This window comes from Rhinolophus ferrumequinum, chromosome 18, assembly GCF_004115265.2.
Source record: "Rhinolophus ferrumequinum isolate MPI-CBG mRhiFer1 chromosome 18, mRhiFer1_v1.p, whole genome shotgun sequence".
In the NCBI taxonomy this organism is placed as follows: Eukaryota; Metazoa; Chordata; class Mammalia; order Chiroptera; family Rhinolophidae; genus Rhinolophus; species Rhinolophus ferrumequinum.
In genome coordinates, this window is record NC_046301.1 from 25,368,626 (window position 1) to 25,440,714 (window position 72,089).

The 72,089-nt window shown below is 35.8% G+C and overlaps 4 protein-coding genes across 6 annotated transcripts; 1 reads left to right on the forward strand and 3 right to left on the reverse strand.

The window, feature by feature from the left end:
- Positions 1-438: 438 nt before the first annotated feature.
- Positions 439-21,665, reverse strand: PLRG1 (pleiotropic regulator 1). 2 transcript variants are annotated; one of them, XM_033135017.1, is made up of 16 exons: positions 21,536-21,643; positions 19,963-20,069; positions 19,601-19,676; positions 18,787-18,929; positions 18,036-18,089; positions 17,093-17,186; positions 16,800-16,887; positions 15,384-15,485; positions 9,747-9,839; positions 7,737-7,886; positions 7,384-7,485; positions 6,765-6,867; positions 5,947-6,055; positions 4,795-4,934; positions 4,102-4,295; positions 439-3,537 (listed from the first exon to the last, which is right to left on the reverse strand). In XM_033135017.1, exons 4-16 carry the CDS (start codon positions 18,914-18,916, stop codon positions 3,478-3,480), a joined length of 1,419 nt encoding a protein of 472 aa, XP_032990908.1. In that variant the 5' UTR covers positions 18,917-18,929; positions 19,601-19,676; positions 19,963-20,069; positions 21,536-21,643; the 3' UTR covers positions 439-3,477. The 2 variants fall into 2 exon arrangements, with proteins under 2 accessions (XP_032990908.1, XP_032990907.1); XM_033135016.1 differs by lacking the exon at positions 19,601-19,676 and having other exon boundaries at positions 3,307-3,537; positions 21,536-21,665.
- Positions 21,666-28,039: 6,374 nt separating this feature from the next.
- FGB (fibrinogen beta chain) lies at positions 28,040-36,088 on the forward strand. The gene is made up of 9 exons (XM_033135218.1): positions 28,040-28,179; positions 28,403-28,423; positions 30,843-31,034; positions 31,527-31,710; positions 32,670-32,897; positions 33,444-33,557; positions 33,919-34,044; positions 34,251-34,536; positions 35,418-36,088. Exons 1-9 carry the CDS (start codon positions 28,105-28,107, stop codon positions 35,647-35,649), a joined length of 1,458 nt encoding a protein of 485 aa, XP_032991109.1. The 5' UTR covers positions 28,040-28,104; the 3' UTR covers positions 35,650-36,088.
- A 9,490-nt stretch (positions 36,089-45,578) lies between these two features.
- Positions 45,579-54,408, reverse strand: FGA (fibrinogen alpha chain). The gene is made up of 6 exons (XM_033135221.1): positions 54,282-54,408; positions 52,249-52,374; positions 51,582-51,765; positions 50,096-50,241; positions 48,391-49,528; positions 45,579-47,590 (listed from the first exon to the last, which is right to left on the reverse strand). Exons 1-6 carry the CDS (start codon positions 54,333-54,335, stop codon positions 46,881-46,883), a joined length of 2,358 nt encoding a protein of 785 aa, XP_032991112.1. The 5' UTR covers positions 54,336-54,408; the 3' UTR covers positions 45,579-46,880.
- Positions 54,409-63,768: 9,360 nt separating this feature from the next.
- FGG (fibrinogen gamma chain) lies at positions 63,769-72,002 on the reverse strand. Of its 2 annotated transcripts, XM_033135188.1 has the most exons (10): positions 71,727-72,002; positions 71,581-71,625; positions 71,203-71,386; positions 70,998-71,091; positions 69,323-69,453; positions 68,889-69,022; positions 67,821-68,005; positions 66,039-66,316; positions 64,505-64,677; positions 63,769-63,992 (listed from the first exon to the last, which is right to left on the reverse strand). In XM_033135188.1, the coding sequence occupies exons 1-10, from the start codon at positions 71,802-71,804 to the stop codon at positions 63,978-63,980; spliced, it is 1,317 nt and encodes a 438-aa protein (XP_032991079.1). In that variant the 5' UTR covers positions 71,805-72,002; the 3' UTR covers positions 63,769-63,977. The 2 variants fall into 2 exon arrangements, with proteins under 2 accessions (XP_032991079.1, XP_032991078.1); XM_033135187.1 differs by lacking the exon at positions 63,769-63,992 and having other exon boundaries at positions 64,212-64,677; positions 71,727-71,873.
- Between the last annotated feature and the right edge of the window lie 87 nt (positions 72,003-72,089).

A 72,089-nucleotide genomic window follows, 5' to 3' on the forward strand; every position in this document is an offset into this window, starting at 1 on the left:
TGCACTCCTATGGCATTTCCAAGTGGACCTCTAGTGTGGTACTTGTTTTACGTCACTTCACATTCCAGTTATCATTAATAATTTCTGCCCAGCCCAAAAGCACAACTCCAAATGTCTGAGCTCTGAAACAAGCAACCAAATTCTACATCATTCTTATGTAAAAGACTGTTGGTTACTTACTTACTGCCAGTCAGCCCCAGGCCGGTCTTCTATCCTCCACTTAGTAATGCTGTGGGGCTGGGAGTCAAAAAAGACACCATTTCCCAGCCTCCTTTGTCAATTGGCTTCCAGTTATTCTGCTCATGATTTTTCTCCTTATATAAACCAATATAGTGAATTATATTATTTCCTAATAACAAACCATCTTTACATTCCTAGAATAAACTCCCCTTGGATCTGGTAAACTTTACTAATAATTTTTGCATCGACATTCATAAGCAAGATGAAATCACAATTTCCTTTATTTGTGCTGTATTGGACTTGGGTATCTTTGTTATACTCACATGAAAGCTTTCCTTATTTATCTAGGTCCCAGAAAAATTTAAAGTGCATTAGAATTAGTTAGTATTCCATTCTGAAGCTCTATGAGCTTGGTGACGTATACCGGTGGTGAACTTAAGAGGTTACTCCTTGACAACTGTTTCTATGGTAATGAATCTGGTTAAATTTTCTGTATCTTCTGGAATCACAGAATTTTTTTCTTTCATCCTTTTACTTGGCTCTTTAAAATAGCATAGAATTGAATTGTCTTTTCTCCCACTCCCTTTATCATTTTTTAAATATTTTTAATTGATTTATCTAGTTTATTTTTATACCAAAAAGGCAACATTTAGGTTTATTTTCAAAATCTGTATTTCACTGTTTTCTTATTTTTTATCAACTCCCTTATAAAGTCTCTTCTATTTTCCTAAGAACAATATTTAACACATTTATTTTCATTATTTTTGCATTGGAGTCAGTTGAGAGAATGGAAAGCAAGGAAATTATAGAGATGAGATTATGAAAACTAGTTTTGCTACAAAAGGAGTTAAAAATGGGTGCATACTTAGAAGGGAACATTAGGTCTTTAAGGCAGGCCTATTTATTTAAATACATACATTAAATACGTATTCAAAATAAAACATTTGTTGATGAGAATCATTTGGTTAAAAGGGAAGGAAATTATGGTGCAGAGAAAGGGGTTAATCATAGGAGCAAAGTCCTTGAGTAGACGAGAGTGTAAATCAACAATTGTATATTTGGAGAAGTTCTTCCTAAGTGGGTAGCTCATCCTTTTTCACAGGGTCCTGGCAGAAGACATTAACTGTGGAAACATGTATGTGTTCATTGATGGCCCACTTGAGCCATGTGTTCATAAATCAACAGAGTCCAGCGAGCACAGCTGTTTCCCTCCGGTACTTTTTACAGCTTGAGTGTACTTAAGGCATAGGCACAGTAAGAGATTTCGGCTCAATCCAGGGTTGGGGTTCTGCTCAGTAAGAGAAGGGCACATGCATAAAATTCTGCTTACAATTACATGCGATTCAAGACCATATGTGAACTGTTCGCAAGAGGATTCAAGAACACCGAAATACAGGAGAGCATCCAGGAAGCAGGGAAATGAACTTTTTAAATGCTATTCAGAATTTGTATTTGTACCTAACAAACAAATAGTTGAAACTTGCTAGGCAAGACGATGGGGGCTATCTTTCTCATCTTGTACTAGTAATTTCTTCTTGCCCTTTGGAGATGGGATACTATTCACATCTTTGATTTTTCTTCTGTTAGAAGGCATATTTGAATCTCTCAGGGATGCAAGTGTAGTGGGGTTCTTCTTTATTTAAGTTTACAAAATACATGCTTATAGAAAATTAAAACATTATAGAAATATATAAAGCAGATCATGAAAGTTCTCCCATAATTGCACTCCCTCACAAAGCCACTGATAACAACATGGTGGTACTTCTCCATTATGTTTTAGAGAATTAACAAGTCATTTTACAAAAAAATGCTTGCACAACTTTTCTTACATAAGAGCAAAGTTTGAACATCTTATTAGTCCAGACATTCCTCACTCTTAATTGATAGAAATAAACTGCATGAAGGTACCACAATCTATTAAACCAGTCCCTTATTGATAGGACCTCTGGGCTAGTTTTAACTATTAAACCACAAAGGTGCAATGAACTTGCCTGTGTACACTTACTGGATTATTCCTATTAGGCAGTTTCCAAGAAATTTCATTTCTAATGAAGTTAGCAAAAGAGTTCAAGCACTTTCAATATACTCTGGAAAACTATCCACCTAAAGGTTGTAACAATTATACTCCCACCTATAGCATGCAAGATGGGATGTATATAATTTGGAAATGCTTATTGAAAATTATGATGCAACTTTTTATTTTGAAAAAAAGAATTTAAATCAGTTGTTCTTGTAATCATATTCTCCAACTACAGAAAGTTTGACAAATCTTGACTGATGGGGAATGAGGATCTGATGGGCAGGATTTACAAAATTCATTTACCAGAAGGAGGCATAGGTATTAGAATCACTTTTTTATAGTCTTCATGAAAGACTAGAGCCCTTGCTACAGCTTCAAATACTTCTACTGGTATCTCCAGTTATTTTGCTAGGTTTTGATACCTACACTGGCATCCTATTTCTTGTGGAATAAAATCCAAACTCAAAACATGACATTTCCCAACCACCAACCAGTTGTAGTCACTCAACTGCAGCACACAATATTTTGCTCCTAGAACTCACCACACTTTCACATGTCTGGGTTCATTCACTTTATGCCTCCTCTTAGAATAGCCTTTTCCTTCTCTGCCCTCTCAAGGCTCAGCTCAAATACCATTTACTGTATTAGGTCTTCCACAATCCTCCCAGGAAACATTAATGGTATTTTCCTCTGTGCTACCCAGATTCTATAATAAGCTACTAAACTGGAAGTCTTGGAGGACAGACACATTTTATTTGTCTATTTCCTGAACAGTATCTAGTGCAGAATTTTGCAGGACAGGCACTCAAATACTGTTTGTGGAATAAACATACGTAAGTTGAGACTTCAAATCCTTTAATCCCAAATTACCAGTCACAGATAACTAGTTTTCAAAGATTAAAAAAAAAACTGACTGCTCCCCTCATAACACGTACTATTATAGTAAGCAGTTCTGTAAGTTAAAAAAAAAAAAAGGTACTTTTTAATAAAAATTGACAAAATATTCTATCTTTAGAATAGTTATATTCAACAAACTTGCATATGCTTCACATCTGCATCTTACTTCCTGGGATCTCAAATTGTTTATTTTAGAAATAAAAAACATTGGAAAGGGAGACAGTTTATTGTAAATTACAAAGCAGCAATGATTCAAGCATGTGAGTTTCTGCTTTATATCCCTAGCCAGAGCACAAAATGACTGGATATCCTTATCAATGCCAAACTAAAAAGAAAAAAAGAAAAAAAAAGAAAGGAACCACCAAGAAGACAATGACACATTAAAATCTCTTTCTCTTGATAATTTCTGGCTTCCAGCTGACTGGATGAGTTTCTTCTGTCTAAAAATAGAAAAGTAAATAAGAAAACAAAGTATTATTAGTTTGCTTCATAACTCCTTTCTAACAAAAATCAGGTATCTATTCTAAATTACATTACTTGGTCTTATATATCTAGCAGTTATTTAACAATTTTAGGAACAATAGATAAAACTTTTAGCATTATTTGAATCTAATAAAGGATGAATGGGTTCACAAATTCAGTTTATGGTTTTTCATCTCAAATAAAATTGCTATTTAAATATTCTAGTGATACCAAAGCTGTTGCTTCTAGAATTACTGTTCATTGCAATCTATTTATTTGCTGTTTTTCTTAGTGCAAGATTTTCCCAGTAACTATAATAAGGAAAGCTGGAATAAAATTAAAACAGTCTATGGATTCGCTGGTATCAATGAAACCAATACAGAAATCTATGAGCAGATATTACTCAAGATGATAAACACTTTAATACTATAAAGATTATTTTCCTTTCTGAGAATTTCAGTACTTTAAAATGAGAAAACACTTGCAAAATTGGTATGGCTGATTTGTTTTACTTTAAAATGTATGTGACATGGAGAACTTACTGCTGTATCATCCTCTCTGTACACTTTGATGGTTTTATCAGCTTCAGCTGTTAGTAATCGACTTTCAGACTGATCAAAAGCACAAGCAAATATTCCTGATTCACTGTCCAAAGACCCAGGCTGCACAGCTGCATGAACTCTCTGGAAATTGTAGCCGGTTCTCCAGTCCCAAAGATGCATAGTGCCATTGTCAGCTTAAAGGGAAAGATCTAGTTAAACTTGGTATCCCTTCAACAACTCAACTTGAAAAACACTTATTAAGCACCATCCATTATATAAGCACCATAGCAATTACTACAGTTATAAAGATATACAAAACACAGGCACTCAAGCTTCTCTGAACATTGGTTTGTCCACCTTCATTTGTGCTTAATTCAGAATTATAGATCTCAATAAGCACCGCAAAATGACATCCAATTCCAGAATACACAACCAAACTTTAGGCAATCCCCAGCATAAATCCCTAACTTAGATTTATCATGTGGGAACTCAAAGAAGGTTGAATTGTGAGATATGCTACCTGTATTATGAATAAGTATGAATACACATATAAACATTCAAATACACATTAATTAGGCAAGTTCTGCTATAACACTTAGGTGTGATGGCTTAGATATTTTACAAATGTTTATTCATTCACTAAAAGAAAAAGTGACAGACTAAAATACATTTATCATAAGAATCTTTTTTTACCTCCAGATACAAGCACTCCATCAGAATTTACTGTCAATGTATTAATAATAGCATTATGACCAGAAAGATTTTGAATGAAACTTCCATCAGGGAATTTCCACTGTTTTATGTTATCTGGAGAACCAGATGCAAATGTGTAACTGAAATAAGATTAAAAATAATTAATGACAAGGTAAACATGTTAAATAAAATGGTAGAATTAAAAAAGCTTATTATAGTTGTATTTTGTATGTGTACTCACTGATCTATGTAGTTTTAGCAAAATATTGTCACACCAAGAGGTAAAAATATCAAGACATTGGTTCCAAGTTAAATAAGATTTTCAAATTATTTTAAATGTATTTTAAGACCCAGATTAATGTTTTATTCTCCTCTCATTTCCCCAGTGCGCTATACTGAGCTGGGGCAATAAATGTGCAAACTTCACATAAAGGGCAAAGGGTTGTACAACTATTTTGGAGAGAGTGAAGAAGAAGAAAGGGAAGGAAAGAAGATAACAGAAGGAGGAGAGAAAAGGAAAGAAACAGGGCAAGAGAAAGATAGAGAAAGAGAAGGAGGGAGAGGAAGAGAGTGAGGAAGACTGGTAAAGGGAGACAGCAGGAGAGAGGGAATAAGGGTAAGAGAGAGAGGAAGGGAGAGAGAGAAGGAGAAGGAGGAGAGAAAAGACATGAAAGCAACCAGAAAAAAGTCAGGGTGATGTGATATGACAAAACAGTAGCTTGGGATACGATGCTCCCCTCTGTGGGTACCCTGACTATAATGCTCACGGTTTCTATTTTCCCCCCATGTATATCAACTCCCCCCTTAAGAATTAAACTATTCTATGTATATCTCAGTGTACAATGACACTTATGTCCAAAACATTAAATCTAGCTACTATTAGCTTCTATTTACATGTAGTTTTTAACCATGGTTTATTCATATTGTCTCACTTGACATTATCATTTTTTATCATGTAGAAAACTTTCCTCATCTCATAAAGGGCACGAAGAAAAATACTACAGAGGGAAAATAAAAAGAAATGCATGTTCATGAGTGGTATAGGCCTGCAAATGATGGTGTCTAAATGTCTACCAAAGTAGTACTAATGCTGGTATTTCTGTACTATACTAAGAATTAAAGAAAAAAGAGAAATTAGAAAAATACACTTACTGTCTTGGATGTAACACCACAGCCCTGACTGATTTCTTGTGATTTGTTAATGTGACTCTTGTTTTTCCAGCCACCAAATCCCATAATCGTATTGTAGTGTCGTGGCTTCCTATAATGAAAATACAAACACATCCCCAAAACACAGATCAAGAATACAAAAGTTAGGTACAATAAAACATGAAGTGTTCTTCCATAAACACGTATATACTAAATGAAAGTCATATCAACTCTTGGCTAATTGCTTTGTCCTTCCAAAATTTTAGGTTGGTTTTAAATTTAATTCTTAAAAAAATGTAATAAATGCTTGATGCACTGTTAACAGCTACAACAAATGCAAATAACAAATAAAACAAATGGAGAGGAAAAAGAAAACAACTCGAATCATTTTTCAGTTAATAAAATATGTCAAGGTAAAAAAAAATATACATCAAGGAATTATTTTCTAGTCTTAAAGATCCATTGTTACTAACATTATTTTAAGCAAAACAAGATTCAAAATAGTTCTAACGGTTATTGTTCTCAGGGTATCTTGTCTTCCAACTCTAATTTCCTAGACAAGTAATTTTGATCCTATGAAACAATATTTACTTTATCTAACATCTCCACTTCCTAGTAAGCTACTACATGATACTATAACATATTCTATGATATGTAAGAAGTATGAGATAAAATTAATCGAATGAAACGTTACAATAAATTTCAAATCCACACAGAAACACTGTATACACAATATGAGTCATAGTAAACACGAAAAACATGTGTAATCATAATGCATTCTGACACGAATATATTGTAAACTTGAAAACTATGGATCGTACCAGTAATAATTTGTGGTTCTGCAGCTTGACACCTCACTGTGGCAACTGCATTTGTATGTCCAGATAATGTGTGTACACTGGCTTTAGTTCTCACATCCCAAATCTATAAAAACACAATAGACAAACTGTCAAAGAGAACAGGTATTTGTATCTCAGGCAGGTAACTGAATAAACTCCGGCGGGGAATTTACTGCACAACTGTGCCTGATTGTAATGAATAAAGCGCCTTAAGTGAAAGGTAATCTCTAGCTGGCTGGGGAATGTAGATAGGAGACAGCTGCCAAAACAAAGCTGAAAGATCAGGGGACTGAAAGTCTAAGAATGGGTATAATGGAACTACTGAATGGAACAGCTAATGGACAATAGTTGTGGTGACAGAATGGAATGTGAGAGTATCACATTTCAGGGGCAGGGCATTCCCAATAATAAACATGGTGAGGCCACAGAACTGAAGAGGAAGGTGGAACAACATACAAGTCAAGAAACTGAGGGACCAGGTTACTGGTGGGTCAAGGTAACCATCTTTCTCTATCAAACAACATATGACTCCTATACCAAATATGCATACTATAAGGTATAACAATATTTACAGAAAAACAAAAAGCTCTATTCCATTTACCCGTGCAGTTGAATCTCGACTACAGGTTACCAGCACATCAATTGTTGGGTGCAAATCCAAACCATACACTGCACTTAGATGTCCATGATAGTGCCTTATAACCTACAAGTAAAGCAGGAAAGTTAAAATCTCTCTTAGAAAAACAGTGGCTAAACAGGCTCAAATATGTGGTGATGGGAGGAGAACTGACTCTGGATGGTGAACACACAATGGGGTTTATAGATGATGTATTACAGAATTGGAAACTTGAAACCTATGTAATTTTACTAACCAGTGTCACCCCAATAAATTTTAATTAAAAAAAAAGGAAAGAAAAACAGGAGCACGTTTGAAATCCTTAAATCCAAGCTTACCTTATTATATTCCAGATCCCAGCATTTGACTTGTTTGTCTTCCCCACAGGAGAACAGGTATGGGCTCCTCGAGCTTACTATCACGCCACGCACTGTACTGATGTGCCCAGTTAATGACAGTTTTAGCTTGCCACTAGCCAAGTCCCAGATCTGCAACCAAAGAATATTTAATTTCCATTCTTGTTAATTATCCCAAAGTTTTAGAATCTTGATGTTAAAATTAAGTCTCCAAAGAGAGATATAAACGTTTAAAAAATTTTTCATTTGCAAAACCACCCCCCAACCACCAAAAAATAAAAGCAGGGTAAAAAGAGAATTAAAAGGCATGCTCAAACTCGGGAAATATTTGTAAGAGATGATAAAAGGTTAACTTTCTAAAGGATATTATTGGCAACAAAAGTATGAATACCATGGTATTAAATTAGCCAAGAATGGCAACAACTTAAAAAACCCCTGTGGAAAGAGCCTCAGTGTCCATTAATGGATGAATGGATAAAAACATGTGGTATATATACATATAATGGAATATTATCCAGACATAAAGAACAAAATCTTGCCATTTGCAACAACATGGATGGACCATGAGGGCAGTATGTTAAGTAAAATAAGTCAGAAACGGAAAGACAAATAACACATGATCTCACTGCATGATCTCACTTATATGTGGAATGTAAAAAAAAAACAAAACAAAAAAACCCCTGAAAATCCAAGCTCATAGATACAGAGAATACACTGGTGGTTGCCAGAAGCCAGGGGTAAAATGGGTAGAGAGTCAAAGGGTACAAACTTTCAGTTATAAATTAATAAGTTATGGGGATGTAATGCATGCCTGGCAACTATGATTAATAATACTATATTGCATATTTGAAAGTTACTAAGAGATCTTAAAAATTTTTATGACAAGAAAAAAAATTGTGTAACTGCGCAGTGATAGATGTTAACTAGACTTACTGTGATCATTTCACAATATATATAAATATCAAATCATTGTGTTGTACACCTGAAACTAATCTAAATATATGTCAATTATAACCAAATAAAAAATTTAAAAACCTTAAAAGTAGCTTTATAAGATTATCAAAAACTTCAATCTCACTAGAAATTTCGTGTATATATACTTTTTAAAAGATTAGATACCCATTCTTGCTTATCATATAAGTAGATATTTTTAAAGATACACAATCAATAGGCTAAAAAGAATCCTTTCATATGCTGCAAGTATCGATGCACCATTTTAGAAAATAATTTATACTTTGGCTGCCAAATTCAAAAATGTTTGACCCATTATTCCATTTCTGGGAATCAATCATAAAATAATTTAAAAGACAGAAAAAGCTTCAGGTACAAAGATTAATTACAGCATTATTTGTGATGGTGAAAGTCAGGAAACTAAAAACTTCAGTCTCCAATAATAGAAAAATAGGTTATAAAATATCTAATGATATAATACCATGGAATCATTTAAAAAGATGTTTGATTTTTTCACAGGGATATATAATAAATACCTTTGATACAATGTTAAGTGAAAAAAAGCAGGGTTCAAAATTACATACCAGGCATGATTTTTAAAAGATACACAGTTATACACACGGGGGAAAAAAGGTCAGAAGAAAATGCCCTCATACACATCCACAGAAATAAATACTAGAAAGAAATTCAAATATCTGACAGTGGTAGGATTACATATGGGTCTATGTTCTTTTCTATTTCTCTATATTTTCCACATTTTTTTTTACAGATAAACATGCTTCAACTTTATAATCAGAGAGGAAAAAACTTAAATATCAATTGGTAGGTAGTCAGCATGCAGTGTTTGAAAAAAAAAACTGTTTAAATATCACTTTCAAACAGATATTTATTAACTGGTGCAGATAATTAATTTTACTACATAATCAGGTCTCAGAAATCAGAGGAGCTACAAGAGCAATTCCCACTAGAAGAAATAACTTAAAACAGATGAAATATACATAGCAAACTAAAGTCAGGTTTATTTTTTTCTTCCCTCATTACCTTTATAGTTCTGTCAGCAGATCCAGTAACAAACCACTGATTTCCAGGTTCCACAGCAATACATCGAACCCAACCAAGATGCCCACTGATCACCTGTATTAAAAAAAACGGTAGAATGGCACTACTTGATATCAAACTATACAAAGCTATAGTAATCAAAACAGCATGATACTGGCATAAAGATAAACACACAGATCAGTGGAACAGAACACAGATCCCAGAAATAAATCCATGCCTGTATGGTCATTTAATCTATGACAAAGGAGGCAACAATACGCACTAGGGTAAAAACAGTCTATTTAATAAATGGTGTTGGGAAAACTGGACAGATACATGCAAAAAAAAATCAAAGTGGACCATCTTCTCAATCCACATATAAGAATAAACTCAAAATGCATTAAAGACTTAGATGTAAGACCAAAACCATAAAACTCTTAGAAAAAAACATAGGCAGTAAACTGACATTGCTCTTAGTAATATTTTTTTCTGATATATCTCCTTGGGTAAGGGAAACAAAAGAAAAAATTAAAAAATGGGACTACATCAAACTAAAAAATTTTTGTACAGCCAAGGAAACCATCAACAAAACTGAAAGACAACCTACTGAATTGGAGAAGGTATTTGCCAATGATGCATCTGATACAGAGTTAATATCCAAAATTTATTAAAAAACTCATATAACTCAACACCAACAAAACAAACAACCTAATTAAAAAATGGGCGGAGGACCTGAATAGACGTTTCTCTAAATAAGACATACAGATGGCCAATAAACATGAAAAAATGCTCGACATCACTAATCATCAGAGAAATGCAAATAAAAACCACAATGAGAGAGAGAGCAATGAGACTGAAGACTCTAAGAATCTTAGTGACTTACTCAGGGACACAGTAGTAAACCTGTCATTCAAATTTACTTCTTGAACTTCCATTCCAAGGCTCTTCCCATTATTATGACTTGTTTTAAAAAAAACTAAAGACAAAACTAAGATAAATAAATGTTCCATTGATTTCAACTAAATATGATAGAAAAATAATCTCTCAGAAATTAAAGAAGATACAAATAGATGGAAACATATATCATGCTCATGGATAGGAAGAATTAATATAGTTAAAATGTCCGTATACTGCCTAAGGCAATATACAGATTCAACGCAATTCCTATCAAACTACCAAGGACATTTTTCATAGAAACATAACAAATAATCCTAAAATTTATATGGAATCATAAAAGACCCTGGATAGCCTTGGCAATCTTGAGAAATAAGAACAAAGTGGGAGGTATCACGATACCTGACGTCAAATTATACTACAAAGCTTCAGTAATCAAAACAGCATGATACTGTAATAAAAACAGACACATAGATCTATGGAACAGAATAGAAAGCCCAGAAATAAATCCATGCCTATATGGTTATTTAATCTATGACTTTGGACGCAAGAATTTACACTGGGGTAAAGACTGTCTATTCAATAAATGGTGCTGGGAAACCTGGACAGACACAGGCAAAAATAATGAAGCTGGACCACCTCCTTACACCATATACAAGAATAAATTCAAAATGAATTAAAGCCTTAAATGTAAGATCTGAAACCATAAAACTCCTAGAAGAAAATATAGGAAGAAAGTTTACAGACATTATCTGGAGTAATTATTTTTACTGATATATCCCCTCGGGCAAGGGAAGTAAGAGAAGAAATAAACATATGGGATTACGTCAAACTAAAAAGTTTTTTCACAGCAATGGAAACCATCAATAAAACAAAAAGAGATCCTACTGAATGGGAGAAAATATTTGTCAATGATATATTGGATAAGGGGTTAATATCCAAAATTTACAAAAAACTCATTCAACTCAACACCAAAAAAGAAACAAATAACCCAATGAAAAAATGGGCAGAGGACATGAAGAGACATTTTTCTAAAGAGGACGTACAGATGGCAAACAAACATAAGAAAAAATGTTCAACCTCACTAATCATTAGAGAAATGCAAATAAAAACCACAATGAGATACCACCTCACCCCAGTCAAAATGGCTATCATCAATATATCAACAAACAAGCGCTGGAGAAGATGTGGAGAAAAAGGATCCCTCGTGCACTGCTGGTGGGATTGCAGATTGGTGCAGCTACTATGGAAATCAGTATGGAGGTTTCTCAAAAAACTGGAAATGGAACTACCTTATGACCCAGCAATTGCACTCTATCCAGAGAAGTCCAAAACACTAATTCGAAAAATTTTATGCACACCTATGTTTATTGCAGCACTATTCACAATAGCCAAGACATGGTAATAACCGAAATGTCCAGCGGTAGATGATTGGATTAAGAAACTGTGGTCATTTATACAATGGAGTATTACTCGGCCATAAAGAAGAATGAAATCTTACCATTTGCAACGATATGGATAGACCTAGAGAACGGTATGCTAAGTGAAATAAGTCAGACAGAGAAAGACAAATATCTTATGATCTCACTTATATGCAGAGTCTAAAGAATAGAATAAATGAACAAACTAATCAGAAACAGTCTCAGAGATACAGAGGAAAAACTGAGGGTTGTCAGATGCAGGGGGTAGGGATGAGGGGGAAGGTGAGGGGATTAGAAAGCACAATCGGTAACCACAAGATGGCCACAGGGATACGAAAGTCAGTTTGGGGAATGTAATCAATAATGTTGTAAAGACTTTGTAGGGTATCCAATGGACACCTACCTTACTAGAGAGACCACTTTAGGGACGGTGTAGATGTCTGATAACTGCGCTGTACACCTGAAGCTGAATAATAATGTCAACTATAATCACCTATCTCTCTCTCTCTCTCTCTCTCTCTCTAATCTATCTATCTATCTATCTATCTATCTATCTATCTATCTATCTATCTATCTATCTATCCATCTTCACAAGAAGTGGAGTACAGCATAAGGAACAGAGACAGTGGAAATGTAATGGCTGTATGCGGTATCAGAGGGGTAGTAGACTGGGGGGGTTATCACTGTGTGAGGGGTATAAATGATAAATGTCTAACTAGTACATTGCTTTGTACACTTGAAACTAATTAAAAAACAAAAACAGAAAAAAGTTGGAAGTGTACTTTAAACAGAATTTTATATCATGCTTTTTATCTTTATGTTATAATCAGGAAGACAATATATATGCCTTTTAATTAAAAATAAAATTTGTGAACAAGCAAAAAAAAAGAAAAATAATCTCTCATGACTTCCTATGAAAGCCTAATTGAAATAACCAAATTATCTGTTGATTTATTTACTCTTTTTCATTGAATAAATACAACTGAGAAGAATCTTCCAAAATGGGTCAATTATTCTTAAGAATTGTTTTAGGTGTAAATATCAGATAGAATTTTGAATCCATTCTATTCCTTTCAGCTACCATAACTTAGTTACCCAGATTTACATGCAAAATAAACAGCATAATGTCATCAATTTGAATAAGTTTCTATATTCTCACAAACAATGTAGGAGTGATATCATAAATATCAATAACCAATAAGAAACTGGTTATTGGTTTAGAAAAGAAACTGGGTATTAATATCCCAGTTTTTGGTCTGTCTCTGTTTTTGAGAAAAACCACACTTAAAAGACTCCAAGTTTGGGGAAGGTCATGACTTTATGCTTGTTTTTGTTAACTATCCCATAGCTTATAATTTTAGTAATGACTTACAAATTATTTTCTAAGTATGAATTACCATGTTGGTTAAGGATATCCCACCTTTGGGCAGAGGACCTGAATAAATATTTCTCCAAAGAGGACACACAGATGGCCAATAGACATGTGTAAAGATGCTCAACATCATTAATCATTAGAGAAACACAAATTAAAACCACAATATTACTTCACACCTCTCAGAATGAGTATCATCAAAACCAAGAAACATCAAGTGTTGGCAAGGATGTGGAGAAAAGGGAACCCCTGTGCACTGTTAGTGGGATTGTAAATTGGTGCAGCCACTATGGAAAATGGTTTGAAGGTTCTTCAAAAAATTAAAAATAGAACTACTATATGACCCAGCAATTCCACTTCTGGGTATTTATCTGAAGAAATCCAAAACACTAATTTGGAAAGATATGTACACCCTTATGTTCACTGCAGCATTATTTACAATAGCCAAGATATGGAAGCAAACTAAGTGCCTATCAATAGACGGATGGATAAAGAAAATGTGATACATATATACAATGGACAATTAGCCATTAAGAAAATGAAATCTTACCACTGGTGACAACATAGATGGACCTAAAGCATATTATGCTAAGTGAAGTAAGTCAGAGAAAGACAAATATCATATGATCTCACTTATATGTGGAATCTAAAGAACAAAATAAACAATAAAAAACCCAAAACAGAAACAGACTTATAGATACAGAGAACAAACTGATGGTTACCAGATTGGAAGAGGGTTATGGGGCTGGGTGAAAAAGGTGAAGGGATTAAGAAGTACAAATTGGTGGTAGTTACAAAATAGTCATGGGAATGTAAAGTAAAGCATAATAACTATGTATAGTGCCAGGTGGGTACCAGACTAATCGGACAGATCACTTCATAAATGTCTAACTACTAAGCTATACACTTGAAACTAACATAATAGTGAATATCAACTGTAATTGAAAAATAAAACAATAAATTTAAAAAGGTGGGATGGGCAGACATGTAACTTTAGGTCATTCAATTTCAACTCTTTACACATAAGTTAAAGTTTATGCAAGTTTGAATTGCCCTTCCCCCCATCTTCAAATAATAAGATTACAAGATTATTTGACAATTAGATTTTAAAGTATTAAACTACCTTTAATCCGTGAATGAATACACAAATTGTGGTGTATCTATACAATGGAATACTGCTATTCAGCAATAAAAAAGGAATGTATTAATACTGGCAACAACTTGGATGAATCTCAAAGGCATTAAGCTGAGTGAAGGAAGTCAGTCTCAAGAGTTACATGGTGAATGAGTCCATTTATACGACAAAATTGAAAAGACACAACTATAGTGATGGGAAACAAATCAATGGTTGCCAGGTTTGCAGAAGGGAACAGCTATAAAAAAAATAGCACGGGAATGTTTTTTAAGTCAACGCAACTTCTATTTCCTGTAATAGTGATTACCCAAACCTACGTATGTATCTATTAAATTGATTAGATCTGTACCAAAAGAAAATCTCTTCTACTAAAAAGTAAAATTGAACATATATATTATGTGTAGCTGTGCTTTTCCTACTACATACATTTTATTTTAGATCTGGAACATTTGAATCATTTCAATTTACTATAATTGACAAGATGATCAGTAGGGCCAAAGAAATGTCCTAATATATTGGTTTTCCCTCTCGGCCTCCACATTAAATAGCTCACTTTCTTAAATTTATTTTGTCTGTTCTTCACATTCAGTAGCCTTCTATCAATATTTTATACAAAATACAAGCACAGCTTTTATTTAAAGAAGTCTCCTTTCCAAGATCTTTTCAGATAGTGCCTAAGCCCCTTCTCCCATTCCACCTCAGATCATTTTATCAGTTCTCATATTCACTCCTTTTCCTCCTTATTCTATTACTCAGATCATCAACTGGAAAGCAGTGATCGTGTTTCATGTAGTGCAATAATATACAGATTCACTCACCCTGTAGAGTTTCCATGGTGGGTGCCACTGGGGTTTTGGCATTGTAGGGGCTTTTTTAGCCATCAGTGCAGAGTTCTTGGCATTACCACCCTCCATAACAGCCTGGAGATGGAACAGATCACATTATTATTAACTTTTTGGGTTACCAATTCAAAAATGGAAATTCAAAGGGATTTATGAAAGTGTTTTGCCTTATATAAAGAGCAAAGGACAGCTAAAAATGTTTGCCTAATTAGAAAATGAATCTAAAACTTCTGAACAGAACAATATTTTCTGTATGTTAATTTTAACAAGCAATTAAAAATCTCAGAGAGGCAGAACACTAAAGAGCATATCACTGTGCATGAGTTGGAAACCCAGCTCTGCCAATTACTACTAGCTGATTGACCTTCCGTAAAAGTTATGTAAACTCTGTGCCTCGTTTTTAAAATAAGAGTGCCTACCTCCTACAGTTATTATGAAGATGAATAACAGTAAAACGCTCTATGTAAGCTCCTATTATTATTCAAGTGACTAAGCAGATTAATGCCACTGCCTTTCATTGTCGTACTTTAACATCATTGATTTAATATTACAAAAGAATGACTGATAATTCCTTTATCTTCCCCCAAAATATCTCGATGCCAGTTTAAAAGGTATTCTAGCTGATATGTGATCTACTGTCAGGATCCATCTAAAAATTACTTAAATCCATAAAGTTTCTACCCTTAAGAAGCTAACATTACTTCCTCCTAAGGAGGCAGAAAGCCTGGGCAGAGAGACTTGCGAATGGAGGTTAAAAAAGAAATGTGAGAGGACTACAAATTCATTTACTCCATAAAGCCAAATCAACTGCGAAATTGAAAAAATAAAGCCTACACTTATTTCAAGTGACAGCATATTTTCAATTATTCTTTCTCTAACTATTTCACCTATAACAATAGCTGCTGCCATTTACTTATAAAAACTTAACATATTTCTAAATGTTCATTTATATAACACTAATTGTATAGCCCATGAAATTAAAATACTAACAGCACTCAACTCCAACTGTATAAATCAACTTAAGAGTTTAATTTTAAAAAGGTTTTATACCTGAAACATACTAATACAAATTTCAGAATATCATTCCTTATATTTTTAATAGTGGATAATAAAGAGCAACATCACATTATCTTCATCATAGTAAATATTAAGTACAATATGTAAGTAGACACAGAATTAACAGAATTTTAATCTAAAAATCATGTCAATTCACTAGCAACTTAAAATTTAGGGCTACGAAATAGTAACAATTAGCTCAGGCTGCTGTTCAACAATTCCAAAACATGTTCATTTATTTAATATTTAAGGGAAGACTCTTGCGATGAAGGGAAATAAGGCCACCTGTTCCAAAAGGTAGAAACCTGCAGCGTGATTTGACACAGGGAAACCTACCGAAGTCATTCCTGCAGGCTGCGAACGGTCAGAGGCCCCAGGAAGTCGGTATTCACCTCCAGCAGGTGCACTGCGGTTTGCGTCAACCCTGAAGCAAAAAACATCACATCTCAGTATCATGTATTCTGCAGAACAAACTTTATATGTTAAATTTTTGTAAGCACTGATAAAGAAAAATGTCATGTAATAAATAATTATAAAAAGACAAATTTAAAAATGAGAAAAAAATGTGAAGTGAATTATGCTTTCAAAATCGTCATAATTAGACAATATTTGATAAGCATATTTCATACCTGGCCTGAGAAGAAGGTAATGCCACAGCTAAGGACTGTGCAGCTGATTCACTTGGCATTCTTTGGATCTTAGTATCTGCTGTTAAAGCAACCCCTGTTAAAAAAAAAAATCAAAAACAAACAAAAAATAATTCCTTTTAGTGGCTCTCTTTGTTTTCATTTGCATGCATTTAAAATAAACTACTGGAGGAAAATATAGCAAAAAGGTGATTATCTCCTGGTGGTGACATTACAAAAACTGATTGTTTTGCATGTCTTTTGTCACTAACATTTTTACAACAAATATTGCTTAACACGTAACTCAAATTTGATTTAATCACAAGCATCCTGATATTAACAAAGCACAAGATAGTGAAGTTAAATTGCTATACTTTTGGGATATTACCGTTACACATAAAAATTAAGCAGTTCCGCAAATATTACCAGAATGTTTCGAAGAATAAATGTAAATTACTACGAGAAGCACTGATTCGCCTACACTTTCAATATGCTGAATTCTGTCCTCTAAAATAGCTGTACTAAGCTTTTTATCCTCTACTCTTGCTATACTGACCACTCCACCTGTGTGCCGATTCCTCTACACACACCCAGGTAACATTTCTATCACCCCTGCTTCTATACTAACACTTCTAGCATCACTTTTATAAGCTTAGTGACATTTACATGTCTGTCTAAACCTCCAAATAATAAGCTTGTCTTACCTTGGGGCAGTCTTATTGACTATAAATTCCTAGCACGGTGCCTGAAAAAATACAGGTGCTCATGAATGTTTGCCCAATGAATGCATGTGACACTAAGTATTCGCTAATTATCATCTAAAAAGCTGGATGCCGGGCTATTAAGCTTATCTTGTATTTTACAGGCAATGGGAATCATATTATTAGTTTATTCATGGAAATATATGTGACAATAAGACATTTTCAATGTGTAACAGCTCACTTACCAGGTCCAGGTGGATAGGGATGTGTACCCGTCACCAAATATTCAACATCTTGTCCTTAAAAAAATACAAGAGAAATTCATCAATGACAAAATTTATCTTATGTACCATACTAGTATCATTTCTTTTAATGAACTAAGTAATTTTAAATTATCAACTGGATTTCTAAAATTTTCATAACTAAACCCAAGCTTCAAAAATAAAGCTGATCATTTTTGTTTTGACTTCTGAAGACCATGTACATAGTGATTTCCTTGACCATTTGCTGACATGATGTCAAGAACTTGTGCATTTGCTATATAACAATCGTGTGTAGAGGTCACCCTATAAAGTAATAATCCACTCTGATTTTTCTTTTAAGCAAATGGTTTCCCTGTGGAATATTGAATTATCTTTATTCACTACAATTTCAGTATTTAATATCATCTTTCTGAATTATAGCCTAAAGAGATAGATGGTCTCCCCACAAATTAGGAATTTTTCCACTATAACCAACTCCATATCCTAATGGTTTCTGCCACCATTATACTACCACTTTTATTTTTATTTCCTGTAGAACTAAAACCCACCAACCAATACATATCTCACTCACTATTCCAATGAGGAAATCTAGACTTCCATCATAATACTAGTGGTGTTAAAATACGGTATGGCTCTAATTAGTCTTCCACCAAGAGGGGCACTAATAAAATATTTCATTTATTTTTAAAAATTCACACGTAAGTCCTGGCATTTCTGACAATGCCACACTCACCTTGGTTGGCAGGATACTGTTTATGACCATATGAATCTGATGCATTCTGAGGGCCCTTCTCTTTAAAATTTTCTTTCGAAGTAGGCATATGCAACACAGGACCATACTCATTCCTCAGCTTGATTGCCATTTTTCGTTTGTGACTATTTTAAAAAGTTATAAACAAAGGAATGTATTTTTAAGTACTTCAAATATAGTCACCAAAATAAATATAGTCACAGATAGACAGGAAACAAGTACTTAAATAGCTTAAGTTTGCCTAATTATGTAGAAAAAGTTTCTATGAAGATTTTAAACATTTTAAAAAGCTCAAAATTTCCAAGTACATTTCCACACTTTTATTCACAACCCACCACACAGCATCCATTAAGTCTAAGAAATATTTTAGCTTGTTAACCGATAAATATAAAACCTTTCATGATGAGTTATCAAGGGTCTAACTGATTTTAAAATATATAGAAACAAATATATCTTTTTTTTAAAAAACCTCAGAATCAATACTCTCCTTCAAATGTCTAAATACAAAAATATAGTAAAAGCTTCTACAATAACGTTTACTAGATATTTTGAAGGTTAGAAATGATCGAAGTACTTAATTAGCTCAATATTTTATAAAGAAATGCACTTATTATATTGCTTTCAAGAATAGCCTACTTTACAAATTAAATATAAATGCTTGTTTGAGGAATTAAGTAGACTTTAAAAGAAGGGTGAAGAACAAAGAAGGAACACTGCACATAATGCAATCCTAGACTGGAGCTGGAGATGTAGAACCAAAAATATGCCACCACTCAAAAATCTTCATCATACTAACGAGAAAAGATGGGAGTAGAAGTACTGGCCAGGTACAATTTCAGCTCAGCAAGGCTCTGAGAGCAGCGGGAGGGAAGCTGAAAGCACATACAAAGTGATTGATTATAAAATAAAATACCTAAATGGGACTCTCCTAATTACTGGGTATTTGTAAAATGCAATTAATTAATTAAGTAATTAACTAATTAATGTAAAAGGCCAAAAAAAAGTTAAATCAGCTTAAGTTACTCCACTCATTACTGAATAGATATTCTGTGAGTGTTAGTGTTATTCACTAAACTCTAAAGGTACCCCTCTCCCTGCTCTCTTCCCCCAATTTTAGGAGTTTAAATATTCTAGCAATTGAAAAGGAACTATACCTACCTCTCTTCATCCAAAGGCACAGGTTTTCCATTATCAGCTACAAACATGTCATGGGTCCTCTTCAACGACCGGAACACAAGTGTATGCACAGAATGTTTCTGTACTTCCTAGAAAGAAAGAGTATAATTACATATCTAGCCACAGACTACACATATCAAACCTAAATTAAAGTCAAATTGTCATTCCGTTGCATGTTTAAATATGTCAAAAACTTTGCACCGCTCACCAGAGCTACTTGTAGCAAGCTACAGCAGTCAAGTTCAAAGGACGAAGCTCCCCTTTTTTGCTAGAACCCCAAGTATAACAACTGAATTATGCCTGAGATTAGTCATTTATTCAATAAAAGTTTACTGAGCTACTATTTGTCTGGTAGGTACTGTGTCTGGTAGGTATTGGGCTGAAAGCTAACAACAGAACGACAAAAAGATGGTCATGGTCGCTGTGCTCAAGATGAAACAAGACACATTTAAATAAAAATAAGCAAAAATAACTCCACATTTTGATAAGTACTGTGAAGAAAAGAAGCAAGGGACTGAGAGAGTGGAGCAAAAACTTAGGATAGTTATGAAAGATCTCTCTGAGGTGCTATTTAAGCAGAAAGGGTGTTAGCCTTGCACAGAAAAGAGGTTAAGAACAATCCAGGCAGAAGGAAAACACCATGCGCAAAGGAATTCAGTAACAGAAAAAATGCCAGGAGGGGCAGAACAATTGTATGTGTTTGGTGAGAGGGTGAGTTATGATGCAAGATGAGGTTGCGAGGGTAGACATGGTCCAGATCTAGTTAGGGTTTTTTGTGTTTTTTTTTTTTTTAGACCATTATAGCAGTCTGTATTTTTGTTCTAGCAGCATAGGGCCAGTAAAGGGTTTTAAGTAAGAAAAGCAGGACCAACTTACATTTTTAAATAGATTAACTTGTGTGTGTGTGTGTGTGAGAGAGAGAGAGAGAGCGAGAGAGCGAGAGCGAGAGAGAGAGAGAGATGGAAGGAAGGAGACCAGTTTGGAACCAACGCAACTGTCGAGATGAAAGGTGAGGTTGGTCTGAATTACGGTGATGGCAATGGGAATGGACAAAAGTCAAGAAACAGTTCTGAGAAAAGACAGACAAGGCTTGCTAATAGAATGGTTGTTCAAGCTAGGGAAAGATGCAAAAATTCAAGAACGGCAGATTTTCCTGGGGAAGAGCTAAAAGAAGAGACAGAGTCACCACGGGAGCAAACCGCCAGTCGCCTAGAACACAGATGCACTGACACCACCCCGCAGGCGGCGAACACGGCGGTCGAACATCGACAGAAGCCGCACCTCCGAGGGCAGCGCCCCGCTCCAGTGCCCAAGGGTTAAATAAGGAGGGGAGGCGTTAGCTTAGGCTTCCCGCCCGGAGGGAACCTCCAATTCGTGCTCTCATCCCCTGAAAAGCCTCCCTCTCTCCCTGAAAACCTAGAGACAACCTGGCCTCGGCCAAACAGCCTCCCTGAGCAGCTTCTACTCTCCCTGGATCCCCTCGATCCCCCGTGCCTGTCGCCAAAGGAAAACAGTCCAGTAGCAAACTACCCCTCAGTACCAAATGTCACTTTACCTCAACCATGATGCTGCCGTGTATTTCCCCGCTCTGGCAGGAAAGATACTAATCACCAACAGAGAAACCGCCGCCACAACTGCAGCCTCTTCCGGAATCTGGCGCCCTGACGCCGGATGTGACGCAGCCCCGCACGTTGCGCGCTGGTCTCCCGCAGGCTTCCCGGGGTTGAGGCGCCGCCCTTTTTACCCTCCGGGCCGCCGCTGGGGCAGAGTCTCGGGGCTGCGGAGCGGACGCTCCGGGAACACGTGTTTTGCTAGGTGTAAAGAAAAATTGATGGAATTGGACATTTTCAAACTTGAATAAACAAACATTTCCCTGGCTCTGCTTATTCCTTAACCATAATCAGTTCCACTGATCTTGTCCCCGGAGCATACTGCATGTACTTGGAGGAGGGGGTGTGCAATCTATCAAAAGTATAGCAATGTGGATTGATCTTCCCATTTAGAAATGTATTGATTTAAATTAGTTAAACACATTAAAGTCATACTTGAAAAGGCAGTCATCCCCGAATTTGAGTGTAAGTTTTGCCTAAGAACTGATTTTCTCTAACAGTGGTCACTGATGTTAGGGCTTGCAAGGAAATATCATAATTACAAAATACATACTGTACTAGTGACACTAAATCTTGTAACTATAAAGACGGTAATAACTATACAAAAGAACATGATTTTAAATGGCAATAAAGTTATAGAAATGTAAGCAAGATTCTAATATGTCTATAGCAATATAGTAACTGTCTATTTGGGTCTATTAGCTTGTTAGTTACTATTCCTGAAAAAAAATGTAAGCCCAGACTCATAAAAACATTGTAATGACTGAGGTAGATTGGACGAGATTATGCTCCTTTTGAAAAGCTCTCTTAAATTTACAGAATTATATTATCCACTTGAAACTTTTAGAGAGCTCCGTGACCGTATTACTAGCTCAGGGATCCAAGAATTACCTATATATAGTATGTAAATTTTGTATTTATGTAAGAACCTGAATTTTGTTCTGGTGAAGGGATCTATAGGTTTCTTCGGATTCACAAAATGATCCACGACCCAGAAAAGGTTAAGAATCCCTGTCCCGGTTGACACCCGGAGCTGCCTTATTTGAGCAGTAGGGGTCACTGTTGCTCTTCATAAGGATAAGAGGATTTTCGTTACACTAAGACACGGGAGATAATACAAGTTATCATGTCTTTTGGAATTCCTGAGATCAGAAACAGAAAAAGAATACTTGGACATTTCTATCAGGAGTTTGGTCTTTAGTTGTTTATTACAATGATAAGAATGGACCCAACTGCTGAGGTAGTGTTTTCAGGTGCTTTCTGATAACACAGTTGAGAGGAAAGCTTTTGGGACTACAGGAGACAATGAGGGAGCTATTCTTCCACTTAATGCCTGGGAAGGCCTGGTACATAATTAAGCTACACTGTCAATTATATACATCTTAGTAAGCTGTGTGTGTGTGTGTGTGTGTGTGTGTGTGTGTGACGGGAAGAATGTGTTTTTTGTCACAGTTTCACTTTCCTCTATGAAGTCACATCCCATATCACAAAAACAAGAGTCAAAAGTGAACATGATCATGACTCATAATTTATCTTTATTTGTGTTTCCATTTTTGCAAAAATATGTCAGTGTTTATGCTGACAAAGTAAAAATTGCAATGTGACATTTCCAGTTTTCTTAGCTGAGTCCATATACCACCGTGTTCGATGGTAATATTTGTTTATCTGTATTTCCCAACAGACATATGGAGTGAGTATGCTGTGATATTCACTATTACACACCCAGTGTCTAGTTGACTTGCAACTTATATGCTTTCAAAATTTGTTGAACGATTGAGTAAGGAAGATGTTAAGTTTTAGACACTTAGATATGGGGTTGGAAGGCAATGAGACATAAATTTTGATGTGGGGTTGCAGATAGTAAATCTATAGGAAGGATATTGTGTGTGTGTGTGTGTGTGTGTGTGTGTGTGTGTGTGTGTAATGTGCTCACCCTTGAAAAGATGCTACTATTTCAACAACCATTAATTTAATCTTAACTCTTTTCTATGTGTAAGGCAGAGAATTGCTTGTATGAGGAGGACAGTCTGTCTTTCTAATCATAGTAAATTTTAAGAAAAGGAATTATTTTTCACTATATTTAGGTAAGTTAGTGCCAAATTTTGTTTCGTGTATTTCAAATTTAATTCTGATACTAACTTAAATGATACTAATTTATTTGTAAAAACATATGATTTGCAAAAATGGATTTATTTGGCAGAAAAACTTCCTGACATCAATAATTAAGAGGATTAAAGCATACTGATTGTATGAATATTTTACTATTATAATTTAGACATTTTTAGGCTTTCTTTTAAAATACTACCAAAAGTCAGCGTCATGTTTATAGGTTAACATTAAAAACATTCTAATTAGCCAGCCACAAAACTAGAATTCCTATTATCACCATTAGTATGCACACATTTTTGTCCTGAAAGTAGTAGTCATGCAATTGGATGAGAGAAAAAAAATAAGTGGTGTGAAATAAGAAATAATGAAACAAAGCTATCTTTATTTGTGTATGGTATGATTTTATGCCAAAAAGAAAAAAAAAAAGAAATCAACTGGAGAAACTATTGGAAACAATAAGAGAATTCACTAAAATATAATATCTGAGTACAAAAATAGTATTAAAAAATCAATAGCTTTCATATATGCAGTTAAAAATATAATGAAAAAATGATTTTATTTGTAACTTATAAATGATAAAAGCGCAAGACTTAAATAAAAAAAATTTAGAGGACATAAAAAAGATTTGAACTAATGAAAATGCATACCTTATTCTTGGATAGGAAGACTCAAAACTATAAATATATCTAATGCCCCATTAATCTAATTCTGGGCACATTTTACAGAAAATATTGTTAATTTAATTCAAGAAATAGTTACTAAATAGTGAATTTTTTTAAATGAATGTTACTAAAACTCTCCAAAATAAAATAAAAGTTGTAATATTTTACAGAGTTTTACTGCTGGTACTATATACTTCAGTACACAAACTTTTCATCATTTATTGTAATATAGCTTCTCTTTTGAAGATGCAATTTATGCTTTAAAAAAATAGTCTGATTTCTATTGATCTTAATTTTCTCTTTGGATTAGTTTAGCAAATCTGAGAGGCCATCTCAGCCTAATTTACCGAAAGATAATAGGGAGGGGGTGGATACTATTAAGGACATCAGGTGTCTCAGAGACTTGACAGAGGAATCAAATGAACAAGTTTAGAAGTTTTGATTATTTCTGCTGCTGGAGTTTGGAGCCTTTCCCTGTAGAATGCTGGTATGACCCATCTACCGGGCTAATTGACCTGATTCTCTGCTTATGTCCTTTGCAAACATTAAATTAAATTAAATTGGGTGAGAGAAGCTGATAGCGCTGACTTAGGTAAGGGTTCTACTCCTAGCTCAGTCATCTGTGGCTAGAGAGTCAGGATATCACAAGACTAACAGGACTATGCCTGCATTTTAGGGGTCATTCTATGAGAAGGGAGTAGCACTCCAACAGGTGTTCATTACATCCCTTGTCGTTTTGAGTCCCAATATGACAGAAGCAGAAGAGCATCTCTGTCTCTTCTCCAGCTCTTGTTATCAGCATTGGGTTGAACAAGAAAATATCCTATTTTTCCCATATTGCCATGCTCTGTCTCAGCTCCCTTAAGAAAAGCAAACTGTCATCTTCCAAATCAATAGAGGGAGACTCACCTCAAAAGACAGAGCCAACCCCTACTCTTCTCTGCAGCATGTTTTCCCGTCACAGACAGCTAACCAGTTACAGCTGTCACCATTACACTAATTTCAGGTCCATCAAAGCTCTGGTTCAAGAGGGCCTCCAACTCTTCAGTATTAATTTCCCCTTAAGTAGTGGTTTTCAAACTGTAGCTCAGGATGAAACAGGAAAAAAACACACAGAGACTAATAATGACTTAGTATAGTTTCTCAAAAGCTATGCCTATTTTGAAAAGAGAATCGGTATTTTATTTGTTCAGTCATTCACTCATTCATACATTCAAACCTTGTTCAACATATATTTATCAAATACCTTCCATGTTCCAGGTGTATAAAATATACCATACAGTCACTTAAACGACAAGTCAAGTCCAAAACCCTTTTGTTTTCCCTTTCCCTCTGAAATAAGTTAGGTTCCCTAAGTCACGTCCTTAAAGCTTCACCTTTTCCTGTCTTAGGCAGTACATATTGTCTTAAGTAGTTTTCATTTTCTGTCTTCCCCTTGTGGGGGCTAAAAAAAAATCATACTTTTCCTCCCATCTTTAAATTCTTTTAGCTGTGCGAATAATCAAATTAACAGAGACAGATTAATGGGAAAAATCAGTGTTAATACATGCACACAGGGAATTCACAAAAGCATGAAAATTCCCAAAGACAGTGAGGCAACATTGGGTATATACGTCATTTTGGATAAAGGAGAAAGGAGGGAACAGGATAGATTTCAAAAGTAAGAATGGGTGATTCACAGGAAGAACGGAACACACAAAGCAGGCAAATTTTTGTTTCAATGGGACATGGGGTGATCTAGGCCCCTGGTTGGTGCCATCCTATCTACTTACTTAATTCAAATTAGGCTAAGGTGAATGAGCTAAGATTTCCTTCCTGGAGCAAGTCTGAATCTCTTGGACAGGAAAGGAGGAGGGTCGAGCGTTATTAACCCTGACGTGAATTGTAAAAGTATCAACAACAAGCGCGTTGACGGTTGGTGCCCACAAATCTGCCCTTCACGCCAGAGAGCTGCTGGGCAGGCCAAGTGATGTTTTCTCTGTCACTGATTTACTGCCCTTGACTTATGTAATGATATCCCTGAATATGAAGCACACTGTACATTGACCTGAAAACATAACTGAACAAATAGTACTCCCTTCCTCCTCCACCAATGGCATCGAGGTTTTAAATAAATTATGTATTTTAGTAAGGAAAATCTCGGCAAATATAGTCATTCTCTTTCAAAATACGGTAGTTTACTTCGTAATATTAGGCACTTTAGTGTGTTAGTGTAGCAGTTTATAATTCTATAGGAAAAAATACCTAACAAGAACTAGAATTAAAAAAAAAACCTCATAGTGATTATCATGGCGTCGGCCATGCTTCTCACACAGAAATGCATATCACACCCACAGTTATAGTAGAATGAAAATGTAAGTGAAAATAAAGGCTAAGAGTGAATGTGCCAGTCTGGGACACTGTAAGCCTAAGACAATGGGCTGTCCACAACAACAACAAACTGAAAAGATACCAGTAAATTCTTTATAATGTTTGTATTTTGTTGGGCAATACGGTGTCATAGGCACAGTGCATGAACTATAGGGTCAGACAGAGCCGGGTCAATTCCTGGTACTAGCACTTACTACCTGTTTGCCTTGGGTAGTTTACTTAACCTCATTTAGCCTTGGTTTCATCATCTGTATGAAACGATGTTTTCAGGAATTAAATCAGATAAATGATTATCAGAGCTTGGCCTCTCAGGCATGTTTCAAGGCAGGCTAGTGAACTCATTCATTATATAATTTTTATCAAATGCTTACTACATCTATCTTACTCACCAGTCAATCCCTGTCCCCTGGCACACGACCTGTCACATAGGAAACACTCGAGAACTATTTGTAGAATGAATGTTAAGTCTCTGCTCATATGGAACGTACATTCCAGTAGTTTCCTTCCACCTTCCTAATGATGATGGCAAGAATGCCAGTCAGAGTAGAAAAAAAGTGGGAGTGTAAAGCAGTTTTCATTTTAACGTTGTACACGAATCTATAATATGCTAGAAGAAACTTTAAAAAAATAACAAACATCTGGAAATTAAATAATGGTTCTATTGCTAGTTGATAAAATGTCAGTGCTCGAAAATGAAGTAATAATATGATAATGTGACCTCAAAAGAAAAACATTGTTTTAGTTTTCTTAACATAGTCTTTTTATTTTATTTTTATTGAGGTATTTTCATTTTTATTGAGGTAAAATTGATATATAATAGTGGTTTAAAATCAGCCAGAATCTGTCATCATTAAAATAAAACCATGCTTAGATTATTAAAATAAAGTTGATTGCCTCAAGAACAGAAGCATTTATGGTATACGTTCAGTGAGCTCAAAATTTAGTGGATGGCTTGAGTGTAGCTTCAATTTTTTGTGCTTGAATTAAAAATAGTTTTTCCCTCACACATTCTTTGTGGGCCTGGGCAGCATCCACATTAATTTACAGGAAATGTACTACACACCTCTTTTAGGAATTTCCTAATTTCCCATCGCATTGCCTAATTAAATGAATTAAAGAACTTTGGTGTTTCTAAATTCGGCCAACAGAGAATAACTGTATGACAAGTAAATAAGTCCTGCTGGGAAGATGTTGCTTAAGGGATAAAATGATCCAGCCAGCAAGTGAGCCAAAAAATTAAATATTAACCAAGGAAGGTAACCATTTCTAAAGTCATACCTAACAGAGGATTCAGATATATATAGGATTGAAGATCTCTCAGTTAAGTCCATGAGCAAAGGACATTTTTTTGGAACTTCCAAAAAATTTAAATCATGAAACATCTATTACTGCTACTACTGTGTGTTTTTATAGTTCAGTCCCAAGATCTCACTGACTACGAAAATGAGGTGACTTTTAAAAAATTCTTATATGATCACTAATACTATTAATATAAAATAGAATCAAAGTCATATGTGAATATTTTAATGAAATGAATATTGAATTTAGTTGTGAAATGGAATTGTTAATCTCAGGGACCCATTTGTTTTTAAAAAAATGTTACATAGAATTGCTTATATAAAAACAAATAATAATTTCTTGTTTTCTGGTTTATCACTTTTATTTTCCCAGGATGAAGATGTTGTACCTAAGGTAAGATGCATTTTTCTCACTTCTTATCCCAAGTACTATGATTTTCAATTAGTTCTAGCAATATATTTACAGTTATAAGGACAAAAGTCTGAAAATTTTATAGACTATAAATAATGAAAGAACAGTATTTTAAAAGAAGAAAAACTGTGACAGCGAGGTGTCTCTTTGGTGAAGGAGGTTCATAGATAGGTCCTGAAATTACTGGTTATTTATGAATGAAAATTATAAACTAAATAAATCTAAAAGCGGAATAGATCAAGTGCAGTGATAGAAAATGAAATATTTTTTTCAAATGAGACAATTTAAATCATAGGTAGTATTTATTATTATTAATAATTATGAAACACATAGCCCAGTTTAATTTATTCATTTGCAGAACAGTTTTTCCTCAAGTACTATCTTTGCTGATTTATTACTATTGGTTTGAAGATATCAAAAATACAGAAATTCATTTAGGAAAATGAATACGTAAAGAATTTTAATTTTAGTATCAAATGAATCATGATCAAATTTCTTGTATATGATATAGTATCATCAGACTAGAAATAAAAATATACAATACGTTTAAATGAAGTGATTCATTTTGAATCAGTTGTTGAATTTGAAGGGAACCTAAGTGATTTTATTATCAAACTATGCATATAAAAAATTGTTGTCTGGTTAATTGAATTAGGTATATAAACATGTCAAGAATGTGTAAAGGTAAATGTTTGCAAAGTACTTGACTGAGCACTTTTACATTCCTGCTCACAAATTTTAACCCCTACAAAGACAGTTTACTAGTTAAGGCTTCAAAATACATTTTCCAGTTTTAGTTATTTCGATAAGTGGTCTTCAGAAACCTAAATACCCATACAATTTCAAAATATCTTTTTCATTTCTTCTTTCATAAAGCTAGACTATCAATGCTACCTCTCTAATAGCACTCTGAAATAAAAAGAAAATATTTTTCTTCTTAATAATTTGATTTGCACTAATCAGATGAATTACATTTTATAAAATTCCTTTTAGAACAGACCAGCTATGGTTGGGACCATGTCTTCGAAATGAAATATGTGTATTTCTCCCAAATCTTCACACATTATTATTTTTATGGTAAGCACACATAACAGATACTATCGTTTAAGTTCAGAAGTTAAGCCGGGGAATCAGGTACCAACTTTTCTGGGTTTAAAGCCCAGCACCCTCCCACTAAATGTTAAATATTATAACTTAATAAATGACAGTAAAATTCCAAATAGAGTCATTGGATGACTTGCAGGCTCACAAAATATTATAGCTGAAAAGCTTAGTCTCTGCTTCAAATCGAGTCAGTGGTTAATTTGTCATTAATCCCCAAAGGGTGTAATTACTGACAAAGACCATATGATAACGTAGTTAATTCAAGCCAACCCTTTTATAATGCACTGTGTATTTTCCACTTCATTATCTTTTAGTGTAATATCTTTTGTTAGCAAACAATTTTAATCACAATGCACATACCTTGAGAATTATTTTAAATATGAGAAACTCATGGCATTTGATAAAGAAATCACGTAGGAAGTTTCATAAGAATTGTTTGAACATACTTTTGTTGACAGAAGGTAAGAATAAGATTGGGATTAGTAGTGGAAAAACTGCATAAACTATATATATATCTGTTATGTGTGATTGAAATAAAAATAATAATGAAAACTTACTATGTGCCAGGTACTCTTCTGAGGGTGTCATATGCAATAAATCATTTAATCCTTGCAAACATCTTATAGGGCAGATACTGTTATTATCTGTACTTTGTAGGTAAGAAAACAGACACAGATAAAGTAACTTGCCCAAGATCTTGTAGCCAGTGAGTGTCAGGGTCAAGCCAAGCAGTCTGGGTCCAGAGTGCCTTGTTCATCTTCAAACATGTTAGAGTCAAGGGGTGTCTTATTACAAATAGATCCTAAGTAAATTTCACTTGCAATAAATCGGTATTGCCTTAGGATGCTATTATACAGGAGTTAGGCAAATTAATTGATTTATAACAACTGAAAATGGGGAAATAGTTAACAATAATTATAGGAATTTAGTAATTCACGTAGATTGAGAATATTTATTTGTCCTGACAGTACAGATTTCTTACTATTTTGTATATCCCTATGTATAGGTTTCAGGAATCTGAGGTCGTTAATGTTCCTCATCCGATGCAGTTTTATTTTACAGCCTCTTTTTAAAAACTACGTGAGGTACAATAGCTTTTTGTGCAGTTTTTCTTTCTACTGTTACTGAAGAGACCTAAGTAACCTGTTGATTTACCATCAACAGCTAGCCAGTTGATGGAGCTTAAGCAAATCATCAGTCATGTGATAACTTAAATTATAAAATGAGGGTGTTGGAATAGTTACATCTCAAATCTTCTATAACATTCTACATTTTATTTCTCTCTGGTTCTCTAAAGACCACTTTGGATGCCCGTGGTCATCGACCCTTTGACAAGAAGAGGGAAGAGGCTCCCAACCTGAGACCTGTCCCACCTCCCCTCAGTGGAGGTGGCTATCGGGCTCGTCCAGCCAAAACTGCTGCCAACCAGAAGATAGTGGAAAGAAAAGCCCCGGATGCTGGGGGCTGTCTTCATGCTGACCCAGATCTGGTGAGTGCCTCCATGTTTCATTCAGGGTGGGTCTCCCATGCAGAGAAAGCCTCTATTCATCATGGCTTCCTAAAGTTGCCTTGATCCATGTTGCCATTGTGGTTATTTGGTTTGTTTATTTGGTAAATAAATAAAAAACATATACTTATTGGGCCTTTGGTTAGGGATTCCTTTCTAGTATGCTTTGATCTGGACTTAAGGTTGCAAATGAGGACACATGAGGGTGTTGTCTTTACCTTTGTGTTTTGCCTACTTCATTTGTTCAGGTGGTAAAATTTTCATAGCCTAATTACATTTATTCTGTGGCAAGGAGTGTTTTTCATCTTAATGGAAATATGAAGACTCTAGAATTTCTGGTCTTACATAAAGAAAATCAAAAGGCAAGCTTTTATGTTGGCTAACGATATCATTGAATTTTCACTGTGTGCTATTTTCACAAATATCCGTAACTCCAATTCTTCATCTAATGGCTGCTATTTTATTTGTTTGCAGGGAGTGTTATGTCCTACAGGGTGTCAGTTGCAAGAGACTTTGGTAAATCATGAAAGACCAGTCAAAAAGAATATCGAAGAGTTAAATAGTAATGTGGATTCTGTTTCCCGGATCTCTTCTACCACCTTTCAGCAAATGACTGTGTTAAAAGACATGTGGCAAAAGAGGGAGAAGCAAGTACGAGGTAGATGTCCTTGTGTTTTCTGTTTGATTCTGTTATACAATCTCCCGGGACTGTTAGACTGCCATGGAAATGCACGATTATGAAAAGAGTAACATTTCTGGATTAGCCTAAATAGCACTCACACTCTTTCAGTATTAAGGTCCTGAGGACCCCTAAGCTCTTCACTTAGGCACCTTCATGTGCAACTTGTCAGATAAGCACAATCAACTCTTATTGCCCATCTGGCACCAGTAAGGATGATTTTCTATGAAAATTTTGGCTAAGTTCTTATTTTTCATCTATGAGAAACTTGTAACTCCGAAGACCATAGTCACACAGTAAAAACCTAGCATTTATAAGTCTAACGTTTGAGGTTTTGAATATAAGAGGGCAATCCACGATGTGCTCAATTATATTGCAAATAATGACATCTAAGCTTTGAAACTTGAGATCTGAATTGAGAGCTGTCGGCTCTGTGGTTGGGAATCAGCTAGTGAGTGAGTCTGGCATAGGCTTCTGAGAGCGTAGCATACTCTAATTTAAACATTTTTTTTCAAAGGAATAATGACAACTCTGTTGTAAATTTTAAGGCTCTGCTATACTTATGTGAGATGGATAAATAAATTAAGTGTATCCACTCCATAAGATGTTGAGCTTCTGAAATGGAAGTTCTAAATACTACTTTCTCCTCTTTTCTTCACCAAATAAAAAACAACCTATTGTATTTATTTTTAGGCATAATTTTCAGCTTATACCTAAGGTAAATTACTAATATAGTAGTTAGATTATATGTTAATTTTATATGCCATGTGCCAAATAATTTTCCCTAAGTAAAACTGCATATCATAACTGCCTGATGGTAGCTCAGTGTCCACTAGTTTATTCTCAGAAATTCAAAATCACACTCGTGTGTTTGAATATATTTCGTTTTTTGTATTGGAAGAAAATGCTAACCATTTCTACATAATTCCATTTTCCAGATAATGAAAATGTAGTAGATGAATACACCTCAGCGCTGGAAAGGCACCAATTGTATATAGATGAGACTCTGAACAGTAATATCCCAACTAATCTTCGTGTACTTCGTTCAATCCTGGAAAACTTAAGAAGCAAAATACAAAAATTGGAATCTGATGTCTCAGCTCAGATGGAATACTGCCGCACCCCATGCACTGTCACTTGCAGTATTCCTGTGGTTTCTGGCAAAGGTAACTGTTAAACATATTTCTGAAAGGTTCTACAAGAACCCACACTCTCTAAAAAATCAGAGAAGTAGAAAAAGTCCAGTGGATTTCCCCCCCACAGATCCTAATGACATTATAGCACATCATGAAGATATCTTTAGTATGCTGTGTTCTGACGTAGCCTAATGTATTGACTTGTTTTTGATGAGCAGGGTATAGTGTAATGATGGTGGTACCTCCAGGTATGTAATGTATACCCTTGCTTGAATAGATGGCAGAACAATGAATATATGTAGAAGTTTCTTGATCCCATCTGTTCTGGCAGTTTATGGATATCCCAGCACACAAAAGATAGACAAGGGCTTTTTCATTCTCTTGGCAGATAGAACTCAAAACTGAATTTGATTTTCAGTAAAAGGCAGATTCAATTTCTATAAAATATTTGCAAATGTCTAAAATAAAACATTCCTTAGTAACCTATGTAATCAGTTATCTTATAAAATTGGTGACTATAGACCAAGTAATTGTGTTGCAGTTCCCTGAATGTATCATATTATTTTGTGGTTTCAGAATGTGAGGACATTGTTAGAAATGGAGGTGAAACATCTGAACTGTATCTCATTCAGCCTCACAGCTCTGTCAAACCATATAGAGTATACTGTGATATGAACACAGAAGGTGGAGGTAAGTATTTCATACGTAACTGTTGACCTGTTTTTCTGGAATTACTTTGATACCATAAAATGCCCAGAAATAAAACCTAGCTTTAACATAACTAACAATGATCCATTTGATTTGGAAGTCAATCTGATATTTTGAAAGTAATAAAATATCTAAAATTCACAGTTTGGGGTAAGAGAAAGCACTTGAAGTTTCCCAAGATCTTTAATTTTGCTCTCATATTTATTTCCTTATTATAGCTATTTTGGACCACTAAATATAGGTGGGCATAAAATAAATTAAATAGAAGAAGAGGTCAGACATTTTCCTCAAAGTGACATTGTTATTGGTTAATATGTACTGTTTTTCTTTCTTTCAACCAAAGGATGGACAGTAATTCAGAACCGTCAAGATGGTAGTGTTGACTTTGGCAGGAAATGGAGTCCATATAAACAAGGATTTGGAAATATTGCAACCAATGAGAATGAGAAAAAATACTGTGGCCTACTAGGTAAAAACTAAGAGTACAAAATATAATCATTCTATTTAAAATGTGTTTTTTTTTTTTCCATTTTAGAAGACAGTGTCAGGCGTCTGTTTTTAAGAGTTTAAAGAGGTTACGAAAAGAGTGTGAAAGCTCACTATAAGAGAAGACAGGCAGTTTTTAGTTTTTGAAGGTTTTATTATTAGTGAGATTTTGTTTTATTTTTCCTTTAGGTGAGTATTGGCTTGGAAATGACAAAATTAGTCAGCTTACCAAGATGGGAGCCACAGAGCTTTTGGTTGAGATGGAGGATTGGAAAGGAGATAAGGTGAAGGCGCGCTACGGAGGATTCACTGTACAGAATGAGGCCAACAAATACCAGGTGTCTTTGAAGGACTATAAGGGAACAGCTGGCAACGCCCTCATGGAAGGAGCCTCTCAGCTGGTGGGGGAAAACCGGACGATGACCATTCACAACGGCATGTCCTTCAGCACATACGACAGAGACAACGACGGCTGGTATGTGTTCTGTTCTTCCCTCCTGCTGCGAAAGCCACCCCTAACGTTACCACTTGGGATCCGGAATGAGAGCTCACACGGTTAACTTCTTGGGTAGTTTCTGGGTGTCAGCCCCTATTCTAAAGCATTTCAACTGTAAGGTGGTTGTTATTGTGCTTATTTTACAGATGAAGTTTAGACAGAGAGTAAGCAACTTACTCAAAGTCATACAGCTATAAAAGGTAGAACTGGAATTAGTGCACTCTTCCCTTCTGAGTATGAGTGTTTAAATTTCTATATCTCTGTAGTCAGATGTGTATATTAAAACCTTCATTTTGTTTTTCAAGATTCTCTAATACTAAGGGATCTGAAAGCTATCATTTCAGTACAAAGTAACAAATAAAGGTGAATGTGCTACCTACCATGTTTCCCCGAAAATAAGACCTAGCCAGATAATCAGCTTTAATGAGTCTCTTGGAGCAAAAATTAATATAAGACCTGGTCTTATTTTACTATAATATAAGACCGGGTCTATAATATAATATAATATAATATAATATAATATAATATAATATAATATAATGCAATGCAATGCAATATAACATAATGTAATGTAATGTAATGTAAAATAATATAATATACCAGGTCTTATATTAATTTTTGCTCCAAAAGACGCAGTAGAGCTGATTGTCCGGCTAGGTCTTATTTTCGGGGAAACACGGTAGGCCTAGTTCTCTCCCTTTCTTGCTATAGGGCAGAGAAGACCTTTGGTGGATTAATGTGACTTTACTTACAAAACCAGAGGGAAGGAGTACCACACACAGCTCATCTCTGTGGGTACTTTGCATAGAATTAACTTGACAGCACTGCAGCTGTAATAACCCCAACACATTTCCTTTTAGGGTTAATTCAGATCCCAGCAAACAGTGTTCTAAAGAGGATGGTGGTGGATGGTGGTATAATAGATGTCACGCAGCCAATCCAAATGGCAGATACTACTGGAATGGACATTATAGCTGGGACATGGCAAAACACGGCACAGATGATGGAGTGGTATGGATGAACTGGAAGGGGTCCTGGTATTCAATGAAGAAGATGTCCATGAAGATCAGGCCCTTCTTCCCACAGCAATAGTCCCCAAAACATAGATTTTTATTCTTCCGTGTATAACAACATTTTTATATATTATGTCATTGGAATTTTCTTTCATACATTACATCCCTCTAAAACTATCAAAAGGTTGTGAGTGTGACTTTTTGGAAAAAGTATTTAGGATAAGTAACACTAAAATTAGCACACCATTTTCTCTTATATTCTTCATTTATATTGCTCACCAAGAAGTACTAAAAGGATAATTGTGGACAGTCAGTGTTCATAATTTAAATTCCAATTGATTGTGAAAAGTTTCAAATTAGGAAGATGAATTTTCTATCCCTGTTGTAGAAAAGCTGTGAGGCAAACTAAAAGCTTATGGTTAAAAGTCCACTTTAAAAAATTTATTTATTTATGTAAGATCTGTCACAGAAAACTTTCAAAAAGATTTGTCAATTAAACCAATCTCTGTTGCAATAAATTAATGTTTTCTTATTTTGTAATCCACATGGCCAACGAGTTAGGCCCTGAACTTGTAAGAGAACCATTCACAACCTCAAGTAGCTCACAAATTGGCACAGACATCTGAAGATTCAAAATCTTACTTTGCACCATGGAAAACCATTTCTCTGTCACTTTTCCAGACTTTGGGATCAGAGATCCCAAGAGGACAGTCAGGATCAAGTCGTCACCATTTCATTTTTGGGGGGAAATAATGAGGTAGGAAGCAGCGGTTGCCTGTTGCCCCTGGAAATCAGTCCTACTGGCCTCAGTCAGGTTTCTGTTTTTTACATACCATGTTTCCCCCAAAATAAGACCTAGCTGGACAATCAGCTTCAATGCATCTTTTGGAACAAAAAAATTAAGATAAGACCTAGTATTATATTATATTATATTATACTATACTATACTATATTATATTTATTATATTATATGAGACCCGGTCTTATATTATAGTAAAATAAGACCGGGTCTTATCTTAATTTTTGCTCCAAAAGACGCATTAGAGCTGATTGTCCGGCTAGGTCTTATTTTTGGGGAAACACGGTAGTTACACCCGAGCTAAAGTAGAAGTGTATTTTCTGTTCTTTCTATGTCTCCCTAAGAAATGAGTGCATCAAAGTAACATTTTTTTACCTTGTCTTCTCCCATCACTTGACTCCAACTGCCCTACTTGCCTATAACCCTAGGTCCTCCTTCCCTTCATGTCGCATCACGGTCACTAATTTTCATGGAAACTCATCCTCTTAACCTTTGCATCTAAGCAATGCTTGTTAATTTCATTCATGGAAATGTATCATTCTCTTAATTCCTCATGAAATCCAACCTCGACTTTTACCTGATTTCCCCACCATTAGTTCTGTTCTACCCCTAACTATATCTATCTATTACTCTGCCATAAAATACATTGTCCTAAAAATAGGAAATTCTGACCAAGTTACTTTCCTGCTTAATATTATGTCCTTGTTATTTGTAAGTTTTAAGTCCAAATTCCTTAGCTGGGAGTGACACTGGTTTGGCACTTGGTCCCAGCACTGCCTCCTGCCCTCTTCACTGTACATCTACAGTCTTACCACAGTGAATTTCTTACCATTCCAAGAAAGGTCAGGCCCTTTTCTAGGATGCTCTCATTGTTAACAGTGTCTTTCCCCCAAATTCACCTGGCAGATTGCTCTTTGCTTTCAAGTCTCACTTTAACTGCAGTTTATCTGTTTTACATAGCTTTGTCCTTCACTGATAATGAGCTCTTATTCATGTTTGATTTCAGAATCATCAGCCTGTCAGAAAGGCTGATTTTCATAAATACTGGATGACTAAAGCCAATGATTGCCAAGACCTTGGGTATCCCTTTTTTTTTTAATACTTAGAACACTTTTCCCAATAAAGGCACAGATAGAAACTCTATATGCAAAACACCTGAAAATTGAGCTTTTTCAGCACGGCTGACTATAGCAAAAGCCCACTGAATTGTAGATGAGAGATGGCAGGATCTCAATCCAAGGGCAATATCCTTCAGACTTTCGCTCAACCCCCAACTTACATACTCACAGAGGATCTAATGAATACCTAGAGCTTAAAATAAAGCCACAGATTAAAAACCACTAGAATAGGTAATCTGATGGTCAATTCTCAGTTAATGTACAAGTAGCAGAAACACAGCGACCACTTCTGGGTGTTACGTAATATCTAGGTCTATGCATTTAGAAAGAAGGAAGCCTTCTTAAGATATCATTTGGTAAGAGATGCTACATATCTGATTTTTCCCTTTCAAGAACCACAATTTTGGGTATAATAAAAAACAAAGAAGCAAAAACTCAAAGACAGAGACACCAGTTTAGTGTACCAGAGGGAAGAGGGGGTGGGAGGGAGGTAGAAGAAGGTAAAGGGAGTCAAATATATGGTGATGGAAGGAGATTTGACTTTGGGTGGAGAACACACAATACAATATATACATGATGTATTATCGAATTGTACACTTGAAACCCATATAAATTTATTAGCCAATGTCACCCCAATAAATTTAACTAAAAAATAGTGTCCACTAATTAGAATATATAAAACAGCATCTAAAAAATGAACTCATGACTTTCATGAAGATAATAAAAAGATTAGTTGAAAATTATTAATCCCACACTATGGCATGAGAAGTGTTATATATTGTATTGTACAGTTAAGACTGAAAGTATGTAACAAACTATAAAGGATATAAGGAATGACTTGGGACGTAAACTTCCAGTTCCTCTGCATTTAGGAACCAAGGAAAACAGCTCACTGATGTAACTAAGGTATTGCCCTTAATCTGAACACAGATTTTCCCACGAGGCACAAATGTGGATAATATGACACACCACAAGCTGCAGTAACTTAGCTGACATTTCTGTTGAAGCAATAACACCAAATATCATGTAGAATGATCATCTAAACCTGCAAAGCTCATTTAAAATACAGATTTCCTGGTATCAATCAGACTTACCACATCAGAGTCTCTACACGGGAAGAAGCTAAGAGTCTGTTTTTAAGTAAATGTCCCCAAGAGATTCTGATCACAGGCTGAATTTTTGAATGACTGGTCCAGGCTACATTTGCATTTACTTGAGATTCCCGTCTTTCTTATCTAACACTTTTTTTCACTCAAATGGTGACCATTAGGTAAGTGGTCATCTTTGAAATTACTGTGACTTCGTAGGTGACCACTGCCTATGTTTAAGACTTGACTTGGGTTTAACAACATGGTCTCCAAATACTGGAACCACTATTTCTACTCTGGTGCCCCTCAGCCTCAGGTGATTTTCTAGGTTGGACTTTTAGTTTTTTTTGACATGTAGAAGAAAAAAATTAAAGATGCTACCTACCATTTGTATATAGAGCTGAAACTATGATTTCTGAATTCCATCTATCCCTCCAATAAGGCATGTCATTTGATACTCCCTGTTTGAGCTTCCACTGTAGCTCAACGCCCCACCAAGTTGCAACGTGTTTGTGCAAAATTGTAACTGAACCTAGCAAATGGAATAATTTCTGTTTATTTTAACACCATTAATTGTAGTTTTAGATAATGAAAGTAGTTCATATTATTTGTGAACATTTTGGGAAATATAGATAAAAGTAGAACCATGTATAATTTCAGCAATAACAGGGAAGCAGCTAATATCTCGCTTTATGGGTTTTTTTGTTTGTTTGTTATCCTGTACATGTTTTAGTACCTGAATTTATCACACTGTGTCCTGGGAAATTTTCCAAGTTACTTAATATTCTCCTACCATATTATTTTGTATACTAGGCTTTTTAATGGCTATAAAATATTCCATCATGTGAATGTACTCTGATTTTTTAAGCAAGTCTCTGTCCTTTGATATTTAAATTTAGATTTTTCCAACTTTTTACTAATAAAGATAATACTGAAGTTTGCATCCTTTTACATTAGGAACATGATATTGGCCTCCGTTTATTCAAATATTTTATGTCTTAAGTGATTAGACTGGGTGAGTTATACGCTTATGCAAATAGTCTTAACTGATACCAAAATTAACCACTGTACCCTTTCTCTCCTCCCACCCAAGATGTGACCAATAGGCGATATTGGGTTTTAGTTTTGACTGAATTATATTTCTCCAACAAGTTTTTATTTATTTTAAAAAGTTTCAGTCTTACAGAGAAATGACAAGAATGGCTTAATGATTACCTCTATGTTCTTCACCTAGATTCACCAATTGTTTGCTACATTTGCTTTATCTCTCAAAAGGATATACTTTAATGCAGTTTTGCAACCTTGAGGTCACTGACCTATTGTAGGTAGAGTCAAAGGTGGATTTAGCAAATATTTTCCAGAATGATCTGTTGCAATCAGCACGTAGCCACCTTCCCCAGGAGGCTGACGAACAGGAGACCACTGTTTGATAATCAACTGCTTAATCAGCTCAAATTTGGCAGGTTATCTTAAATTTTCTTACCTCTGTGGTTTGGAAGTGCCGTTTGTACTATGTGGAAATGGAAGACATGACGTCCAGCTCTTGTATAGGAATTAATTTGAACCTCTTCCCCAGGTGCAAATTCCTTACCATACTATTCCCTTTTTTTGATGTTTAAGGCTCTTGCCATCCCCATCCCCCATTAATTAAAGATTTTTCTCCATAAATGAGATTTAAAAAGCACTTGGGATTCAGTTAAAAACAGGATATAGGTGAATTAATAAATGCATAAATAAATAAATGAAATACATCTCCAAAATGGTTTCTGTGTAAATTTCATTACTTAAAAGCAACTTGGATAATATTCATGGCTACCAAAATCTAAATGTTACTACATCTCAACTGTTTCAGCAAACAGTAAATGTTGTATTACTTTCTTCAAGTATAACAAATACTTAGTTTATGATACTTGCCACCTGCATGTACTTTATTAATATGATGCCATTTTCTTTCAGGCTTTTCTAGACATGATTGGAAATTAGTGAACTTGGTTGAATGAATCTTGTTCTGATTCACCAGCTGCACCACTCATGTCAGCTAGCTAAAATTCGAAATGTATTTTGGTTATAAGAGGAACCTGCGACAGAGTACAATTAGATCAGTAATACCACTGAGAAAATAATTAAAATTAAGTGCTATACACAATACTCCCATGTTTACCTATGGACTACAGCATCATTATCCTAGAAATTTAAACAACACCATCAACAAGCTTGCAATATAAGATATTGTAAACTATAAATGTAAAAATATACATTCTTCTGCATGCCTATGAAACATTTACAAAAATAAATCATGTACCAGTCCACAAAGAATACCTTAAAAATTCTAAAACAGGATTAAATAATTGGTTAAACTAGCTTATGAAATAGTTGGAAATTAATAATTAAAAGATTACTCACCAATTGCACATGAAGTCAGGGGTATGAAAAATAAAAGATGACTCATCCTAACCTCCTAAAAAATAATTAACTGGAAGTTAAAGTCTTTTCTAAGTATCCCCTAGAACAAACAAAGTAAAAATTGAAAGTAAAACTTTTCTATATTTAAAAAAAAAAAAGGAAGTGTAGAGTAAGAGGGAGAATACTTCATCCAAAAGCTATACTTTAAAAATGAAGATGAGCAAGGTAGTATAAGCACAGAAGATTGTGGGGACAGAGCCAGGCGTGCAGTTTCCAGGCTCTCACCCTCACATAGAAAGGTGCTGGCTCAGGTAGTAAATGGCCATCAACGGTGATTGGATGGCCATCAGCTGTGGCTAGTTGGCCGTCAGCTGTAACCAGTGAGCCATGGGCCACTAATATAACTGCCGTGGCTACGCTAGCAGAGAAATGGGGGGCTAGCAAGAAAATGGTGGCTGGCAAGCGCGGATTGCAGTTAGGATGGCAGGTTGTGGACAGTGTGGCTCCTGCTTCCTATGTCTCCAACCCAGCTGCCAGTGAGAATATAATGGTATGACTCCCCTATCTATGGCTCCGTGGGTGTTCCTTTTTGGCCTCACCATGTCCTGTGTTCTTATGTGGGGAGCGGGACCAGAGACCCCACATGACACCCTGCATGACAGAGAGTCTATAGAGCGATCCAAGGAAAGTTTTATTTAAGAAAATTGGCCTTTAAATTCCAGTGGCAGAGAACACTTTCATAAATAATCCCAGCACAACTGGCTACCTGTCCCCAAGAAAACAAAAGTAAACCTTCTTCATAATATATTAAAATAAATTCTAGGTTAATTAAATATTTAAATGTAAAAGGAAAAGACAATAAATATATTTAAAGAAACTTCTACAACTTACGTGTGTATGGCCAATAGACATATGAAAAGATGCTCTTGACACCACTAATCATCAGAGAAATGCAAATTAAAATCACAGTGAGATATCACCTCACATCTGTCAGAATGGCCTTTGTTAATAAATCAACAAACACCAAGGGAAATGTGGAGAAAAGGGAACCCTGCTCCACTGTTGGTCGGATTGCAAATTGGTACAGCCACTATAGAAAACAGTATGGAGGTTCCTAAAAAAATGAAAAGTGGAACTACCTTATGACTCAGAAATTCTACTTCTAGGTATTTATTTGAAGAAATCTAAACACTAATTTGAAAAGATATATGCACTCCTAGGTTCATTGCAGCATTATTTACAATAGCCAAGATATGGAAGCAACCTAATTCCCCTTAATAGACAATTGGATAAAGAAGGTGTGGTACATAGCATATATAATGGAATAATACTTGGCCATAAAAAAGAATGAAATCTTACCATTTGCGGAAACATGGATGGACTTAAAAAGTATAATGTTAAGTGAAATAAGTCAGAAAAAGAAAGACAAATACCATATGATCTCACTTATATGTAGAATCTGAAGGAAAAAAATACATGAACAAATGAAACAGAAATAGACTTATAGATTCAAGGAAGAAACTGATGGTTGCCAAAGGGGAGAGGGGTTGTGGGGCAGTATGAAAAGGTGAAGGGATTAAGAAGTACAAATTAGTAGTTATGAAATAATCATAGGGATGTAAAGTATAAGGAACATAGTCAATAATATGGTAATAATTATGTATAATGCCAGGTGGTTACTAGAGTAGTCAGGGGATCACTTCGTAAATTATACAAATGTCTAACCACTAAGCTGTACACCTGAAACTAATATAAAATAATATTGAATATCACCTGTAATTGAAAAATTGAAGAAAGGGAGGTAAAAGATGAAGGGGAATAAGAGGTCCAAATTAACAGATATAAAACAAATATCATGAAATGTAAAATACAATATAGGGAAGAATATTGTGATAGCATTTCATGGTGTCAAATGGTTGTTAGACTTATCATGGTGATCACTTCTTCTGGTACATAAATGCTGATTAACTATGGTGTACATCTGAAACTAATATACTATTGCATGTTAGCTATATTTTAATAAAAATCCTTTATTAAAAAAAGAAAATTAAAAAAATATTTATCGTATAATCTTGGAATGGGTGAGACATTCTTACATAGGGCAGTAAACACTACAGACATGAGCTCTGGCCTAAAGGAATTTACAATCTAGTGTCATATAAAATAAATCAATATGTTCGAGTTAGAGATCAACTATGTATTTTTGAGATATGAACAAGAACTACGAGGGCCCAGAGAACAATTCCTGGTTCTATGTTCCATGGCAGGAATTCACAGAAGGAATGCTATTGAGCTGTATTTTAAGGGATGAATGGGCGGCTTCTAGGCAATATATGGAAAGTCACAGAATCATTAAAGAACCTGCTATTCCAATATCAGTGAGTAATTGATTGAAATGTAGAGTAAATGACTGTAGAGGTTGAAAAAAGACCAATCTATGAAAGAGCTTATATGAAAAGCTAAGAGGTTTTTCTCTATATATATATTTTTATTAAAGACCGGTTGACACGCAATATTTTATTAGTTTCAAGTGTATAACATATTGGTTCTACATTTATATACCTTGTGATGTGATCACAACGATAAGTATCGAAACCATTTGTCACCATACATAATTATTACAATATTATTGACTATGTTCCCTCTCCTGTGCATTATATCCTGTGCATGGCTTATTTATTTTATAACTGCCAGTTTGTACTTCTTATTCCTTCACCTTTTTCACTCATTCCCCCACCCCCCTTCCTGCTGGCAACCATCAGTTTGTTCTCTGTATCTGAGTCTTGTTTCTGTTTTGTTTTGTTTGTTCTTTTGTTTTGTTTTAACTCATCCTTAAGATAAGGCCTTAAACAAGAGAAAGACTTGATTTGATTTGTTTTTTAAAGGTGACTTTGTGGAAAATGAAGAAACAAAAGAATGGTGGTAAAGCAAGAGGTGAAGCGACTGTTAAATAGCCCAAATGAGACAAGATTAACACAAGGTAACATAAGAACATAAAAGTGCTATAAGAATGCCAATTTTAGAGTAGAAGATAGTTTGGGAATAGATTGGGTATAGGAATTAAAGGAAAAGCAGAAGCTGAGAAGGGTCCCAGATTTTCTAGATTACAAAACTGGAGGGCTAATGATGCCTCTGACAGGGATAAGAAATAGAAAAGAGGCAACAGGTTTTGATGAGAAGGTAGTTAGTTCAATCTCAGGCATATAAATGAGAAATATCTCACTGGACCTGTTCAGTATTGGTTGAAATTATGGATCTGAATGTCAAGGATGAAGTTTTAGATTTGGCTATCATCGACCTATTGGTGGTAATCAAAGCTAAGGGTGATTGTCAAATCAACCAAGGAGAAAATATACTCGTAGAATGAGTAGACGTGATTGGATTTATTTTTTTTTAAGATAGTTTTGTGGAGAATGAAGGAATTTAAAAAATGGTGGTAAAGCAAGAGGTTAAGAGAGATTAGATGTCCAGTTAAGTTAAGACTGCTAAAATTGCCTACCTCAATGTCAATTCTCCCCTCTCCTCCTTAGTAGGAGAATCCTACTTTAATTAGGATAGCCTTGTATCTAAGCTAACAGTCAGCTGTCTGAGACTCTCTGGCAGTTATGTATGTCTTTGGGACTAAGCTATGACTAATGAGATGTAAGTGAAAGTTTGGACGGAAAATCCAGGAAAAGTCCCTTAAAAGAAAGAAGGTACTCATTTTCCATTCTGTCTTTCCTCTTTTTTCCAGATTTCTACAGGACATGATGTTTGAACCATGAAGTAAACTTGAGGATAGAAGCCATTCATTAAGATAATGTCTTCCTGAATACACTGTGGGGACACATTCCTGTAGATATTTCTGTAAACAAGAAATGAGCTTCCATCTTATATAAGCCACATAGGTCAAACCGACTCCCAACTGATAAAAATACGTCCTAATATTCTTGTAATGAGAGACTCCTACATTTAAGGGGTGGTCTAAGAAAAAAATTGCCAGTTAAAAAGACTGACAAAGGTGCAACAGATGGGAGTGGTGTATCAGAAACAAGAGAAAATACAGATTGAAGAAGGACGGGGACAACAATAACAGATGATTCAAAGAGGTTAAACAGGAAGAGGCTTGAATACATGACATTAAATTTAGAACTACAAAGTTCTCGTTGATTTAAGAAGAGCAGTTTCAAGAGAGTGGTAACCAAATGAAAACAAAGTTAAAGTGGGCTTCCAAGTGAATAAGAGTCAGAGAAACTGAATTAATATTTAATTTCAGGAATAAGGGACATAGAGCAATAAGTTAAATTAGGTAAAATGGAAAAGATGTTCGGTGTCTGTTCTCACACCCAAACTGTAGCTCAATTATCATGATTCTACTATTGGTTACTGTTTATAATAATATTGGCTACTGATTTTTAAATTAAAAGAAGTTACCTATTCTTTGCTAAAAAACTCAAAGCCTTCGAAATAAATAAGGAATGGACCATCACATTCAAAGTCACTTTCATTTTGGGACCTGATTCTGTCCCCAATAGTGTGACATTCTGGACAATACAATTCTGTGTAGGCATGTGTGTGAGTGTCAATGGGGTGGGCATAGAGATAACATGGGACTCCGATGTCTAAAATAAATGAAACTTCTTTTAATTCTGAAGAAGTTCCTATCCAAGTATCCAAAGAGTTGAAGGTATATCACTTATTTGTACCCAGAATTTTTAACTGCACGTGAGGAAATGCAAGAATACTGGGGCTTCACGTGTGACTCACTGGCAAGCTCTTATGCTCACCTTCCCTCTGCTCCTTGGGTTCTGGTACTTAGTCCTAGCCCCCTTCCTCTTTTCCTCCCTCCCTCTCTTCTTTCTATCCTTCCGAGGAGAAAAGATCCAGTTACATTGGAATAGAAACTATGCAAGAGAAGGCAATGTACTGGGATCCCAATGTGCTTGGGATGTTTCAATACGTTTTCAAGGGTAAATGGCAAGTTGTTCTCACCAGAAGAGAATGTAAGTTAAAACCTGGAAGCAGGAGACAAGGTCACAAAAATCAAAGATGCAACTTAGATCAAAATAAAATACTGACCAATGTAAATGTGTTAAATGTATGCATGTAGTATAGATCATATTTAGTGAGATGCTTTCAAACAAACGTCTTTAATAACAACTAATGTATCACAGACTATACTTTATGATTGATACAAAATGAAGTGCAATGATTGCTGTGGGGATTATTTATCAATGTGTAAATGCCATCTGTTTGGGGAATACTTGTAAATATTGAAAAAATTTTAAATTCATTTTTTTCCAGGTATTTTTGAAAGAAATTGGTTAGACTCTGGGGGGAAAATTAAGTGTGCATTGTGGTCTTCATTGGAAGACTTAGGAATAGGTTTCTATTTCTATTAAGAAAAAAACATGCTTCCCCTGCCTTTCTGAATTTGCTTGCCAAGAGATAAAAATAGTTCGTAAATTCATCTACAAAAGCCAGCCATTGTTCATCTTAGTGCTTTGCAACTTAAATATTGGTTTAAAATCATTCAAATAGAATGGATAAAATAACTTATTTACTTTACAATGCCCTATGACTTTGAATGGTGTGGGAAGGGAAGTTCTGAAAACAACACCCTTAAGAACTGCAGAGAGGAGCTTTTATCTGCCTCTCTCGTCCTGGTGTACTGAATGTCCCTTGGTGTATCTTTATAGGAATTTTAAAACTCACAGAGCTATTTTAAAGATTACAAAAACCACCCATATAACTTTATTTTTTAAAGCACTAATATATCTCAGTTACATTTAACTACAGTACAAAGAATAATAAAATAGCACCTGGTAATTTTTTCGGTAATTTTTTTGTCTTCCTTGTTTTTCCTTCACTTCACTAGACAAACAAACAAAAACCCAAATGCTCTCACTTCCACTCTTTCAGCCTACTGGGTCACAAAGGGCCTGATTTTCATGCGAACAGCCCTGAGGGAATAATCTGCTCCTCTGAAGGGGCCCCAGATCACTCCATTTTCAATCTCATAAGGACTGTTATTCCTTGGGTCATAGAAGCCCCCAGGGTAATAGATGCCATTGAGGTTGGCCGCTTGGCAGTTGTTGTACCACCAGCCTCCTCCATAGACTTCCGCACAGTTCTCTTCCCACTGGTCTGCATCCCTGTCAAAGGTGCTGAACTGCATGCCAGCGTGAGAAGTGTACTCTGTCCCCTCCTCTACAGAACCCTGTATCAGAGCATCACCCGCAGTGCCCTCATAGGAGGAAACGTGCAGGGCATAGCCTTCTGCCTCTGAGCCTACCCTCAAGCGATATTCTGCGTAAACCTGGTTCCCAGCGCAGTCCTCTAATTCAATCCGAAGGACAGAGCCCCTCAGGGTTAGTAAGTGGATGTACTCGTTGCCTAGCCAGAATTCTCCTTCCCCCTTGTCATCCAGGCTGCCGAAACCTCTCTTGTAGTCTTGCCACGTCCGGTTAAAATTCAGTGATCCATTCATTCTTTGCTGGATCAAAAGCCATCCTCCCAAACCGGTCTCTTGATCGCAATAAACAGAAAAAATCTTACTGGATCCCGGTAGCTTGATATTGAATATGCCACTTTGGGCACCTGAAGGATGTGTTTGGAGGACATCATCACAGTCTAAAAAAAAAATTAAGCTGGTTGGAAGAAGTTACTGTCATCAACTTTACAAAGATAGGTATGGCCCAGATTAAATGAAGGCAGATTCTGGTTTCCTTTCCCTTCCTCTCCTTCCTTCCTTCCTCTCTTTCCTACCTTCCTTATTTCCTTCCTTCCTTTCTTCCTTCCTTCCTTCCTTCCTACTTTCCATCCCTCCTGCCTTCCTTCCCTCCATGAAGAAAGGATGCACTTAACACTGAAATGAAACGTATGCAAGTGATTGGCATTTACACCCACAAATTGCAAAGGGGATTTTCTTCAATGGATTTGGAATTTTACTTGCATGTACTGATTAATAATAAATAACCAGGAAAGATAACTAAGCATCCTTTGGTATTAATATAGCTTGTTTTTAACCTGATCTCAATTTTAACTGCGATGCACTCTAAAAATACGATCAATACATTGGGTGACAATTCCAACAACGCACATTTTGAAAGGTAAAAGAATTTGGTTAAACAAACTCAAAATCGAGTTTCAGAGGGATTCATTCATTCATTTAACATGCATTTATTGAATAGTGACCCTCTGCACTGTTAGGCATTTGAGAATACAGAGATGAGCACGATGAACGAAGTCCCTGCCCCCATGGAACTTACAGTCTTGCACAAAAAGAAACGAAAAAAAAAACCCTGTAATTTTAATAAAGCATGATAGAGGGCTCGGAAAGAAGTGCAAGGTGCTATGAGAGTACATTGCAAGAATAATGAACTTAGTCTAGGGGGTCAGGGAAGGCTTCCCCAAAGGAGAAGTGCCAATACCTCTGGCAGGGCGAGCTTTAGCACGACTTTTCTTGGTGGTTTGCGCTTCTCTGATGTCAAGATGTGCTTCACTTCCAGCCTCCTCTCCCATTCTATAGATCTTGCTTTCATATGTGGAGTCTCCTTTGCTGGAAGTCATGCTACTGGTTACAATTTTGCTGTGCCTTGAAGTTTTACCACTGGGAGGGAGCTCAGGTACACCATAGTGGTGAGAGCTGATGTCCCTTAAGTCTGTGTTCCTGTCAGATGCTGAGCCCATAGACTGGGTCCTACGGTCAGACTCCCTGAACTCAGAGAATGCTTTTCCAGTTGAGTCAAGGCCAAAGAAAGCAGCATCATCAGGGTGCCTACGACGGAAATCATCTAGGCTACCCTTGCCGGACAAAGTATGGAACGAGTCTAAATCAGGTATGCCACCACAGTCAGAACCATCTTCAGAAGTTACCACTTCTTTGGTCACTTGTTCGCGACCATCAGCACCTACAATAATCTTAGTAATGGTTTTAGAACATGAATGACGACTGGATGTTGGTCTACCAGAGATGACCTTCTCATCAGCAATCAGAAGTTCTTTACTTCCCTCAGAAGATACCAGTTTACCTGTTGGGTACTCTTTTTTTGTCCCTAGACTTGTGCTTCCTGAAACCTCTTCAAATGTGCCCCAGTCTGGGTTGGTAGGCCTGGTGTTTCCATGCCCTGAGCTCTCTGGCCTAAAACTTCCAGGCCCACCACCACCAGGTCTAGAGCTCCCAGGCTTCCGATTTCCAGTACTACCAGGTCCGGGGTTCCTGGGGTTTTCAGGTGCTGATCCTGTTCCGTGAGATGCAGAGTCTCCTCGAACATCTCCAGCAGGACCAGACTTCTCTAACACCATTTTGGTCTGCCGCAATTCCGTTAGTGTTTTCCACTCTGGAGAGGACTTCTGAAGCTGACTCTTGAACTCTCCGGGAACAAACGCCGAAGTGGGGTTCATTTTTAACACTGGTAAGTACTGCTTTTCTCTAGAGGGAAGTAAATCTTTGGCAATGACCTGTTCAAGTTGCTTCTGCTGATCTTCATAGTCCACTAGCTCTATCTCACGTGATATAGCCCTACTGCATGACCCTTTGCAAGATCGGATCTTAATATCAATGTCCACCTAGGGAGATGGAGAGAAAGATAAAGAAAAAAGGTACAGGTAAATAAATAAATGATGTCTATTGAGTTCTTAGTAGTTCATTTATTTATCTCTTGGACACTGTTTTCATTTCCTGGACTTGAAGACCTACCAACCAACGCTTTATTTTCTATTTATGTAGTGTCCTTAGTAGAAGAGATATTGGGGGTTGTAAGGTTAGTCAGGAGAAGCAATAGGAACTATTTGGATTTAACTTAGAACAAATCAAGAGTAAGTTGCTATTCCCTCTGAAAGGAAATACTAGTGAAGTGATCTCCTGTGAGATTGAGACTGAAGACTCAGAGGCATGGCAGTGTCAAAGCTTTGCATAGGACAAGAAAAGATTGAATACATGCTTTTGAAATAGACTATGTGCCCTGGGAAAATTCACTTACTGTCTATGAGCTTTTTTCTTCATCTATAGAGTGGGGTTCATAATACCTATACTGTAGGTAGACAATGGCTATATAACACTTTGCTCTATTGCCTTCCTTTCCCCTGCTATTCAAAAATAAGGAAATCTGGTGACAGAGCCACATACTTCCTTACCTCCAGTCGTTTCATATCTACCAGCTGATTCCTGACATTTTTCTGCAGAAGCTGGATATGCTGTACTTGTTCTGTGACTTTGCGCTTCAAGACCTCAATTCTGTTTCTCAGATCTTCTGACACTTGGCTATATATATTATCATTGTCTAAAATAGAAAATATGGATATTGAAGTAGCTGCTGAGTGATTTGCATGTAATAGCCAGCCAAAGAAGGAAACTTACTTATAATTATTCCCATTTTATATTGATAATAGTTTTGTCTATGGGTATTTAATTTGTGAGTTTTAAATCTAGGAGGCATTTGAATTTTGGTCAATGTTATATCCTGCAATCATCCACGATGTCAATTAAAGTGTCCTACTAGAAATTAGTAATCCAAATAAAGGCAGAGGAAGAAATATTTTTGTAATTTTAAAGGTGTATTTAGGAAATAAAATAATCAGTTTGATCACATTCCTATTATTTCATCACATCTTTTATCACGGGACTTGAATATGTTCTTAGATGTTTTAAATGAGGTTTTCTTCCTATCTATACATTTGAAATCGTTCCTAAGATTTTTTTTTGTGTCAACAGGATCATTCACTTTTCAGTTACTGTTGTACCGTTGATTTTAAATTAGTCAAGTGTCTCCTGAAGATCTAAAGCAGGGGTGTCCAAACTGAGGCCTGCCGGCCAGCTGCAATCCACAATCCATTGTTCATTGGCCCGCAGCAAATTCCAAAAATATATTGAGTTTACTTAAATAAACCAGTGAGGCAATACGTGCTTCACCTCGAGTGAGTGGCCCGGCTGTTTGTGTATTTTACCACATATGGCCCTTGGGAAAAAACGTTGAAAAAAGTTTGGACACCCCTGATCTAAAGGGTCAAATAAGTCTTCAGGAACTGGGGCCTCACTAAATTTGCTGCCCACGTCCAGAGCAAACCCAGTGTTTCCTGGTTCTAATGAGACCTAGCCCTTGTCCTGTGAGAAAGCTATAACATGGTTCTATATTTAAAATTTAAAAAACCCAAAAAACTATATAATCAGCTTAGTGGAGTCTGTGGGTTGAACTCTCAGTTCTATCACATGACAGCTTTGTGTCTTTATGCAAGTCCCTTGCCCTCTCAGTTTCTTCCTCTGTAACATAATATGTCTCCTGTGAAACAAAAATATCTACTCAAAAGGTTGGGCCCATCTTATTTTTAGTATACACTCTTCAAAAAGAAAACACTTTAATTCAGCTTTCAATCCAAAATTCTGTCTTACAGTGTGATCTTCAACAATTCTAAGATGATGTGTTTTTTTTACATTATTAAAATAACAAAATTACTAGCCCCTCCTTAAAAATTTAGGGATATCATAAAGGATGTGTCTCTACACTAAGTGCTTTGGAATAAAATTGCAGTTGCTATACGAAGATATTATATTTATTTAGGATTTTTGATGTTGTTTCTTCTGTTGTATACTATAAAGTCAAAGCATCAAATACGTAATACTTACGATTACCGCTGGCAAAATCCCCTCTCAAAATTTCCATTATATTTCTGGTCACTGAATTAGAGTCCTTATTGTTCTTCTGATATTCAAATAGTGAATTTTTGAGCTTATTTATTCTGTTTGTAAAATCTTGATTGACTTCATCGATCAACCCTTTCATCCTGCAGCCAGAAGGGCATTTTTGGTTCTGAAAGTGAAGAGAAAAAAATAATTACATTAAGGGTCTATCTCTTGGCTCCAGTACAATTTTAAAGGTTTCCTTGCCGCTCCCATTGCTTTCTTCCCCAATCTCTTCAGATTATCTATTGATTTAAAAGTCGTTTGAACGGGCTAATCAGCGATCATAAGGAAATTCTGGAAAGAGGGCCCATTTAACCATAAATTAGGCCCAGTGAAACCTTGAAGCCTAATAATCAGGTTCCTTGTATCCACCTGTACATGGAATTAAAAGCCAATCTCTTAATCCCACTAATGACCCAGAGATTTGAAAGTAATTTAAACAGTGCTCTCAGGACTACATTCCTTTCCATTTGCCTTCTTTAATTTGACGTGTAAGGAGCTATTTGATTTTTTTCCATTGAAAACGTTTCCTGTGACCTAAGTGGTCAGGCTGTGCACACTTCTAGCCCAGCAAGGAAGGATTGTGTCGTTCCCCAAGCCCACTGCTCACCCAGTCGTCATCAGAGCAGAAGGGCCAGTCTCTCTCTCTGCAGGCAGATTGCTGTCTTTCCCCAAGTCTGGGGCCACGCACACCTCCTCCTTCAGCTAGAAATTCACCTTCTTGGGTCTCTCCAGACTTTAAAGATTAACAGAAGAGAACAACATTAAGCAGGAAAAGAGACATTGACATGCTTGTCAAACTCAAAGAAGATGGCCTCTCCCAAAGATTAACAGCACCAGCTTTGGGGCCACTATAAACTTCAGGTTTCTTATCCTTTGGATGAATATCCTAATACCCATTTTATGAAGTTGTGAGAACTGAAAGAGATAAAGGGTACACATTTCTTAACCGAGTTTGACACTAAACAAGCATTGAGCAAATGGTAGGCCTTTTAAAGTCTCCATTATAAAAGAAAAATTATGTGAATCTACAAAATGAGTTAAAATTTACCTTTTAATTTTCATTGATATCTGGAGATAGAAAGATAATTGAAAAAAAATCAAAGAATCCTTTCTCCTATAATTCCTGTTTCAGTAGGAAAAAGCCTACACTATCTTTGCTTAAAGTCTGTCCTTTAAGTTTCTATGATGACCTTATGGGTTCATAATTTGAGCAAGTATATACTAAGAACACAAATGTGTCCAGTTCAGACTCAGAAAAGCTTTTTAGTTTGCTCACTCATGTAATGGTATCTTTTTAACTGAAATGAGGAAAAGTAAACTGAAAGAAAAAATAATGGTCTATGACTGACAACTCTTTTGAACACCTTACAATTAGATCTATTGTGATCTATGGGGTGAAATAAGATAAAAATATTCTTCCAACAAGATTTTATATTCTAATAAATCAATGTGGGTTTTAGATTTTGGCTATTTTTATTTTGTGCCACCAACTTACAAAGATTTTTGCTACGACTATTTTAATCTCAGAAAGTTTATTTTTATAATTAGTTAATATTTGTTGTCTCATTTAAAAAAAAAAACCAAATAAGAATAATACTAATTCTAGCAATCAAGAACAACTTATCTAAAGGAACAAGTATAATCTATTTGTCTAAGAAATAAAATTATAAATTCAAACATACTTCATAATTAAATGGCATAACAAAAAAAAACAAGCAAAAATTAAATTGTATTTATGCCAGTAACAGGGAGAAATAACTGAAAGTTATGCCTTATCCAAAATATCATCTTAGCAAATGATGTTAGTTTTATTTCCCTTAAAAATGTTTAGTTATTGTTTTATTATGAGAGAGAAAATTAAGTTAGAAGTTCTCTTTAGTTTTCTTCTGCTCTGGTATTAGGAATTATGAGTGGTGAAGGGAAAGAAATAAACTGAAATTATTCACAGACTGGATGTAACTGACTTTCTAAAACATATTTATCATGTTTTTATAAGATCAAAAACCTTATTGAATTAAGTTTCTCTTCTTTCCTGTAGGTTTCTGGAGTCAAACTTTAGGAATCATTGCAATAGTTAGTAATTAGCTTAAAAGAATACAATTGCTTCCCAAAAAAGCATATGGGTTTATCAGTTAATCTCTTCTGACTTTGCTATGTAATGTGTTTGCAAAGACAACTAATTTGCTTTTTATTTGTCTCAAAAGAAACACAAAAACAACCTTTCAGAAAAAACTGTATTAAACTACTGTTCTGCTTATTATGGGCAAATATCAAGAATTTTCAAAACTCTCACCATGCGAATGTTTTGTTCTGTTAGCTAGCATTAACTATCTCGAGGCTTTATAGCAACAAAGATGGCAAAGATTTTTTCCCTTAAAAAAAATGTTGTAAGACCGAGTTACAGATATTAAAACTTCCTCTGTGAATTTGTACACTTTGGTCCGGGTAAGTCTGCCCCTTAGGGTCATATTACCCTGTATTCTTGAGGTGTCAGGCCCATCTACAAACTGGCCTGCAGGGCCCAGAGCTTAGAAAGCTAACAGTGTATGAAGACATATATAAGACTGACTCAGACTGTCAAGCTCTTTGTGGAATAAACACTAGAGAGAAAGAAAAAAGAGAAAATAAAGAGGACCATACCCAAACTGTTCCCACCACACTCAGGACCAAGCAGAAGATCCTCATGGAAAACATCTTTTCTGTGGGTGGGACTGGCTCATGAGCAGCAATCCAGCTGCAAGAAAAGAGGATTGTGTCAACTCCCAGGTCCCATCCCATTTAAATCTGCAGGAGATGGGATTAATCATTACCGTTGTCCTGTTTAGATGGTCAACATTCACTCTACATTCCTTGCTCCTTCTCCAAGGTTGGTGTTCCAGAAGTTCTTGCTCAATTCGCCCACGCTTGTTTGCTTTCAATAAGTTGTTGCAAAGAAAGCAGCAGTTCGGGGAAGATCCCACATTCCAGGAACAAGGTGACTTTGGAAATCCAAAGGTGAACATAGGAGGACAGACCTAGACTTGCGTACCTGAAGGAATATGGAGAGAGGCTGAAGCAGGCTAGCAGTAGCCCACTTTAAAGCAGAGATTTGACAAATGACATTGCACTTTATGTAGGAATTATGGTTGGATGATCTGACTTTTAAAAAATGACTGTGTTGATAGTCTGCCCTTGATGAGCTTCTAAAAGCTTAACTTAAACGAATTATTTTCCTCTATCCAAAATGGTTATGACAGCAGCCCCTGGATCCAAGCATCCCAGCCACAATCCCAGCCACATCATTTGCCAGTTCTGTGCTTTTGAATGCACTGCTTTACCTCTTTATGCCTCAGATTCCTCATTTTTAAAATGGGGATAATGATAACTTACCACACGTTTTTATGAAGAATACATGAATTAAGCCTGTAAAGCCCTCAGAGTAATGATTGCCACATATTAAGTACAGTACTCAGTAAGTGTTAACAATTATTAGAGAACATAAAGTGCCATGAAAAACACCATTTCTCTCCTGTTTCTATGCCTTTGGACATGGTAATTTACTTTCTCTGCTCTTCATCGCCATAGCAAAACTTTTCTTGGCTAAGAATTGCCATCTTCAGCAAATAAAAACCCAGGATGCCCACTTAGATTTGAATTTCAGATAAACAACAAACACATTTTATTGTAAGTATGTCCCATGCAAAACTAAAACTTTTTTTTGTTGTTTTTGGTTTACCTGAAACGCCTGTTTCACTGGGCATACTGTAATTTGCCTATAAATTTTACCTTGCCTCCAATTCTGTTTCCTGTGTGAAGTCAATCCTGATTATAGTAATAGCTAATATTTATTGAGTATTTACTAAGTGCTGAGCACTTTGCCAGACACCTTACGTAGTATCTGACTTCATCTTTCCAAATAGAAACAATCTCTTGTTCTTCCATACTTCTTTAGGCCATGCACCATTTGCGCATTTAGCATTATTGGAGTGTTGTCCATCTCCTCCACTAGATCATAAACTTGAGAATTGACATATTTTATTGGTCTTTATATTCTCCCCAAAAGGTGTGGCCTCTCACTGAGCAAGAAAGCATAAGTGGGTTCCACTATAAATAAAATATACAGCCAGTCACTCTAAATATTTGCCATTTTGTAAACATACCTTAAAAATACAAACAAAACAAAACAAAACAAAAACTCTCAGCTTTCTTTTGAATGAGGTATTTGTCCTTTCCTGGAATACATCCCAGGGAAACAGAGGAACATTCTTTTCTTGACCAATTGACTTTAAATTTACTGAATTTTTAGAGCAGTTTACTTCCTAATCCATATGTTTAGATGTAACAACCATTTATAATATGTCTACTATTTGTCAGTCCTCATGCTATGTTCTTCAAATAGAAAGGTAAATAATGGACAATCTGGTACCTTCAACTTGCTTATAGTTGGTGAGGAAATCAAATACACTTGCAGCGAGGAAGTTAAACCTTATAGAATTGACATTTGTGTAGATTAAAATGATGAACATCTGAAATTTCATATGATTATATCTAATACAAAACAATGGGAAAATTTGCGAGGCATATTCAAAGAACAGAGAAGAGAGTGATATATCATTTCTGCATTGCTTTGCGTAAAATGTTCCTTAAGCGATCAGATTTAATTCAGGCCTACAAATGCAAGATGTTTTTGAGAAATACTTACTGTGTCTTTTAGCATAAAAATCTATATGAAACTGTACATTTATTATTGTTTTAATAACAAGGAGATAATGGTACTTGGACAGGAAATATTTTATTACAACAGTATTAAGTGCACATTGGAAAGTACTAAAATTAATGTCTAAATTTTGAAATGCCTGAATTATAAAAATGTAGGAGATTCTGGTACTTAAAATACCCTTTCCGGGCCTGTGCCTCAGGTTTTTACAACAGACACTGCCTCTAGAGGATTAACTGGATAATATTGGCAAGGCTACTTGCTTTGTCTGTCCGATTTTCTCTACTTGTCCTCTGCTTTTCAATGGTGTTGCAAAAAAGTTTGTTATTAACCATGTTGCTTACTGTGATAGGTGAGTAAATTGGTATGATGATCTAGGCAAGAATAATTAATGGGACTTTTATTTTTAGAACTCATCAATACCCTGATTCCAGATGGCTTTCCTGGAAGTTATAGCTGAAGAGAGAAAATGAGAATTTCCTAAAATACACAGAAATGATTCCGAAATGCACTTATGGAAGTGAGGAGGGAAAAAAAGAACTTTTCTTAACCTTGCTTCATGCTGTCACACTGTATTTCTCTTCAATCTCCTTATTCAGAAAAGAAAGCTACTTTATTTCTTATTATTGAATTGTCTCCAAATTAATGACTATGCAACTGAATAATTTTTTAGTGTTTTTTGGAATTAAATTCTATAATGTTCCAATGATATAATAATCATTCTTTTTTGTTGACTTTATATGTAATTTTCATAATCTTTTACTTAAGCACTTTTTTTTTTTAAAGATTTTATCGGGGAAGGGGAACAGGACTTTATTGGGGAACAGAGTGTACTTCCAGGACTTTTTTCCAAGTCAAGTTGTTGTCCTTTCAATCTTAGTTGTGGAGGGTGCTGTTCAACTTCAAGTTGTTGTCCTTTCAGTCTTAGTTGTGGAGGGCGCAGCTCAGCTCCAGGTCCAGTTGCCGTTTCTAGTTGCAGGGGGCACAGCCCACCATCCCTTGCGGGAGTCGAACCGGCAACCTTGTGGTTGAGAGGACGCGCTCCAACCAGATGAGCCATCCAGGAGCTCAGTGGCAGCTCAGCTCAAGGTGCCCTGTTCAATCTTAGTTGCAGGAGGCGGAACACACCATCCCTTGGGGGACTCGAGGAGTTGAACCGGCAACCTTGTGGTTGAGAGCCCACTGGCCCATGGGGGAATCGAACTGGCAGCCTTCGGAGTTAGGAGCATGGAGCTCCAACCGCCTGAGCCACCAGGCCGACTCTACTTAAGTACTTTTAATCAAGCTTCTATTAAGTAATTATGAGTGTGTGTGTATATGTGTATGTGATATGTGTGTGATATGTATATGTGTGAAAGAGAGTGATAGAGATAGATAGATAGATGATAGATAGATAGATAGATAGATAGATAGATAGATAGATGGATATGAAAGTGAGGTTCCTGAGTTTTCCCCACTCCTTTCTTTTCATTTTTAACTCTTATTGATTAAATAATTCAATTCTCAAGATAAATTAACTTTACCTATAATGTGCTTTACTAAGTTTTACTAGATTTATCCAATTTTTTACATTGAACATGCATTAAAGTATAAATGCTATTTTTGAAAAGTAAAACCATTATTTAGATGAATAATCAATTGATGTATTAATATGAACACCATGGATTCATTCTAACATCACACACTATAACATCCATTGAATTTGTCAAACTTCTCTGCTGGTTTCATGGTAGTTCTACTAAAGATTAGCAAACGGCTCTATCAATTGTCACCAATGTACGGAGATCTGGGGAAATGGCATCTGTAAGGTACTTAGGCTTTCCACAGTAAGGAATTACATGAAAAGTATGGGGCAATATAATTACCCAGATCCATTTAATTCTCTGATTCTTAGTGGAACCTATTTTTAATGGGCTGTTCTATAGTAAAACCAAAGCCACTGGCAGGAGACATTTGGGTAAAATTTTGCTTAGGTAAAATTCAACAAAAAGTTATTGAGAATAGTAGTGTAGAAACCCAAACTGAGGGACATTTTACAAAATACTTGATCAGTAATTTACTCATCTATACATTCAAGATCATGCAAAACAAGGAACGATTAAGAAACTTACCAAAGCTCACTAAGGAGATGAGACAACTAAATGCAATGCATACTGGATGGGATCCTGCAACAGAAAAAGGACACTAGTGTAAACACTGGTGAAATCTGAATAAAGTATGGAAGTTAGAATATAGTGACTATTAGAATTGATTTCTTAGTTTTGACAAATCATGGAAAAGTAAGATGCTAACAGAGGAAACTGGGAAACAGGTATAGGGAACTCTCTGAAGCATGTTTTAAAATTTTTCTGTAAATGAGAAAAGCAATAGAAAAATGAAAAGGTAATTTAAAAATAAGTGCGAAAAATTAATAACGTTTTAAAATTATATTTCCAAACTTTTATTTTGGATTCAAGTCTCATACAGAAATACCAATCTTAACAGCAAAAACCAATTCAGTTTTGTTTTTGTTTAATTTTTATCTCTGGGGCAATTTCATATGTGATCTCATTTGACCCTTATCACAGCTTTGTGAAGTAAGGAGGGCAGATTAGGAGGGAAAACATTTCCAGTCCAAGGTCGATGAATTGTTAAATTATATTTTTTTTAAGTCACACTTTAACTACTTGCTTCTGAGGATTTGAAAGAGGCCACTTTCATCACAGAGTGGAATCTGCCCTACTCTGTTTATTTAAGGGAGAGTCAACATTCAGATTTATCTAGGGAGGGCTCCCACCTACCTCAGATCACTTCATCTTTTGGAAGTTATCAGCAGACAAAAACCAAGGTGAGGACCTGAAAATGAGAACGAGGGCCAAAAATACTGGATTTTCATTTGGAGAAAACATTTTTGACCCAGTTGCAGACCCGATTAAATGTCATGATCCTGAATTTATCTGTTTGTAACTTCAAATATTTTCCAGTGAAATTGTGATGAACAAGAGCTGAAATTGTGCCAGCAAGCCCTCCCAAAAGGCTTTCAAAACTGATATAGCAGAGTGTTCTACAGGCCAGCCGTAAAACCTATTATTAATGTTCAGAATGGACAATGGCAACAGGACTATTTGGACCATAGCTCATATTTCGGAGGCCAATGACTACCTGTCTATCTTTAGTTTGCTCATTTTCCTTCTTAAAGGAAAAATATTAATTGTTATGTAGATTATTATGTGGGGACTGATAATGATTGTATACACTTTTATGAGATCAATTAATTCTCTGATAATTCCTCTGTCCCAACATTATTTGTGAAATCTCTCTCCCTGAAGAATTAATATCAAGGTTACACTCTCTGTAATGCAGTCAATTTAGATAGTAATTAAAAATAGACTTTTACAACCCACAAGCTTTGGAACCAAATGATATTCATTTTATAATCCTTGGGTTCCAAAGGAAATCAAAGAAAATTATAAAATTCTCAGATTGTAGATAGTGCCAAGTGAAAAAAGTCGTAAGTACAATGAAGACCTTAGCAGTGCTTCTCAAAATATTTGTGGTAAAGGATTAGTTTTATTAAATTTCTATCCAATCATAGGCCTATTAGATTAAAAAATGAAATTAAAATAATTACCAGAAAAATGTAATTTGTAATAGAAATGATACAAAATATAAGCCCAATTTTTTATTATTAGATTCCAAAGACATAAAATTGCATTTTATGTAATTTAAATGTAACCAGAGCAAATGTAATTTAGGAAAAATGTTCCTATATGATTATTTTCATTTTTTTAACTTATTTTAACACAGACCAGCAACAAAGAATTTGGGGACCAGCATTCTGAGTAACATTGATTTATTGCACGATGCTCTTTACATATAATTTAAAAATGCATAGCTCAAAAGAAAAATCCATGATTTATAAGAATGCATACAAATAAAGAAACACACATCAACTCTTTTGGAATGATTGTTTATTATGGGGATAAAGGGAAGAAAATGAAGTTTAAATAAAAAAGAATTAATCAATCAAGAAAGTGACGGAGCACAGATAAATGGGAATGGTGTACCAGGAGTCTGGCTAATTCAATTTCACACACCCAAAAGGTAAATGAAACAGTCTTTTCTACACTCTTGGTCTCTTTATCACTAACTCATCTTATTATCATTAAGTCTTTTTTTCCTCTTCTTTTTTGAGCTACATCAAACCAATAAGAAATAATCAGGTAGATATATTTTCCCCAGGATTAAATGTGTCCTATGTTTTTCAGTCTTATCACCTGCATAATAAACCAAAGATATCTAATGTAAATACCTTGGCTAATTTACACTGGTTAGAATTGGAGTCAAAGAATTTTAGATCTCATAAAGATCTCAAATATGTTGTCTATATTTGTGCTTCTGCATTTTCCACTCATTTTCAAACCAACCACAAATTTGAAACATAGTCTTTAAGATATAACTACTAAACATAAGGAGAACTGAAAAAATCTATTGCACTTCAGAGGTATATTTACAAATCTTGTTATTTGTCCCATAAATGATTACTTCTGTCTACCAATTAAAAAATTCTGCCCTAGAGTAAAATGAGATCTTCTTATATAGAAAAGGGATTTTACATTTCATCAGTTTCAGCGAAGGAATGAAATGCCTTTCATAACATAAGAATAAATAACAATGTAAGGATTGGAGCCCCGAGGTATTTAATCAGGTCACTGGGTATTTTCCCCAAGTCCCCAGAGGAAGAGAATTTTTTGTGCCAGCTATACATCTGTACCACTACCCTCCTTTTTGGAAACTACCCTCTGTAGGTTTTTCAAACTGTGTGACCATGCATATCGCTTTGTACTTAGCTTGCCAATTTTGCAGTTACCTGAGTTTTTTTATGCCCAGGAAAGTAAAGGGAAGGGTTGAGCAATAGTTACCTGTGATTTGAGCTGTGAAGAAAAATAATCAGTATCTATGAGGCCCCCAACTCTTTGTATCATTTAGTTCTTTTTTTAAAAAAAAAAATGTGTGTGTGTGTGTCTGTGTGTGTGTGTGTATATTAAAGATTTTATTGGGGAAGGGGAACAGGACTTTATTGGGGAACAGTGTGTACTTCCAGGACTTTTTTCCAAGTCAAGTTGTCCTTTCAATCTTAGTTGTGGAGTGTGCCGTTCAGCTTCAAGTTTTTGTCCTTTTAGTCTTAGTTGCGGAGGGTGCAGCTCAGCTCCAGGTCCAGTTGCTGTTTCTAGTTGCAGGGGGTGCAGCCCACCATCCCTTGCAGGACTCGAGGAGTTGAACCGGCAACTTTGTGGTTGACAGCCCACTGGCCCATGTGGGAATCGAACAGGCAGCCTTCGGAATTAGGAGCACGGAGCTCCAAGTGCCTGAGCCACCGGCCCTGTATCACTTAGTTCTTAAACGAACTAGCCCTTCAGTGTTCACCACTTAATAACTAAACAAATAGAATTTTGAAGTTCATGTTTTTTTCTACCTCATAGGTTTTAAAATTAATTACAAAATTAATACATATTCATTACAATAAGTCAAACATACAGAGGTGTACAAAGAGAGAGTTGGAAGCCCCTCCCTACCAATCAGCGCTGGGTGACACAACATGCAGACCGAATGGGTATTGGGACACCCGCAAACAGAGAGGGTTCCAAAGTGTTTTTGAATGAATATTATATTGATTTTTCAGAAGGACCATTTGACAAATGACCATGGGAAACACCAGAAACTTTTGGAATTCTTTATATTTATTTTGTGTTTAGTATTTTCGTTAAATTTTACATTACAGATTGGTTGTGGGAGAACAAATATATATAAACAATGCATGTATGTCATGCATAAAATACACATGATTGTATTTTATTCGAAATGTATATGCATATATATTTTTTATATTATTATTGTAGAATTGGTTTATCTTAAAATTTCACTTCTTACTTTGGAAATGTTTCCACATTCATACTGAGACATAATGATTATGTAACCATTGCTTTCTATTCCATCGAACTAATAAACCACCTTGCTTATCAATTCTTCCAATGTTAAATAATTTCTAAATTTGCCTCTGTCATTAAATATGTGGCTATATTTATATTTCTGTACATAGCTATTTTCTTTTTCAAAAATAATTTTCTTGGGATAAATCACTGGTGTGATATTATTGCATCAAAACTTAATATTTATATAACTCTTCCTATGACCAAATTGCTCAGCTAAAGGACTTTGTAGATTCACAAAGGGTCGACTGTATGTATTCTGCGTTTAGAAGTAGTTTGAACCATGACCCAGTGGGAGCAGGCAAGGTCAGAGGCATGATGGAGGGCAAGAAAGAAGTGATTGCCATTGTGCTGGCAAGAGCTGTTGTATATCCCAAGCAAAATGTGGCAGTGTGTATAGAAAAAGAAATGAATATAATAAACATTTAGGAGGTGGATTTGACAGATTTGATGATATGGGGCGTGAAGAATAAGGAAGGCTGGAGGATGAGTCACTGGTTTTTTTGGAACTTGAGAACTGGATGGACTGAGCAGAGGAGAGCGGAGGACAGAACTACATATATTCCCAATACCCAGCACGGTGGCCAGTACAATGAAGGAATTCATTCATTAAATGCTTGTTGAATGAATGCTTTATGCATGCATGAATGAGTGTTGCAAACAATGAATCAATGTTCCTATTTCCCAAAGCCCCACAAGTACTTGGTTGTATATCTAGAAGTTGACTTGCTCTTTTTATCTCAATTGGATACTTTAAAATCAGGACTCATGAGAACAAAGAAATGAGAGAATTAAGAAAGAAATTATAGAAGAGAAGAGAATCTAAAGCCAAAGCTCAGGATTTCAGAACAACCTGATCCTCCCCCCAGAGATTTGGTTAATTACGTTACATGGTCAACCTTATGCCGCCAATTTATATAGACTTAGCTATTCCTTACAGAAAGTTGGTGCTCCCTGATCTCTGGCTGATAAAAACTCTGTATCCCTGGATCAGAATGAAGTAATGGCTCTATTCTGCTAACCTTGTTGTTTACCAGTGAGGGAGTGAGCAGATGATTCCCTAAAGCTCTCTGCCCTGAATTGCTGTCCGTTCAGAGAATCCACATCTGGCCACAGGGGTCTGGAGTCAAAAGGCTTTGCTGGGAGAATCCCCAAAGCCTTTGTCTCCAGCTGCACTTTGGGTACCATGAACATTAGTTATGTTATTGTGACTTGTATTTATGTTTTTATTTCAAATTTTGTCACCTTGGGTTACTGTATTTTCTTGTGTTTGTCTTATATGCTCTGGATGGCAAAATCCATGATTTCTATTTCTCTCATTAGAAATAGAAATACTCCCCTAGAGGCAGGTACAATATGTAGCATAAAGCAAGGACTCAGAAACTACTGATAATTGCCCAACTGTAATTACTAACTAGAAGGAAAGTGATGATTTTTAATGGTCAATAAAATGTGCCAGGTATCTAGTCTTAGGAAACAAAATGTTTATTGAAATGGCATGTAGATAAATTATCACCAGCATAAAACTGTTAGTGGAGTTTTCAACATGGATTCTTTTTTTTCTTAAAACGAAGTGAGGGTTTACAAGTCCATTGTCCCATATGAAAAATATTATATTTCTCTGTTCAGATAAAGTCCTTTAAAAAAAGTATATCACTTTGAAATTGTCTTTTAAATGTCTCCAGCCTATGACCAAAACAAAAAATATATTAAAAAGATACAATTATCTCCATTTAAAAAGAATTAAATATAAATGAATTAGGGGAATACACATGGAAAAAATACTTGGGCATTTGAAATGCTAGAATTTAGTCCTATTTTATTAGTATATATTAAAATATTTAATAAATAATTTTTTTAAATTACCAAGACACAGTGATATGTGAAAATTAAAATTTTAAAAAAATATGGCAATTATTTCATATATACCTAGAAAACATGCTAAACTGTTATCTCAACAAGTAAACAAATTCTAAATAACTCTGAGTTCAGTAATTTGGGAATACTGTCCAAAGTAAGTTTTAATTTCCATTTAATGCTAAATATCCTTAATAAAAGACAAAATAAATATGGTAAGAGAAAATGAGAAGAAACTTTCAGAAAAATTTCTGAAACTTTGTGGGTTCATAGAAATGAGCAGTTAATTCTCAGAGTGAAATGATTTACTCTTCTATTTCAACATGATGTTCTGGTCTGACCTGTTTTGCTCCCCCAAGGTGGTGCTGCTGCCCTCCTTCTCCAATGGTGAGTCTGTTGAATGGGATTATCTTCATGGTGGTTTTCTTCATGGAATACCAACGGGATTTCCAAGTGGCCCAAATAATGCCATTATCATAACCATTAGTAGTAGATGCTTTTGAGTAAGTGCCACCTAAGACAAATTGTAGATGTATACGTCATTGCTCTTGGATTACCTTACCTCAAAAAATCTGTAAAGAACTGTCAATTATGTAGTCCATTATCACATCAAATGTATAGTGTTATCAACTAACTGAAAATATCCCTGAAGATTCCTAAACTCTCAATTTATAATTAAAATAAATTTATTATTTGAACAACCTGTTACACCTGTGTTGTACTTCCTGGTCGCATCCATACTTTAATTATATTCACTGCTAACAGGGCTAGAACCCCAATTTCCCCAATTGGTCTCTCTCCCTAAGCTTAACTATCCTGGACGCTGCTATTGCAGATCATCTTTCTGCGAGCAGGTGAGAATGGCAGGAGTCACAATTCACAGGTCATCTGAAAACACAATTTTAATGGAAAGTAGAGGAACTTTAGAAAATAGTTCTAGAATGTTATTTCACATCTCTATTATAAAAATGGGGATTAGGTTCATTTGCCTTCTCCTTGTTCCTGGGCACCAGAACTCATGCAGTTTTGTAAGGGATTGTCTGAGTGCAATACTGGTGTGTACCACAGGCTATCAACATGGCTGCTTTAGGTCATATGGATCAAGCATCTTTCCTGAGAATTTCTTCTAATTATATGGCTTGTAGGTGCAAAGATAAATTAGGTTTCTAAAAAAAAAAAAGTTGTGAAAACCAAAAAATAAATTTAAATAATTTTTAAGAGGATTTTAAATCATCTATTGGCTAGGACAGTACCCTGAGGAGGTGAGATGACTCATTTTTTTTAGCACTAGTAGGGCTTCTCCACACATAAGTATTGGATAGTACAACAGTTTCTCAGTAAGTAAAACCAGTGTTCAGAACTACTCCAGCCTTAGAGCAAGCTTTAGCTTGCTCCCCCCCGATCCTAAAATAAGTGTCTACACTCTTCAGGCTGGACTCCTCTCAAGCTGTCACGGACCCCTGCCCCTTCCATTAATTCCCTGCTCTTTACTTCAGACACCTGCTCACTGGTTATATTTGCTACATTGCTCATGGGAAGCTGAGACAGGTAAATTGTTCACAAGCACAAATATGGTAAAGTTAATGCATCCAGATTATATATATGGTAAGTCTGGAGGCAATACCATAACCCAACGTGTCAACTTTGATCGTGGCAATGACAAATCACTGGATATTTTGCAGCAGGTAGATTTCTTGTAGAGGGACCAATTTGAGGTATAAGCATAGTATTTCCAATTCTGGTTTAAAATCAAGAACTACATAATAAGCCTCCTAATATCTTCATTAATAATTTCTCATTTCCTTATATCTATTTATATCTTTCATAAAATTATAGACTACACACTCTCTCAATGTCTAAGGAGGAAAGCCATACCTTGGTAATAAATTCCATTGAGGTGGCCAGCATGACACTTGTTCATCCACCAACCAGATCCATCCTGTTCAGCACAGTTGCCTTCAAACTTGTCATTGTCATTGTCCCAGGTACTGAACTGCATGCCATTGTGGGATGTGAAAAACTTGTCACTAGGATCATCTCCAAAATCATAGCCATCCAAGGCATTTCCTGCATCCCCACCGATGAAGTAGGCATATGTCAGGCGGTATTTGTCATTTTCAGGTCCCACCTTGAACATGGCATAGTCTGCAGTACTATAAATAAGGGAATAGAGACATCACATCTCCAGCCTCGTTATGGATGTCAGAAGTTCTCTCTTCCAAAGGACAGTTGTTCAGAATTTTTAACTTTGCTTCTTAAGTCGGAAATGTGCTCACTGAATAAAGTTTTCTGCAAATTTGGCAAGAGACGATGACTATACGAACAGTTCAGAGCTTATCGGCACCACACCACCCAGGATGGGTCGAGAAGCCGTCAGGGAACCACAGTGAAAACTAAAACCGTCAGCCATTTTAATACTTTTTGACTATAAGTTTCTAATATCAAGTCTAGATGTATGGATGAATCTAATTTTATATTTTCCACTTTTATCTAAGTGTTTATCATTGTACAGTTCATTGCTGATAGCATGATATCATTGCTCAGTTGTCATAGACCACAGTAATTAGCTGACAGTGAGTGACCACTAATGAATGCACCAAAGGTGAAGGATCTACAGCCCCGTTAGCCACTCATGCCATCTGAAGAGTGAGCCCTAACAGGGTTTTTCTTTCCCAGCGCAGTGTGGTAATGGCAAGAAGGAGGGCTTCTAGAGCATCACATACAAGAAGTCTTCCCTGTGTGGCCCACAAAACATGAGCTGTAGGATCACAGAGAGAGATTCTTCCCTGGAGAAAAATTGTGAGTGAGGGCCAGAATTCTATGGAGTGCAGGGAAGAATGGGTCTTGGTGCATGAACAGGCATTTCCAGAAAACGTTTAGTTTCTTCTCTGACCTTCAGTACTTGGGAAATGGGAGATGTTCTCACAGGAGCAAATCTACTGGCTGTGGTACTTTCTGAGTAAAAATTTGAAAAATGAAAATATGTGTTTGGACACAGAACATAATGATTTCATAGATATAACAAGAGAGTTGGATAGTGTTCTGAACTTTAATTTGAGATAGAATGCTCAAAGCGCCCGGATAGTTCTGAGCATAGAGAGGGCTCTACCTTACTAAAGGAGGTAGCTGATTTAATTTTAAGGTAGCTCCTGAATTTGACTGAATGAATGGTCATTAAAGCACCAGGAAATCTGAAGTGGCTGCATTCACTTTTCAACCAGGATTTTCATTAAGAGCATGGACTGTAGAATCAAACTACCTGAGTTCAAATCTAACTTTTACCATACACCAGCAATGCGACCTTGGGCAAGTTAATCTGTAAAATGGGATTAATTATAGTACCTGCCTCATGAAAGAGTTACTAGAATTCAGTTAAATTATAATTTTAGGCTCAACTTCTGGTAAATGTTAAATGCTCAGTAAATATTAGCTGTTGTTCTGTATGGTTCCAAGGTAAGTAGATTGAACCGAAACACTCACATTCAACCTGGATAGGACCTATTTCTTTGAACTGCTCAAGAATCTAATTGACTTCTGGGGAACATAGCTGGATGTGCTCTTTTCATTTGTTAGGCTGGTTTTGCCATTGGTCTGTTGATGGTTGGAAAAGTACACATTCCAGACAACAAAGAGTTAGAAGTCCTTTCTAAACAGTACCTGATTTTGCCATTCCAGTCCTCCAACTGCACTCTTAATGCATATGGGATAACAGACTGTGTGCTTATCAAATGAATCTTCTCATTTCCCAGCCAAAACTCTGTAGTGCCAGTAGGAGACAGATGTCCAAACCCTTCTTTGTATTGAATCCAATTTTTCTTGAAATCCAAACTGCCATCAAGCCTCTAATTACACAAGTGCATGGGCAAAAGGAGAGAACGGATTATCAGCGCACATAAAGAAAATGCCATAAATATTTGTTGAAAATATGGAGGGTATGATTCTATCATTTACTAGCCAAATGACCTTGGTCAAGTTGTCTCAGTTTCCTCATTTGTCAAATAGGAATAGTGATGCTTACTTCTTAGGGTTCTTGTAGGGATTGCACGACAGAATGTAAGAGAAATACTTAAGAGTGCGGGGTACATGGCAAATTCTAATTTAGTGGTAATTTTTAAGACATCTGGAGGACTTCAGAACTCTCGCCTGATATTGCTGATTCTTGTACTGATAGTGGAAAGGTCAACCCATTGCTCAATTTGTCTACATCCTGGAGCTTTAGTCACTCACTCCCTCTGAGCGCCCCCTGCAGGATTAGCCGTAACAGTGATCAAAGGTAAACCAGGTAAAAGTCTTGCAGAGGCTGCCAGGGGCTGGCAAACAAACAGAGGGTCCTTGTCTTGGAACAGCTCAACTGTATCCTCTAGGGAGCTTCATCTTCTTGTAATGGGCAGCCAGCCGTACATCTTGATCTACCTGATGAAAGAAGTCCCTTCTAGTTTTTTGTCACTATGAGACTGCGATTACACGCTATCATGAATCTACAACAGCCATGCCAGCATGGAGTCAAAGCACGGGCCAGAATGCCTGGATTCAAATCCCGACTCTGTTACTGGTAATCTTGGGCAAGTTACTTAACCTCTTGTACCTAAATTTCCTCCTCTGTGACACAGGGAAATTATGAGAATTAACTGAGTCAATGTGCATAGGATGCTTAGAAAAGTATCTGGCATGGGGCAGATGTTTAGCATGGTGTTTACTAAATACACACGGTGAGGGAACACATACCTGCTGAAGCACAGTCCATCCATTTCCAGATTGATCTATTTCACAGTAGACTAAGAACTGCTGCTTAGAGGTCAGAGGTTTGATAAAGTAAAGCCCACTTTCCTTGGCTCCCTTATTGGCAATGTCTTGGCAATCTGAAGAAGAAGAAACTGTTACTGTGGTTTGAAATCCAGGAAAGACGGGGTCAGCCTTAAAAATGAGCTTTTAACATGTTGCACACTAGTCCTTTACCAAGAAGCATTTTCTTACTTCTCACCCCAGCTTTCCTTTCAAACTATTGTTAGCTAATCAAAAAAAAGTCTAAGCACTTGGACACCTAGATTTAATGGCTAGACACTTTCAAAATTACTTCTATATACTATAATACATAAATTCTCCTTTACTTTATATATTAGCTTTGATGGACATCATCCCAATATCGACCTTTCACTTACCTTTCCCAGTTGTCTCATGTATTTGCACGTCATCTTTGCAAGGTTCCTGACACTGTTCTTCAAGCTGGGCTACCTTCTGTTTCAGGTTAATGATCTTTTGATTGTTTGAATTATATATATCCTGCAAAAATCTACAAGCAGAAGAATAAGATAATAGAGTATTTCTTTCAGAGGCATAATTTTGCATTTTAATTGAAAAATACTACCTTATCTTCTCAAGAATTATTTCCTGGTAAGTTATTCCATTCTTAGTAAAATTATGTTACTAAATTGAGGTGACTTAAAATTCTAAGCTTTCTGGAAAAGAAGACAACAAAGTCCTTGTCAATAAAAAATGTCATTGTCGTTAAACAATGCTCATTCTGAGCAGATAACGACCCAAGTGGGTGAAGGGTCTGGTTAAAGGAAGACCATCTGGTGATTATTCTTATGATGAGATATTCTTAGGGAAAGAAAGACTGTTCATTAATTCACATGTGCAGAAGGAAGCATTATTCCTTTTCATTTGTGGATCTGCTGAGGATCTATTTAAGGACTTCAATCTATAATTTACCTGAGAAAATTGTCAGGGACATTATCTTACCTAAAATAAAACAATGAAGACACTTTCCCTATCTTCTTAATGTTTCTATTTACATAGCTTTGGGAAAAGGAGGCTGGAGGAGGTGAAAATCCCTGCTTTTGTAGTTTTTCACAGGGTTGCTCATACATATTCCAAAATGATAGAAAACTATCGACAATGCATAGATTGTTGTGTCTTCTTTGAAGTCAAGAAGAATAAACAAACTATCTGACCACTCCTTTTCTTCACTGCGCCTTAGAAAATTTCTGCACAATAGTCTCTTTCCATTACAATGATGGGCAATAATAATGTGACTTATAATGCTAGTAATAATCACAACAATAACCATGGCCCTCCGATACCAAAACGAGGAGAAATCCCTCCTGGGCCACTTCTTCCTAGCCACCATCCACCATTTAATGCCATTCCTTACCCTGCTTTGAAAACAATTTAGAAAAAAAAAAAATGAGGAAGAAACTAAAATTGCATCTGAAACCCTATGTTCAGAAAGTTTATGAGTCCCTGGAAAGTTGTTAACAGAGACATTTTACTTTCGAGTGAAGGTAGGAGAATATATAACTTCAGAGTCACTGTGCCATGATCAGTATAGCTTTACAATGCTTGTTACACTTAGTCTTTTAAAACACATGTTTTTCTGCTCTACCTTCAATGTAATTTACTTTTGTAGCCAAGATCCTTCCTGTGCCTCTTCTTGCTAATTCCTCACCACTGATTTGACAATCTTATAAAGAGAATTTTATTTTCAGCACCCAAATTCCCATTTGAATTTATATTGTTAGACAACTGGGAGTGGGGGGTACATTTTGATAAATATGGTCATAACAGCATTTGAAGACATTAGAACACTTTTCTCCCACATGATAACTAAAAAGCAATTATATAACCCAATACAATTCATGTTGCACTAAAAAATCCTACCTCCATTTTATGTTCAAGATGGTCAGGCATAATGCCAATTGGATATTATAAGGGCGGGTGGAGATTACTTCCACTGAGGTTTGGAATATTAAATAAAAAACTTTTATACTAAATTAAAAAAGTGTTAAATAAAAAAATCACTCTTGGAGAGTAAGTTAAAACACAAATGCTTACCGAATATTTGTTTCGTGTGCTATAATCGTTGCTTCATATTTCATAATATCTTCCGTCATTTTCTTGTAATTATTAGTAGCAGCCTCTATCCTATCTGTAATATGGGATCAGAAACATAAAAATGCTTAGGCAAATAGAACCACTAAAACAACATCAAAAGGACTTCACAAATTATTTTCTCAGTCAGTAGTATTTAGTTTCTCACTTGGCCGTGATGGTTTGTCAGGATCATAGATGACTTGGATGGATTTGATCAGTTCTTTGGCTTGTGATGTTCTGTTTTCAGCTTCACCTAAGATGTCTTCCAAAGTCTGTAGATCCTTGTCTATTTCGGTCTGGTAATTATTTAGGAATTCTGCAATTCCACATGTAGTCGGGCAATAGCTACCCTGAAAATACAACAGTAGAATGATTTGAAATCTGTATAAAAGCTACACTTAAAAATCTATTAATAAAAATAGGTAAAACTTAGACTGTGTTAAAAACAGAGTTTAAAATGCCAAATAACATTTGTGAAAGAATTCCTCTTATTCTTCTGCCCCTCTCCAGTCCAAACACAGCAAGAAACATAAAAACTACTTACAAATCTTTCATCTAAGATGCAGCAGTTGTCTCTGGAAGCGACATACTAGAGGAGAAAAATACAGAAATTTCACTAGTTTATCACATATTTTCTTATTTTTCAGCTTTCCATTTGAAACAAATGTATGTTGTGGACAGCACACTTACTGCCAGGCATGTTGAAGAGAGCAATGCAAAAGTGTAGAAGTAGAGGATTAAACTCCGGGGGTGCAAAGACCAACTCATGATGTCGGGGTGCCCTGTGCTCCAAGCCCTGTAAGTGTCAGCACTGTGGATTTTCAGGCTCCAATTGTCCCTTTATGTAAGTTCCGAGGTTGGCCAGAACTGCCAGTGGCTCCAGCTGATCACGGGGCCTTCTTACTGGGAAGTGGGGGGAAGTCTTTCCCATCTCTTTTTCCTCATCCTGACCCCCAGCCTATGCTCAGTCAGGTTCCCAGATGGTGTACACAGGTTTAAGCTCCTCCTTTTTGGCCCAACTCCACCTTTCTCCTCTGCAGCCAACTCATCTGC

Coding starts and splice junctions, on each gene's coding strand:
- FGA (XM_033135221.1), bottom strand. CDS start 54,335: ATGTTTTCCATGAGGATCTTCTGCTTGGTCCTGAGTGTGGTGGGAACA. Junction 51,766..52,248: donor TCTGCTCTGATGACGACTGG/GTGAGCAGTGGG, acceptor CTTCACTTTCAG/AACCAAAAATGCCCTTCTGG. Junction 49,529..50,095: donor TAGATATGAAACGACTGGAG/GTAAGGAAGTAT, acceptor CCATCTCCCTAG/GTGGACATTGATATTAAGAT.
- FGG (XM_033135187.1), bottom strand. CDS start 71,804: ATGAGTTGGTCTTTGCACCCCCGGAGTTTAATCCTCTACTTCTACACT. Junction 66,317..67,820: donor GACTGGAATGGCAAAATCAG/GTACTGTTTAGA, acceptor CCTTATTTATAG/TACTGCAGACTATGCCATGT. Junction 64,678..66,038: donor CAATGGAATTTATTACCAAG/GTATGGCTTTCC, acceptor AATTTGTCTTAG/GTGGCACTTACTCAAAAGCA.
- FGB (XM_033135218.1), top strand. CDS start 28,105: ATGAAACATCTATTACTGCTACTACTGTGTGTTTTTATAGTTCAGTCC. Junction 32,898..33,443: donor TCCTGTGGTTTCTGGCAAAG/GTAACTGTTAAA, acceptor TTGTGGTTTCAG/AATGTGAGGACATTGTTAGA. Junction 33,558..33,918: donor TATGAACACAGAAGGTGGAG/GTAAGTATTTCA, acceptor TTTCAACCAAAG/GATGGACAGTAATTCAGAAC.
- PLRG1 (XM_033135016.1), bottom strand. Junction 9,840..15,383: donor CACCATGGAAACTCTACAGG/GTGAGTGAATCT, acceptor TTTTTAATACAG/GTGATCAGTGGGCATCTTGG. Junction 7,486..7,736: donor GGGATCTGGAATATAATAAG/GTAAGCTTGGAT, acceptor CTTTACTTGTAG/GTTATAAGGCACTATCATGG.